The 71,907-nt window shown below is 32.8% G+C and overlaps 7 protein-coding genes, 1 non-coding gene and 1 pseudogene across 9 annotated transcripts in view; 3 read left to right on the forward strand and 6 right to left on the reverse strand.

Annotated features, from left to right (window-relative positions):
• Positions 1-6,099: 6,099 nt before the first annotated feature.
• Positions 6,100-7,221, reverse strand: LOC124823241 (large ribosomal subunit protein eL22z-like). 2 transcript variants are annotated; one of them, XM_047295418.2, is made up of 3 exons: positions 7,064-7,221; positions 6,662-6,916; positions 6,100-6,454 (listed from the first exon to the last, which is right to left on the reverse strand). In XM_047295418.2, exons 2-3 carry the CDS (start codon positions 6,889-6,891, stop codon positions 6,310-6,312), a joined length of 375 nt encoding a protein of 124 aa, XP_047151374.1. In that variant the 5' UTR covers positions 6,892-6,916; positions 7,064-7,221; the 3' UTR covers positions 6,100-6,309. The 2 variants fall into 2 exon arrangements, with proteins under 2 accessions (XP_047151374.1, XP_087951888.1); XM_088095762.1 differs by having other exon boundaries at positions 6,662-6,980; positions 7,064-7,184.
• An 8,559-nt stretch (positions 7,222-15,780) lies between these two features.
• Positions 15,781-18,683, reverse strand: LOC124823235 (Hypoxia-responsive family protein). Its single transcript, XM_047295411.2, has 3 exons — positions 18,272-18,683; positions 18,028-18,118; positions 15,781-16,225 (listed from the first exon to the last, which is right to left on the reverse strand). The coding sequence occupies exons 1-3, from the start codon at positions 18,339-18,341 to the stop codon at positions 16,135-16,137; spliced, it is 252 nt and encodes an 83-aa protein (XP_047151367.1). The 5' UTR covers positions 18,342-18,683; the 3' UTR covers positions 15,781-16,134.
• A 2,998-nt stretch (positions 18,684-21,681) lies between these two features.
• LOC148194507 (uncharacterized) lies at positions 21,682-23,180 on the forward strand (annotated as a pseudogene).
• Positions 23,181-28,581: 5,401 nt separating this feature from the next.
• LOC124823230 (E3 ubiquitin-protein ligase RFI2-like) lies at positions 28,582-39,745 on the reverse strand. Its single transcript, XM_088096707.1, has 6 exons — positions 39,384-39,745; positions 32,546-32,715; positions 31,883-31,941; positions 30,254-30,279; positions 29,774-30,158; positions 28,582-29,470 (listed from the first exon to the last, which is right to left on the reverse strand). Exons 1-6 carry the CDS (start codon positions 39,571-39,573, stop codon positions 28,999-29,001), a joined length of 1,302 nt encoding a protein of 433 aa, XP_087952833.1. The 5' UTR covers positions 39,574-39,745; the 3' UTR covers positions 28,582-28,998.
• A 2,829-nt stretch (positions 39,746-42,574) lies between these two features.
• Positions 42,575-44,374, forward strand: LOC124823236 (Methionine sulfoxide reductase (MSS4-like) family protein). Its single transcript, XM_047295412.2, has 5 exons — positions 42,575-42,755; positions 43,318-43,391; positions 43,633-43,761; positions 43,855-44,012; positions 44,104-44,374. The coding sequence occupies exons 1-5, from the start codon at positions 42,728-42,730 to the stop codon at positions 44,219-44,221; spliced, it is 507 nt and encodes a 168-aa protein (XP_047151368.1). The 5' UTR covers positions 42,575-42,727; the 3' UTR covers positions 44,222-44,374.
• A 2,135-nt stretch (positions 44,375-46,509) lies between these two features.
• Positions 46,510-49,862, reverse strand: LOC124823229 (26S proteasome regulatory subunit 6A homolog). The gene is made up of 10 exons (XM_088096986.1): positions 49,627-49,862; positions 49,368-49,484; positions 49,111-49,218; positions 48,727-48,918; positions 48,436-48,627; positions 47,918-48,036; positions 47,698-47,785; positions 47,321-47,440; positions 47,100-47,240; positions 46,510-46,766 (listed from the first exon to the last, which is right to left on the reverse strand). Exons 1-10 carry the CDS (start codon positions 49,741-49,743, stop codon positions 46,689-46,691), a joined length of 1,272 nt encoding a protein of 423 aa, XP_087953112.1. The 5' UTR covers positions 49,744-49,862; the 3' UTR covers positions 46,510-46,688.
• An 8,644-nt stretch (positions 49,863-58,506) lies between these two features.
• TRNAE-UUC (transfer RNA glutamic acid (anticodon UUC)) lies at positions 58,507-58,578 on the forward strand. The gene has a single exon. It is a non-coding gene; the product is annotated as a tRNA-Glu (tRNA).
• A 2,438-nt stretch (positions 58,579-61,016) lies between these two features.
• LOC148194509 (rapid alkalinization factor-like) lies at positions 61,017-61,648 on the reverse strand. The gene has a single exon (XM_088095856.1). It carries the CDS (start codon positions 61,514-61,516, stop codon positions 61,166-61,168), a length of 351 nt encoding a protein of 116 aa, XP_087951982.1. The 5' UTR covers positions 61,517-61,648; the 3' UTR covers positions 61,017-61,165.
• Positions 61,649-71,159: 9,511 nt separating this feature from the next.
• LOC124831524 (heavy metal-associated isoprenylated plant protein 35-like) overlaps positions 71,160-71,907 on the reverse strand; it is a 1,719-nt gene continuing 971 nt past the window's right edge. The window contains exon 3 of the mRNA XM_047305538.2: positions 71,160-71,907. This exon is cut by the window's right edge and continues 490 nt beyond it. Within this exon, the coding sequence (XP_047161494.1) occupies positions 71,358-71,907 (550 nt within the window). The 3' untranslated portion in view covers positions 71,160-71,357.

Consider the following 71,907-nt stretch of genomic DNA (forward strand, 5'->3'; position numbering starts at 1 on the left):
ATTTTATTAAATATAAATAAATAATTTTGTATCCACTAAAAAAAATTAACCCAATTATGTCTTTTATGATAGTATAGATATTATTGCTGTTAAACATCCTCTGTCTGTAGTGTGACCAATAAGAGTGTTGATGGATTAAAATGAACTTTGTATGAAATTAAGAGACTACAATATACATATTTTTTAATTTATAGAACGAAAATAAAAAGTAACCTAATTTTAAAAAAAAAGTAAAAATAAATTCAAGTCTAATTTTATTATATAAAATATTCTTCTTGGATATATTGGTAAGATGCGAGTATTTGAAAAATGAATAATATATAATTACAGTTATCAAAATATTATTTTATTTTCAAATAATAGAAAGTGCATCTATAAAGTAAGCTATATTAATAATCTCCAACCACCGTGTTCAGATTGCACTTTACAAACAGTCTATCCTTTTGCTATAGATATATTTCTCTTTCTCAAGTCATTTAATTTCATTTCTCCTTTCATTTCTCAAAATTAAATAGGTGTGTTGTTTCATTTGATAAAAATGACATAAAGTGTGGAACTTAATTATGAGAAGCCATAGTCATCTGAAAGTAACTTCTTACAGTTTAAGAAATGGATAGGTTGATTATGAACTGTGATGGTGAGATTGAAGTTTTTAGACTATTTTTATTGATTTTTATCTAAGTTATCTCTGTTGTTAAGTGTCAATCAACGTCAATCTGAGTAGAAAAAGAGAAGTTGAGGCGAGTAAATGTAATTATTATGGGTGAAAAAATTTGCTTCCACCATGCGCACAAGGTATGTCTGCAGGTGGGGGCCTAATTCTCTGTTTTGGCGGCACAAACTGTCAACATAACTGACTTACAAATGTGTAATTTATATGAGCATAGTTATTGAATCACAGGGTTTGATGAACCCAGAAAGAAAAGAATAAGATTTACTGAGGCATGCATGATGCATGTCAAATTCAGGGTCAAATCCAAAATAGGATTACACATATTTTCCACAGATAACAGATCCTGCACCACACTCTCCAAAAACAGCTTATTTATGATATTGGCCTAAGTGTATATCAGGAACTTAGAAATCTTGGTACAAGAGTCCAAAATCTCAGACTCTGAATCGGGTTTGGAAATGAGGGGTTGATTACTTGTGTAGGTCATCATAGATATCATGTCACATACTCTACTATTAAAGAATGTCCACTTGAAGACTCAATGTCTTAAACTCACACAGCAACTCTCTGTTTGTCTCTCTCTTTACAACCAGTATATAAATGCACTCCTCCACCTTCTTCACCACTCTCAACTCACTCCTACTGTCATCATGCTTCGCTGTATTCTCCATTGGTGGCTAGGTCCTGTTGGAGAAGCAGGGCACGTGCAACTCACTTTCAGTAGTTCATTTGATTTTGCACGTGCTCCCCTTCTCCAACACGATTTTCCTACCTCCTTCTGCTCCGTCTTTGTGTTTTCTTACTAGGTTCTTGTTCAACCGAGGTTGTCTTCCTGAGTATAGTTGCATGCATGAGATTTTCATCTTATAAGTTGAATATGCTTCACTTTTTTTTCTTTTCTTTTTGTTGCACATGTTTTAGAAACAGCATGATTATCCAGAAACAGAGTTCTGCATGTGATTTTGTGTTCTGCAGGTTGAGATGGAATGTACTTACCAACTGCACATAGAAGAAGAAGAATGAAAAGGAATTGTAATTCATACAAACTTCTCAAGTTAACTGCAGCCAAGGATGACATGTGCTGCTCTGCACTGACCAGCACATACTACACTTCCATTTCTTGGATTCTACTCACAGATCTGCTTCATGGTTATAGCTAGGATAGATTCAGTTTTGGCTATGTAATTTCTTTGTCCTAGTTCAGTAATATGTTATCCCTGGTCAAATTTCAACTGACTGTTGTCTTCTGGTGCTCACTGATCAATGTAATTACCTCTTGGAACTTAACAAAGCTTTATTTATTTTTTTCTTTTCATTGTTCATTGTGCAGAATTCTTAACAAACTCAACACTGTCATGCTTTTCTTAAATATATATATATATATATATATATATATATATATATATATGTAAGCAAAATTCAAAACAAATCTCTTACCCCATCAGCAAATGTTTTCTTGCAAACCGATGTTAAATGGTTGTCTATCACTACTGTACCATTTTTGTGTTTCAAACTATTTGAGATGAATTTTTCCAAAACTTCCCTTCTGTTATCAGTATCACAGTACTAAACAAAAAAACATAATGAACATTTGATGAATTTTCATTTGTTGGAAATGGATGTGAATCGTGTGTCCTATAATGACATTAATATTATTATTAATATATGCTAAACTTATTGTTAAGAGAAATAATGTCAATAATGTTAGACTAACTTCACATTTTTTAATATCTGAACAGTATTATTATTATTATTATTATTATTATTATTATTATTATTATTATTATTATTATTGTTACAGGGTAGAGAATTTTAACATGGTTGACCAAGAAAGAATGTGATGTAGAATATGATGTAATGAAGTGATAGTGGTTATGTTATGTTAATGGTTAGAGATAGTCCAAAAGGAAAGACTGAAGCTGAAACTTCAGCTTAAGAGGTGGGGGACTTTACTCATCTTGGTTGGTTCTGCATGCAAGTGAAACAGAGTTCATTACTTAATTCATTTATGTAAGGTTAAAAATGTGGAAAAAAACAAGAAGCAGAAGAACCTTAAAACGCAAGCAATTGGGATAATGAATATAGGACCATTTCAACACGCAATGCACAAATATCAGAGTCATCGGAACTAACTATGTTCTATGATTATGTCACATGGCTTGAGAACTAATGGCATCACACAAGCCAAAATTTCCAGGGAAATTACGTAACTTACACAGAAATCAACACTGAATTATTTATCTGGAGAAACAAAGATTAAAACTCAAAAAATGACTTTCACTGTTTTAAACAAAGATTTCTAGGTTGGTTTTTTTTCTTAAGCCAATTTTATATTTCAACTTTATAAATCTATGTTTTAAAAAACTTTATTTTTGTAAATTAAATTTACTAAAAGTATGTTTTTCCTCATTACTTTCATTTTAAATTTAATTATTGTAAAAAATAAACAAGGTGAACACTCTGTTTCTCTTTGTAAGAAATAAATTTTACTTCTACCTTTTAGTATTAGTTATGTAAACACATAAGCTTTGTAGCTGAAAATAATAGTAAAAAGTAAAATTATATTTACGATAATTTATTTTATGTGCCGAATCAGGAGAGAGGAGAGCATAATTATGCACAGTTTTCTTAGATAGATTGAAGATGGGAATGAGAGTTTCATTGATATAATAAATTTTAAAAAATGATAAAACAATATATTTTTAAAATGAATAATTTAATTTAATTAAAAGTTTACTGTTGTTATTACTATTGTTTATTATTTATGTTATTTTTGTGTTTATAACAATTTTATTATTATTATTTTATAATTTTTTATTTTATTAATAACTTATTATTATTTTATAATTTTATTATTATTAATATAATTATTATTAGCTTTGTTATATTATAAAATTTATTATATTTATTCTAATGATTTATTCTATTATAATGAAAATATAAACATTAATAATTTTCTAACCATATTTAATGTTAATATATTATACAATAATTTTTTTATAGTAAAAATTAATTATACAAAAGTATAATATATAAATTAATATGTTAACGTGACTATTAATCGTAAATATTTTAAATATATAAATGACTATGAGTTTGGTTTTTGATTACAAGAATTAAGCTAATCATAAAAAAATTAGTTCAACTTTTCTTTTATTCTTCAATAATGTGTTGTATCTGTCCTTGAAAACAAGAAAAAATAAAAATGAAATGTAATAAAATTTGTACATTGTTATTGAAGTCATGCTACTATTTATTGCATATAAAGGACAAGAGGTTGAAAATTAATTTGTATAAATATTTTTAGACTTCAAGTGGTGCAAATGGCTGATTGTACGAATTTCTTTCCCTTTAGTAGGTGGTGGCTGGTTTAGAATTATACCTCATTGTGGACAGTATGAGGTTTGTTAGGCTGGAATATGTGGAATTCGTCTGACAATATTAAATTTACAATCTTACTTGCAATCATGAAATTTGAAACCAAAAAACCATTTTACTATTAATTTGAGAAAGCATTTAATGTACAATAATACAACCATCTCCATGTACCCTACATAATAAAGTTATAACATAATTAGTTTATTATTTACTACCAAGAAATGAGCTAGAGAGGTTAAGATAGAATCAGAAATTAATGTAAACTGATGTATGCCACAATCTTATTTTGTGAATTATTTAAGAAAAATGATAACTGTTCTATTTATTTTTTTTTAATTTTAATCCTTAGATAATTGTTCATATATATCCCACACAAAAACATAACTAGTTGCATTCTTCTTCATCAATTTGTCTATGCTGACTTTTATGTAGTTGTGCATATATCCAATGTCCTTCCTCCAAGATACATTTCATCTTCTGTGATTATATACGTCCATCAATTCAACCACCTCAAAATCAACATCTACATTAATCTTAGTATGTTTCACCAAAGTCCGTTCACGGGTTATTTAAACCATAAAATCATGTAAAACAATCAAGATGAGAAAGGTATCCCTTCCCTACTCACTTTAAAAGCAAATCATTACTTATAATTTAATTAGTTGTATATATCTCTACTTCATTTTTCTTTTATTCCTTTCAATCAAACTACTCCTACAGCTCTCATCTCATCAAGTCATCTAAAAAAGGTCATATAAATAACGAATTTAACAAATTATCATAAGGTTTAGTCTAATCCTTATCTTTCAAGAAGGAATTTAGTAATTTATTTTATGCAAAATTTTATTTCCTTCTTACATTTCTGTTTTCCAATTATTAAAAATTTCAATTCCATCTCGCTTTATTTTTAAATAGTAAAAATTTTCTGGAACAATTCCACCACTTCAGCATCCTCTTCAGCACACTTCAATTAAATTCATTAACCTCAAACTCCTGAGAGCATGAGAAGATGGAGATAATAAAGAAAATAGAAGCAGTAAATTAAGATGAAACACTGTATAAAAAAGATTGGGAGGTTTAATCTTTTAAGGTGTTTGACTATGGTGATTAGAACTGATTGTTCTATTTATGGTTTCAGCATATTCATATTTATCATGTTTGGGGTGCCTTAAAATCATGTTGAATACCTTAGAGTCAATGTATTAATTGTAACTTTTTTACCACACAAGTTTTCTTCAAATATCAAATAACCATCATCAACACAATATTACATTATTCTGTTAACAATTAAACGACAGAGTATGGAACAGATATAAGTAATTAAATGACGAGCATAGAAGAAATCTTCAACCCTGGCAATTCACATATATGAGAACACAAAAGCATGATAAAAAATGGAATTTTAGATATAGAACCCAAGTTTCGGCAGTGCAAAGATTAAACAAAATTAATTGTAAAAAAAAAAATACAAAACATAGCAATGCTTGGTGACCATTATGAATTATATCTCATAATATGCTAACAACCTAGTAATTCGCTATCAACCTATAATAAACTTCAATTAGATACAACTTAAGCTCAATATTATTACTTCTTGGTATGGTTTTAAATTATCCATTCAAGCATCAGTATATTCTTTATGCAAATGCACTCCGGGCTATGAAATTTGTGATATCCTGTTCGAAGGAATGAATTTTCCTTTCTCCACATCAGAAGAATTGTAATGTAAAAAAATATTCAGATTGGTATGATTGACTTTCACAGTTGAAGACTTGTTTATCAAGAAATAATTATACCTAGACCCCATATATGAGAAGATTTATTTCAATTGGTTGAAAACATCTGATATAGGAGTGTGACTCCTTTGAAGAAAAAGGAATTTTTCATCCCCTTCCCCTCTCTATTTCTAGTCCTAACAAGTACAATGCCAAATTTAAGTCAATAAGCAAACCAAATTCTATATTGCTTATCCAGAAGCAAGTAACCGATGCTCTGATAAAACATTTTTCAATTGGAAGACATAAGAACAAATAATAAGGGACTGGGTATGGGCTTTAGGATGATCTGAATATTAGTTTAGTAACACATAGCAACTGTATCAAAGGAAAAAAATATAATGTGAACTCTATTCCGAATCACAACTCTCAAATAAACAAAACTGTTAAATTGCAACTGATGTAAACAGAGCTCAAGCCAAACGATAATCTACCATTCAGAAAAAGGGTAAACAAAGTTCTCAAATGAATAATCCGACATGACTAATCTTCTTCCTCTCCTTCATTCTCAGCAATGTTGAAGTACCTCAGTTCATAAACGCTTCTATCTTTGTTAGAAGCAATCACTCGGAGCCAGTCACGAACGTTGTGCTTCTTCAAATACTTCTTAGTTAAGTACTTGAGGTAACTGGAATCAGTTGAAATGTTAAAAACACACCATTTTAAAAAATATACATGTTAAAAAATATCCTCTCCAAAACACTGAGTCCTGAAGTGGACAATAGATAAGCGCAAACTCACATGTGATGTATGTGGTGAACAATATTACAAATGAGTCCAAACCCTAATTCGAGAAAATATAAGAGAGTAAAAAGAAAAAACAAAAGAAAGTTACCGTTTAGAGAAGTTGCTGTCAGAAGTAACAATGATTTTGGTCTTCTCGCGTGCAACGGCGACGGTGTCACCGAGAGCACCGGCCTTGCCAGAAACCTTAATCCTCTCTTGAAGGAACTTCTCGAGAGAAGCAATATCCATGATCTTGTCCTCCACTGGCTTCGCACAGTCAATGGTGAATGTCACCCCCTTCTTCTTGCCCTTCGAAGCAGTTACACCTCCCCGACTCATTCTTTTCACTTTCTACTGCGAAACTCTGAATTCAAAAACCCAAAAACACAAAGAAGAATCGCTTATTAGCTTCGGTGGTTCCTACAAAACTAACAGCTCAAACGAAATTAATTCTTTCTCGTAAGAAATTGCAGATATCGGAGAACAGAGAGAGAGAAAGGGAGAGAATTACCTTAAGCTACACCGAAATAGCCCAACAGTGCGAAGAAGTGACGGCGTTGAAGTGAGATCGATAATTAGGGTTTGGATTTGGCTCTTGTTTTATATACTGGACTAGATGAAATGCACGTTTGATGAAATGCACGTTTATTGGGTAACGAGTGTTTCATCTTACACCTTCTCCAAATTCAAAAATTCCATTTTTAACCTTTTAATATATACCTCCAACCTTTTTAAAAGTTTTATTTTTAATTTTAATAAATATATTTTTATTTTCATCTCTTTTCTATTAGAGATATTTTAATAAATATCATTTTATTTTATTCTCTTTCTTACTAAAGACATTCTACACCACCTTAATAATAATATAATTTAATTTAAAATTTAAATATTATTTAATATAATTTTATATTTTAATAATTATTAAAATATGATTTATATTATAATAATAGTAATATTAAAAATATAAAAATAAAAATAGTATAAAATTTGATTTAATATTATAAGGGCCTGAAAAATATATGGCTTTTGAGCCTTATGTTGGGGTAAACAGACCCATAAAACTAAGAACACCATGACCTTAGAAGGGGTTTTTCCCAATCTGAGTTCATTAGCCAACTTCTCCTTCTCTCTCTAAACTCTGTCTTCTTCTTCTTGCTCTGCCTTCTCTCTATCCATTCATAAATTTCAACAGTTGCATTGTCAAATAGGTGGTATCCTTTCGTTCACGGAGTTGAGAGCTTTCCATCCATCCGATTAGTTTTCGTTCTGGATGGGTAAGTCAGTTTCTCCATCTCTCTCCTAGGGCATGCAACTTTACTGGTTGCATGCAGCTGGTAGTCTTCCTCTTTTAATTCTCTGCCTACTATAGCTCTAAGAGTTGTTTCTGTCTCCATTGTTAGTGGATTGTAGGGTGTTATTGTGTGCTGGCTGTGTAAGGCACTGTTGGGGTTTTGCTACTATTCTGAGTAGTACTGTGCTTGTAACCACCAAGGTAAAGGGAGCTAGTTGTTTGTTTTAAATCTGTTTTATAAAGGTGTATGCATGTTGAATGTTGAACTGGTATGCTGTTTAGAGTGGTATGTTTCGTTTTTGAGTATGTTGCATTATATGTGTTGATATATGAAAACTATGAACTGTGCTGTGATGTTATGAATTGAGTGGATGAGTTTAATTTACTGTGATTGATCAGGTTGGGAGTGATTCGGGGTGTGAAGTCTGTTACAACATTGTTTAGAAAGAAAGCATAGTGAATTGGTAGTGGTTTAAGTTATTTTGGAGGAAGTGGGATAGGGAATTTAAGGGTTATGGGTCTAGGGTTCTTGTAGTCTGTTGGGACAATATAGGGAGGTTAATTGTGACTTGTTAGGGTCATCAAACTGGTCAAAACAGGTGAAAAGGGGTTGAATTGAAATTGGGTCCTTAAATTGTAGGAATTGATGTTTTAAAATATACAACTTGATCTTAATCACTTTAGATTAGTAATGGGAAGGGTTAAGATCATCTAGGCAGGTGTAATTGAGCTTAATACACAAATTGGAGGTCTTAGAAGTTGGCCAAGAGGCCTATAAATGGTAAGGGCTGGTGTGAGTGTGTGATTCTGCAGAATTTGTGTTTAATTTGAAAGGCGAGTGGGGCGCATGGCGAGAGTTTTAGGGGGTTGGTTTATGTTTGGGTTCTCGCATAGCGACCTGGGTGCGTTATGCGAGGGACCCAAAGTCTGACACTTATTCAGACTTAATTCGCAAGGCGAGCTGGGTAGGTGCGCTACGCGAATAGCGCCAGTTTCGCCTCGCGAGGGTGGTGTGCTATGCGAAACGTTCAGGGTTTTACTCTCTACTTTCCCTTTTATATTGTTTCACTTAGATTTGAATGTTGTATGGTGTGTGAAGTATGTGTTGGAGCAAATTATATTGTATGATGGGATTCAAACATGTTGTATATTGTTAAAGTGGAAATGTGTGTGATTCAATGGTATGATTGGTGATTCAAAGTATGTGGTTTTAAAAGTATGGTTGATGGACGTAATTCCATGATCTTCAAGGAGAAGATCCATGGTGGTGCCCTTAGTTGTTTAGAATGAAAGTAGGAGCTCAGTCTTGGGGGTCATCCTGAAACTCCAATGGTCTTTCTTCTCACGTAGAGAGGATTGAACCATGTGGTGAGGAGTAGCAGGAGGTCTTAGTCTTGGGGCCTTCCAGTATGCCTCAAGGCCCGGAACAGGCTAACCTCGTGAGTGTGGTAGGGTGGGGGAACCACTAGTAAAAAATGACGTTTTTAACTCGTACAATATGACTCGGTTTTTACTGAACAGAAGCATATCAAAACGCGGTGGCAGTCTCGTAATTTTAAAAACATTATATGCCTCGGTTGTTAAGCAACCGGTGTCTAAAAATAATACTGGTTCGGTTATCAGAGTGAACCGAGGCATAACCCTCACGTAGCAAAGGTACGGCCTCGGTTGGCATGGACCCGAGGCATATTGGGCTTTAAATCGGCCTCGGTTGGCATGGACCCGAGGCATATTGAGCTTTAAATCGAGAAAAGCCTGATCATTTCCCCAAAGCACCTCTCCTCTTCTCTGCCTCTTCTCCGCCTCGCGATATTCTCCTCCTGCGATGTGCGATGTGCGACGACGGTGGACGCGACGACAACAAGGACGTAACAGCGAGGACGCAGCGGCGGCAAGGACGCAGCGGCGGCAAGGACGCAGCGGCAACGAGGACGCGACGACGAGAACGCAATGGCGACGAGGACGCAGCGGTGACGGAGGGCAGATCTGGGCGGATGGAAGGGCGGAGGGCAGATCTGGGCACATGGAGGGGCAGAGAGCAGATCTGCGCGCATGAAGGGGCGGAGGGCAGATCTGTGACGAGCGGAGAACCACCCGAGGATGGAGGATTCGTGGAAGGAAGGGGAGCAGAGGAAGTCAGTGACGGTGGCGAGGAGGGTGGGGATGGCGAAGGATATGCTGGCAAGCTTCGTGGGGACGACAGAGGAGGAGCAGAGGAAGTCAGTGACGGTGGCGAGGAGGGTGGGGACGACGGAGGGGGAGCAGAGGAAGTCAATGATGGTGGATGCTGCAACCTTCGTGGGGGAGATGGTGGTGGTCGGAGATGCTTCTGTTGGGGGAAGAACAAAGAAACCCATGTGCGAAGAGGAAGAAATTTGATCTAAAACGCTTCAGCTTAAGTCCATCTTCATCTCTGCTTCTGAGTTTCTGCATCTGAGTTTCTTCTCATTAGTTGTTGTAATTTGTGGGTTGTAATTTGGACATTGGTTGTTTATATGTATGAGTTCATGATGTTTGCTGCTTCTGTAGACAGATTTTTTACATTGATTGTTGTAATACTGTGTCTTGTTTGATTCCTGTTATGGTTTTCTTGGTTGTGTTAGATTCTTGAGCTGAAATTGGGAAATTTTGAGTTTGTTTGGCATGAATGAATCGAGTAAAGTCTGAAAAAAAAAAAAACACACACACACACATGCTATTGCCTCGGTTATCTAAGAACCGAGGCATATTTCTGTTTCGTTTTATCTCGATCTATAATCGAGGCATAAAGCTTAACCTTTTTACCTCGCCCACGTATGCCTCGGTTGTAGAACCGAGGCCTATAAACATATACAACTGGTGTCTTTACTCTTTATTGTACTAGTGAACCCAAGTTTCATAAGCCACCACGAGTGCAAGACCCGCCATAGCTCGACTATCATTCTAAAGTTCGGACGAGTCAAGTCTAGTATTCAACATGTTAGGATGCGTGTTTACCTTGCTTGATTGAAGTTAACTCTTGCATGCATATTGTCATATTGTATGCTTTTTATATAATTAGCTCACCCTTGCTTGTTTGTGTTGTTTGTGTATGATTTCTCTTGTGACGATCATCCACTTGGATAAGAGCAGATGGTAAGGATGTTTCTTTGGAGACAACTTTGGAAGAAGACGACAGTGCTGCAGTTTAGGCTTCCTAGGGGTTTCTTAGTCATTTGATGTTATTTTGAAATACTTTCCTCTATAAGTTTACAATTTAGACCTCTTTTGTTAAAGTTTAAATTCTAAAGCTATTTTAAGGATGACTGTAATCCTAATACTCGACTATATGTTTCCAACTACTTTCTATTATTATAATATGGTGACGTCTTTATAATATACACGTCGTATATTTTGGGATGTCACAAATATATTAAATTATATTAAAATAAATTAAATAATTATTAAATTTTAAATAAATAAAAATTTAAAAATTTGTTTATCAATATCAAAATCAGTTTTACTTTTATTTAAAATTTAATCAATATTTAATTTAATTGAAAATTATAATATTATTTTCTAAATTTAAATTTTAATAATTATTTAATATAATTTAATATTTTAATATAATTTAATATATTTAAATATATTAAATATGATTTTTAATATTATTTTTATTTTTATTAGTTTTACTCTTATTTTAGTTATTATTATTTTTATTTTTTAATAAAACTATTATAAAAATATAAATCATATTTTAATAATTATTAAAATATAAAAATATAATAAATAATGCTATAATTTTTAATTAAATTAAATATTGATTAAATTTTAAATAAAAAACAAAACTAATTTTTCATAAACAAGTCTTTTAAAATTTTTTTTTATTTAAAATTTAATAATCGTTCAATTTATTTTAATATAATTTAATATATTTGAATATATTAAGTCAAATTTTATATTATTATTATTATTATATTTTTTATTTTTATTTTAATTATTTTAATTTTATTTTTTAATATAGCTATTATTATAATATAAATCATATTTTAATAATTATTAAAATATAAAATTATATTAAATAATATTTAAATTTTAAATTAAATTAGAAATATTATTAAGGTGATGTAGAGTGTCTTTAATAAGAAAAAAAATAAAAATATATTTATTAAAATATCTTTAATAAGAAAGAGAAGAAAGTTAAAAATGAAATTTTAAAAAATGTTGGAAGTGCATATATTAGAAGGGTAAAAGTAGAATTTTTGGAAGTACAAGATGAGATGTCGGAGGTGTACGATGAAAGACTCTTGGGTAATAAGTTATAGGCCATGCCATGGTATTTTTTTTTTTTTTGTAATGTTAGATATTTTGTTTACATAATTAAAATTTATAAATCTACTACGTCTATTACAATACTAAGATATGAAAATTCCAAAATTATCCTTATTTTCGAGACAATTGTCCAATTTTTGAGTTTTTTATTTTATTTTTTTATTTATAAAACTGAAAAACAAATATTTTTAAGATGACAAAAATATTTATTTTTGCAAATATTTGAGCTTTGTGATAAATAATTAGTATTTGCGAACATTTATTTGCGAACATTTTTAAATTGTTTAATAAATAATTCATCTTATAAGTTTTAAGGGGTTATTTCACGTACCAATGACTTTTTAAATTTTATTTAAATTTTTTAAATTTTAAAAAATTGTATAATCAGATTCTCGGTTCATATATTTAATTCTTTAATTTAATTTAGTTTCAATTATTTTAAAAGAATAATTTCATCTCTTTTTAATTTTAGATTAAATTTAATTTTTATATAAATATTAGAAATATATTTTTATTAAAATTAATATTTTATTAAATATTTTTAATAAGATTAATTTATTTAAATTTATCTTTTATATTAAATTTTATTCAAATTTTATTTTAAATTATTATAAAATTATTCTGAAATTTTAAATTTGAATTTATAAAGGTTTTATTTAAAATTTTAAAACAAAATTAAAATAAAGTTGAATATAAATATAAATTTAAATAAACTTAATATGGTTAAAAATATTTGATAAAATTATTAATTTTAATAAAAATATTTTGATATAAAAGTTAAATTTAATCTCAATTTAAAAGAGATAAAATTATTTAATTTAAAAAATAAAAATGGATCGAATTAAAATAATAAATATAAAAATTAAATAAATATTCTAATCATAACTACTTGAAATGTGACACAGATAAAATGTGACAATTCTTCTGTAAAAAATAAAAAAATAATAAAAAATCAAACGTGACACATATTTAATACTAATGATGTAATTATTATATATTTTCAAAAATAAAAATTCAAATAAAACTAATTAAAATATAGAGATCTAGATGAGAATTTAAAAAAAAACAAAACAGAATAGATTAACCTAAAATTCTTACGTTTAATTGCTTATTCATGTCAACTTTATATTCTCTTCATGCATCTTAACATATTACAAAAGAATGTTAAAAATATTATTAATGAGTAAATAATCAAATGAGACCGTTTTGTATGTTATATAGAATATATATATATATATATATATATATATATATATATATATATATATATATATATATATATATATATAAAACTCATCAACAGTATCTTCAAAAAAAAGTTATTTTTTATGGTTTAATTTCAAATTTCCTTTTAAATGATCTAATTCATAATATATTTATATATTGTACAACTCAAATTACAAAATTCACATGGTATAATAAAAGTAAAATATAATGTCAAAATAAATGTAAAAGTTTGGGTTAAATATATTTTTAGTCCTTGAACTATCACGTAATTTTGGTTTTCGTCCCTCTTCAAAATGTTTGTTCATTTTAGTGCTCTTAGTTTTGAAACTCTTATGTTTATAGTCCTTAAGGTGTTAAGTTTTTTTTTTTTATGTGACAAATGACGAGTTAACGTGTGATGCCACTTCCATCATTACTTTCTCCCACGTGCTTTTCTTTTTAAAAATTAGATTAAGTGATTGTCACCTTTTGGTTTCTGAAATCAGATTAGGGTTCTTAACTTTTTTTTTGTAGTTTTACTAGAAGCAAAGTAGTTTTACTCGAAGCAAAGTAAGGTGATAGTTGCGGTGGTCATTGCGGCGGTGGTTGTGAACACGAACAGCGGTTACCCCAATCTCAATAAAAAAAATTCTCAATTTCACAAAAACAAGAACTTTGAGAATCAAACAACAAAACTTTATTCAAACCCCAAACTCAACCACATAAATCCAAGATCTGCAAGAAAACCAAAATTCCCAGTTTGCGACTCTCCTCTACTTCACGCCGCAAGACCACCACGCTACGAACCAGAACGGGGAAAAGGAAGGAAAGAAAATCTCTCCATAGCACTGTGAGCACGTTCCATGGCAGAAGAGGAAGAAAAACTCTCCCAGAGTTGTGCGATGAAGAACCCTACCCAGATCACGCCTCAACCTCGTCGTTGCAATCGGAGAAGCCGAAGTCCCTCGTAGAGGCGCCGACGCTACAGAACGTCCTTGCCGCACCTCGCTACGCCTCGTCGCCAACGAAGGCGAGATCATGCCTGAGCCGCGCCTCCCAAAGAAAACCGATGTTCAATTTTAAGGACTAAACATAAGAATTTCAAAACTAAGAGGACTAAAATGAACAAACTTTTCGAAGAGGGATGAAAACCAAAATCGCGTGATAGTTTAATAACTAAAATCATATTTAATCCTAAAAGTTAAGTTTGTCAAAAAGTAACTTTTTCATTCACATCAATGACTAATATTATTGAAAAATGTTTTTAAATTATATGATTTTCAATTTTTTTAACTTTTAACTTTTAAATTGTTTAATTTAGAAGGTTTTTCTCAACAACACCATATGAACATATGAAGGTGAATAGAAAAATCATGTCATATTATCTAAAATTAAGTTGAAACAGCTGTTAACTTATTTAAAAAATATGTAAGTATTTGTTGCTTCAAGAAGTAATTTCAAATCAATCATAGTTTTTTTCGTTGTATAAAAAAAAATAAAATATTAGCCTGTAATAAAAGATACAAACATAATAGCATCACACTTTAGAGTTTTATGTCTTTTCTCTAAAATTTTACATCTTAATTGTACAATTGTACATGACCCTTATATATATATATATATATATAAAGATTTGACTTTTTTTTTTTATATTAAACGAGTGATGTTTCTGTTATGTGAATATTATTAGAAATTGGATGTTACAACAAGAAAGTAAAAATTCAATTAAAATAATTATATTTATAAAAAATGTAAATCTTGATTAAATTATAAAAATATAAATATTTATGCATAAATAATTCCGTGGTCAAACATTAATTTGAGAGGAAAGATAGGAGGAGACAAAATATAAGTATATATACACTTAAATATAAAGTATTCATTAAAGAGAGATGATAGAAGAGAAACACTTTCAACATTGTCTAGTAATATATACTTTAATTGTATCCATCATAATATTAATTGTATTTTCTTATGAAAAATAGTGATCATATTAAATAAAATAATATTAAAAATTTAATGTCAAAATAACATATTTTCTTATTTTAATATTAAATGATTGATTAAAAAATTGATAGTTGCATGATTAAAGAATAATATAATGTTAAATAATAATAACATAATTGTCAAATGATTATTTTTTAAAAGTAAACAATTAAAATAAATGTGTGTGTCTTTTATATATATATATATATATATATATATATATATAAAATCATTTTGTCCCCAACTTTAAAACTTAAATATTGGATATTCTTATATCCATTTATATTCATATTCATTTCTAATCCATTTAGATATTCCTCATTAACACATGGACAAATTCAAACAATACGGCCAAGTTTTTCCCACCTCTCTATTTAATCTTGAATAAGTAGTTGAACTAGTGCCAATAAAGTAATAATGACAAAATAAAATAAAAAAATAATATCAAGACTTAATAATGATAACACTGAAAATAATATTGCCGAATCTGAAGTTTACAATCTTAAGATGCTGTTCCATCTTTCTTTATGCAGCCAAGTGCTCTTATCCTATAAGTAAGAGCAAATGTGTGAACTGACAAAATTTGCTAGCAAATGTGTGAAGCAACTAGCACTATAAGCAATCCATTCTACAATGAAAAAATACATTCACTCCGCCGCAAGCATGTTTAACATTTTAAAGTAGTATTTTATTTTGAGAAAGAATGTGTATAAGTCCAATTGCAAATTTTGCAATAATGATTAAAATGAGTAGTACTAGTACTAGGAGTCTCAGGTTAATCTGGTTGCGTTAATATTTCCCCAAGTTCTTTATAAAGTCTTTGTTTCTTTCTTATGATCATAATATTCTACCAGTGCAGCTCCGGCTAATGCTCCCAGTGTAAGTGCTTGGGCGTGCAACCTGAGATTAGACAGCTCAGAAACATTAGAAAGAAGCATAAGCTTGAAATTATGCAAGATATCGCAAAGCAGGTTCAAACTTAAAAAAAAGAAAAAAAGTTAAACCGACTCAAATTGTACAGTAAATTTTGCAATGGGGAGCAGTAAGAACTAAACCCAATACATCACATAGTTATTCAGATTCAAGACGCCAGTTCATTTTTTCAGGTCTCAAGTCCCTCAAATTGAACGATGACAAGTCAAACAATAACAAGCGATAATCATATGACCATGTAAAATGAGTTAAATGGATTGCACAGTGCCACTGGATTTAAATAAAACTAAATTGTCGGGGATATTATTCCCCATCTTCCTCTTAACAATTTCATGTAATATACTTCTCATCTCAGTCTCCCTTTGCCCTTTTCACAGGAATAAAAACCTTCACAAAATGGATATTGACAAGTTTTTTTAAAAAGGAGGGACCTTAAAAAAAATTGAAGAGAGTAAGACAAGATTGAAACCAAGCCAATGGAACCAAATTAAACAAATTAAAGACTCAAAACAGAAACCTGGTGTTAAGATATCCTTGTAGGAAAATACTTATCAAAGAGTTCTCACACCATTCTCACAAAGACATTTCTTGATATTTAAAAATGTTGTTGACATTTTCATCAACTCCAGTAAAAGATGAATAGCTTTTGTTGTAGACTTTCCTAATATAAATCCCAATCAATTCTCTGCAATCGTGGTTTCTTCTCTTAATAAGAGCTATCACTTTTCCAATAATTTCATAGTGCAGCTCATATCCGTTATATTCATCTATAATTTACCCAAATCTAAAAGAAATACCATCTCGACCACATATTCTATAATACATCATTCTCTTAACGGTCTGAGACCCTCGAACTCAAATTTTGCAATTGTAATTCTTACTCTTAGTTGAAGGCTTTTATGCTGAACTGTGTGCCATCACTTAATTGATGAGACAACGAACAAGGGAGAAGAAGATGAAAACAAACTTGATTTCATCTCAGAGACAGTAGAGTAATTGCAAATGGAAAAGCATATGTTTATACCACACGTACTACGAGAAAAAGATGCAAATCCATTGGGAAAAGTAATCAATAAACACTACATATTGCACAAGACAATCAAGACTCCAATGTACCGTTGTTACAACACCAAGTAAAATAATAGTTAATGCTTCGTATAGTTATCCTAAAGACTGAAATAAAATGCTCTGTATTTCGATCTTCCAGCTGATTGACATTATTAACTTCTTGGAGAAATGAAATTGACATCATATCAAAATGGAAAAAAGAAAAATGGCAGCGATATGAAAAAAATAATAAACGCAAACTGCAAGCATACATTTTCAGTAAAAACAGTGTTACATAAATACTAGTTTTGAAGCTAAATTTAATCACAAATGATAAAGGAGTTCAATTTGACTCAATCCCCAGGCTATATTAGGATAGATGAGAAGGAATAGAATGACACCACCGTCCGTTGTAAAAAATATATTCAATCCCATTCTGTTACACAGATAAGGCCCCAATTTACACACTGGTTGAAAATGGTGGAAACAGAATACAATAGGCCTCGATGAAACAAACGATACTAGCTAAATATCAAAGCAACCGTAGCATTCAGGTGACACCAGACCAACTAATGGCTTACACTATAAACACAGAACCACATCAAAATGTCAAAAAACTTTGCCTCGGCATCAAACGGATTGCACAAATTCCTTTGCATGACGCATCCAGTGAATTATATACAATCAACAGTGTATAAAAAACGAACAGAATTGTAACTAACCTTGCGTGAATGATCTTCACACTGGGTTTCATATTGGGTCGAGACCAATTGTACGCAATAGACCCCGTGATACCGCTGAGCCACAGACACCCTGATCCAAATACCATCCGCAAAACCACAAAGATCGAAATCATTAAAACAAAACATCCATCGATGTCATAATAAACAGAAAAAAAAAATGGCATAGCGATGAACAATAAAAGAATCTAACGGAACGAACAAACAGGGGAACTGAGAAATTTACCAACAGCTCGAAGCTTGTGCTCGACGACCCATTTCCTCAAGGATTCAATTTGACTCTTAGCTTCCGCCATTGTCGCGTGAGAGAGAGAGAAAGAAAGAAAGAGAAAGAGGGGTTAAGGTCAGGGGAATGAAATTTCAGAACGTAACGAAAAGAATGAAAGGGTATACCCAAAGGTTTTGCCTTATATAGGATATTCAAAATTTATTGAGAGAAAAGAAAATTAGAAAATTAAAAAATTAAAAAATTAAAAAGAAAATAAGAAGAAGCGAATATAAACTAAAACTCGTAATTTTCAAACGTGAGACTGCGAATTCGAAAGGCCAGAAAAGCGCGTTGAAAGTAGTTTCTGATGCACACGTGTGTGTGGTGCAAGGTGGTATTGTTTCGGCCCACTGTATTTGCGATACCAACCTTTCTGGTTCAAACTTGGAAGAACCAAACCACAAAACTAATGTATTGTCTGCTACATCACGAAAACTCGTTTCTTTAAATTAAACTTTTATAAGCTCAAGTATAATGATAATGACATCATCCAGTCAAACATCAACAAAATTGTTAATTCAGTGTTATTAACATCATAAAACAGTGATGACATTCTCCAGGATTAAAATATAAAAATAATAATTAATATATAAGGATTAAAATAAAGTTTACTTTATTTTTTAAAAGTAAAATAAAAACATGACACATTTTCAGAACTGAAGTTTAAAACAATATTTACACGGAATAGAATAACAAATAACACTTGTTTCGAAAACTAAGAAGTAAAAAATAATGTATTATTGAGATATTTACAAAATACATATAATTATCATATTAAAATTGATTGATTTTGTTGAGATATTTTAACATATAGATTACAATTCAATGATCTTTTCAAAATGTTTAAATTGGTTATGTTTTTATAAGTTAATCATGTTTTTGTTTTTAAATTATAATATGATATAAATTTGATTTTCGTTTTTATCTTAAACTTTCATATCATCGTAGTTAAGAAATGTATTGATATAATTTTTTTATGAATTACACTAACTTTTTACGATTTTGGCAGGAGGGAAAGTTGCATCAAACATAATTTATCATTTGTCACAACAAAAAATAATTAATACATTTGGATGAAATAATTGTATCTATGCATTTCTTTTATTTAAGTGCAGGGAACAGAACCAAAATTTGTGATAAAGACAAAAACTAAAACAACTTTATAATTTAGAGACAAAAAATACAATGGTGATTTCAAGAAGATGTCTCTTTTATATTGTCACAATGGTGATTTCAAGAAGATGTTAAGAGAGAAAAAAAATGAGTTTACTCTATTTTTATGAGTAAAATGTGGTTTAAGAGTAAGGTACGTGTATAAGAGGAAGACTATATTACCCAAGGATAAATATTAATAAAGGAAGGTAAAGTTATCAAAGTGGTGGTGTTTAAGGGTGACCAGGTGTGTTAACAGTTGGTAATAGATTAGAAGTTGTGAGCGGTCAAGTCTTTTGTATTATGTTTCAAAGAGAAAGCAAGAGACAGTGAAATGATATCAGTTAGGTGTTGATCTAAAGTCAAGGCTAGCTAAGTTTTAAAAGGAGTTTACAAGAGATAATGGAAGACAAATAAGGTTGAGTTTAGTTTTGCAGATACAGATTGGTTGGTTAGGCGAAAGAAGAATCTATATAAAGTTGGGGGTTTGGAGGTTTAGAAATTGTTTTAAGAGTAGTGGTTAGACCAATCTACAATATTGAACACTAGAGTCTTTTAGCACAGAGGCAAGATTTTCATGTTAGTTGGGGGAGTACTATCTGGGTCAAGTTAGGTGGTTGTGAAAGTGAAGAGAGCAAGCTTTTCTTTCTAATTAATAAGGAAATTTTCGAGGATAAAAAATTTTCTTGAACAATTTTTTTTGCTGGGGAGAATGTAAAGACCTAGAAAATGATGTTTTAGAAATGATAGTGGTTTAAAAATTGCGAGACTCGATTATTTTAATCTTAAATGATTTTATTATAAATAGTTTCGTTATAGACGAGTTTCATTATTTTAAAACACACCACCTCTCTAAAGACCACTTTTCTAGAGTTATCTGAATTCTCTTTAAGAGTACTTCTCCTGTGTTCATCTGTTTGAAGATCAGAGTCTGTTTGAATGATCCCAGCGGCGAGATCTTCAAGTCTAACCAATCAGTTTCTTAAATAAAGTAAGTTGGTATTCTGCTCCTTTTTTTGGGTCTATTTTGTTTTCGTTGCATGCTAGCCCTTTTTGTGTTGCATGTGAAGTTTGAGTCTTCTATAAGACTCCCTTTGAGCAAATAGGACTTCCTATGAGTTTGGGGTTCTTTAGGGTCATTTGGTTTTTTAATAGGTAAGGAAAACTAATATTTACTTTAATTTTTGTATGAGAAGCATGAATTTTTGTTTGATAGGTAGTGTAATTTATGCTAGGTTGAATATGATATTATTTGAAATGTTTTTTGTATGGTATTGTATATTGACTAGTGCATTATTGCATATTTACGAATATTTCAATGTATGATTGTGATTTGATGATGGCCGAGAGCTTTGACGCTTAACGACACCAGGGTGGTGTTCAGACACCAGTTGTGCGCAAGGGATGATGCTCAGCAACAAGGATGTGTCACTCAGCGCCAGGGTCTTTTCCAGTTTAACCTTGTTGTGTAAATCTTTTGTTGCTTTTATGGGTTCTTTTAAGAATTGTTGGCAACTTGATCTTATGACAAATGATCTTGTTATATTTTAGATATGTAAAGTTTGTACTTTGATGTTTGATTGGTATTATCTATTGAATTGTATGATGTATGATGTGAATGAGTTTGTATTGATCATGTGCATAGTAGATGGACATAATTACATGACTCTCGTGTAGGGATTCCATGGTGGTGCTCTGTAGTGTAGGGGTGTTGATGTGTGAAGCTCAGTCTTGGGGGTTATCTTGACGCTCCAATATTCTTTCTCAGGTAGAGAAGGAGATTATGTGGTGAGGAGTGTTAGAATATATGATAATATAATATCTGTCAAGTATATATTTTAGTTCCTTATTTATAGCTAATTAGTTCCCTAATTCTAGCCTAATTATACTCTGTATAATTTGTATATAAACTGATGATTCCAATGAAATAAGGCAGGGGATTATTCTCTTTTATGGTATCAGAGTCATGGTTAGAGTCTATCCTAGCGAGTTATAAGTGGGTATTTCTGTTTCCACCCGTTGTCGGGCCGCTATCGGACCACCCATTAATTTCTACTATCACGCACGAGATGTCTATACCTCGACATGAAGGGATTATTCTCTTTTATGGTATCAGATTTCCTAGGATTCGATCCTTCCACTTTTCTCTTCCGCTCACAGCCCTAGCGTCGTTCTGCCCTTGCTTCCTTGTCTTCTTCATCTTTGTCTCCATCTCCATGTCTAACTCAAAGTCTTTTTTCACCCTGCTCTTGTTGTTTCCAACATCCGGAACCACATTCCCATCATTCTTGAGATGGAAAATGTCCAATACACGACTTTGGCGGAACTCTTCAAAATTCATGCACGTTCCCATAGAGTAATTGATCATATTATACCTCCAGCGATAGGTAAGGAGAAAATGCCTCAGATAGAGGAGGCGCAAGAACTATGGTCAACTCTTGACGCTACTATTCTTCAGTGGATTTACGTTACTATTTCTCATGATCTTCATACCATTCTTGAAACTGACACCACAGTCATGGAGGCTTGGAATAGATTGCGTGACACATTCCAGGATAACAAATACTCTCGTGTCGTCACCCTTGAGCATGACTTCACTCACACAGACATGGCAAATTTCCCAAATGTCTTTGCCTATTGTCAACATCTCAAATCTTTGTCAAATCAACTCAAGAATGTCGGTTCTCCCGTTGACAACAATCGACTAGTTCTTCAAATGGTCTCTGGTCTCACTGAACCCTACAACGGTGCGACCACCCTTATTCGCCAAAGTGATCCCTTGCCCCACTTTTATCAAGCTCGTTCGATGCTCACTCTTGAAGAGGTCGGCCTTGCCAAAAAAGCGGCATAGTCCTCATCATTCGCCATGCTTGCTCATGACTCGGTTGCCCCTCATGATGTTTTTGATTATTCCCCTTTGAACCACAATAATGGTGGAAAGAGGAGTCACTTTCGCAACAATACCGACGGTCAATATCGCAGCAACAATACTGGCGGTCAATATCGCAGCAACAATGGTGGTCGTAGTGGTGGAAAGGGTCGCACCAGCGGTGCGGGTAATACAGGCGACCGCAATAGCCGCAGTGGTGGACAACAACATTCCAGTCCGCAAGCTTCGACCAATGTCCCATGGTTTGGCGGACAGTCGTACCCTTGCCAATGGATGGCTTCGTGGGCTATACCTCCTTATCCGTACCTTTCTAATTCATGGGTCATGCCTAACTTGGGACAACAGCAGCTTCAACAGCCTCGTCAGCAGCCTGGTGTACTTGGGCCCATACCGTCGCAAGCCTACACCGTAGCACCACCTCCAATGCATACTCTCAGCATCCATCCTCCAGATGCAAATTGGTACATGGACACTGGTGCCACTTCTCACATGACATCCGCACAAGGTAACCTCTCGTCTTATTTTAATATGAGCAACACACATGGTATAATTGTTGGTAATGGTCACACCAAGTTATCTTCCCCGTATCCTCCCTTATCCTTAAACAATGTCCTTCATGCTCCTCAACTTGTTAAAAACTTGGTGTCAATTAGAAAGTTTACCACTGATAACTCTATTTCTGTTGAATTTGATCCCTTTGGATTTTTTGTGAAGGATTTTCTGACGGGGAGGCCGATAATGAGGTGTGAAAGTCGGGGCGAGCTTTATCCCATCACCAACCCTACACTTCCATCTACATTTACTGATGTAGCACCATCTCTTTAGCATGATCGTTTGGGTCACCTGGGAACACCTGTTTTGAACTCTCTTAGGAAGAGTAAATTGATTGATTGTACTTCCATTAAGGATTTTCGTATTTGCCATTCATGTCCTCTTGGAAAGCATGTTAAGTTGCCATTTTATGCTTCAAATTCTTGTACTGTTATGCCCTTTGATATTATCCATAGTAATCTTTGGACGTCACATGTTTTGAGTTCCTCGGGTCATCGATATTATGTCTTGTTTGTGGATGATTATTCTAAATTTTCGTGGGCATTTCCTTTATCCAAAAAATCACAAACTTATTCCACGTTTTTTAATTTCCAGTCCTTCATTCGAACTCAATTTGAACGAAACATAAAGAATATATAATGTGATAATGGGCACAAAATTTAATAATGGGCCTTTTTGGGAATTTTGTAAACTTAATGGTCTTTCTTTTTGTTTTTCTTGTCCTCATACATCCCCTCAAAATGGGAAAGCTGAAAGACAAATTCGTACGCTCAATAACATTATCCGTACCTTAATGGCCCATGCTTCTCTTCCTCATTCTTTTTGGCATCACGCTTTGCAAATGACAAGTTATTAAACTTTCAATCTCCTCTCCAAATCCTTTATCAAAAGGCTCCATCTTATTCTCATCTTCAGGTGTTTGGGTGTTTATGTTATCCTCTCTTTCCTTCTACAGCCATCAACAAACTTCAATCTAGGTCTACTTCTTGTGTTTTTTTGGGGTATCCTCTGAATCATCGTGGGTATAAATGCTTTGATTTATCATATAGAAAAATCATCTTTAGTTGTCACGTAATTTTTGATGAGACGTAATTCCCTTTTGCAAAGTTACATACTCCTCAACTTCACACTTATCAATTTTTAGACAATGGGCGATCTCCCTACATGGTCTATCATTACTCTACTCTCCCAATCCCACCAGCTACTTCTTTACCCGCCTCGCCACAAACCCCAAGCCCACCAGCTGCTCCCTTACCCACCTCGCTACAACCCATTTTGTCGAGTCCAACAAATAGTTTGCCTAGCCAGCAACAAAGCCTTCCCCAGCCTAGTGAGCCTAGCCCTTCCACCCCCACCTCCTCTACTACCCCTCTCTCTTCCTTGCCCAACTCCACCCTCCCATCCTAGCCCACCAAAAAGGCTTGTTACCAGAAGCCAGCATGGGATTTTTAAGCCTAAGAAGTCCTTCAATCTTCTAACATTTGTGTCTAAGTCCCCAATGCCTCGTAACCCCGTGTCTGCTCTTTGTGACCCGAATTGGAAGAAGGCTATGACTGATGAATATGATGCTCTTATTAAGGTTTAATAGGTTCGGAAGTCCCTATATTTGCGAGTTAGTTTCAATTGGGTCCTTCAATTTTGAAAGTGATCAATTGAGTCCCTGTTTTTGTAAAATTGAATCAATAATGTCCTTGCCGTTAATCTTAGTAAACGGTGTTAAATTTCTAGCGAGGTGGCATGCTGAGGTGGCTTTTAATTAGCACGTGGCATGTTGTGTGGAAACCTTCTCCCCTTCCTCTTCCCCTTTCCCGAAACCTTCTCCCCTTCCCCTTCCCCTTCCCGAAACCTTCTCCCCTTCCCCTTCCCGAAACCTTCTCCCCTTCCCCTTCCCCTCCAACTTCACCTTCTCCCATCTTTGGGAAACTTTCTTCTCGCCCTCCCACACCCACGCCATCTCCCTGTCGCCGCCGCGCCCCTCCTCCGCCACCTCTACCTTGGCGACAACTTTTTCTCTGGCCAGATTCCTCCTGAATATGGCACTTGGCAGCACCTCCATATTATTTTTATTTTTCTCAAATCACTGTCATACATTACAACAAATAACACCAACATTGCATATATGCGATTCCAACATAAAAAGAAATTGAAAAAAGAAAGGAGTTGCTGCAAATGTTTGGACTGGTCAGGAATATTGCTGCAAATGTCTGTCACGAACCTGAACCGTAGACATTGGTGCGCCACCGCAACTCCGAAACAACGGCGGAGGGCGAAGTAAAGGTTGAGGGGGTTGTGGAGGAGTGCGGCAGTAATGAGACGGCGAGCGACGATGAGAGATGTGGAGGCAAGGGAGGTGCGCTTGACGGTTGGATTGAGGGATGGGTGTGAATGTAGATGTTGAAGAGGTGGGTGTGGGAGGGCGAGAAGAAAGTTTCCCAAAGATGGGAGAAGGTGAGGTTGGAGTTGGAGAGGAAGGGGAAGGGGAAGGGGAGAAGGTTTCGGGAAAGGGGAAGGGGAAGGGGAGAAGGTTTCGAGAAGGGGAAGGGGAAGGGGAGAAGGTTTCGGGAAGGGGAAGGGGAGAAGGTTTCGGGAAAGGGGAAGGGGAGAAGGTTTCGGGAAAGGGGAAGGGGAAGGGGAGAAGGTTTCCACACAACGTGCCACGTGCTAATTAAAAGCCACCTCAGCATGCCACATCGCTAGAAAGTTAACACCGTTTACTAAGATTAACGGCAAGGACATTATTGATTCAATTTTACCAAAACAGGGACTCAATTGATCACTTCCAAAATTGGAGGACCCAATTGAAACTAACCCGCAAATATAGGGACTTCTGAACCTATTAAACCTCTTATTAATAATAAGACGTGGCAATTGGTGCCCTGTCCACCTAATGTTAATGTAATTCAGTCTATGTGGATTTTTTCTCCTAAAGAAAACTCTGATGGTTCTTTTGAGAGGCATAAAGCCCGTCTTGTAGGTGGTGGTAACACGCAACAAGTTGGCGTGGATTGTGGTGACACATTTAGTCCGGTGGTCAAGCCAGCAACTATTCGCACAGTTCTCAGTTTGGCTCTTTCTAAAGCTTGGTCTATTAATCAACTTGACGTAAAAAAAATGCTTTTTTACATGAAAAACTCAAGGAAACTGTTTACATGCATCAAACTTTGGGGTTTCGGGAATCTGTTCATCCTAATCATGTGTGTTTGTTGAAGAAATTTCTTTATGGACTTAAACAGGCCCCACGGGCTTAGTATACAAGATTTGGTACCTATGTCCGTACTATTGGGTTTTATCACAGTACTTCGGATCATTCTTTGTTCATTTATCGTCGTGGTACTTCTATGGCTTATTTATTGTTATATGTGGATGATATCATTTTGACTGCTTCTTTTGATAAGCTTTGTAAGTCTATTATAACTCTTCTTAGCTCAAATTTTGCTATGAAGGACTTGGGACATTTGAGCTATTTTCTGGGTATTGTTGTGGCTCATCATGCAGGTGGTTTATTTTTATCTCAAAAAAAATATGCTGCAGAGATCCTTGACCAAGCTGGCATGTCATCTTGTAGGCCATCTCCTACTCCTGTTGATACCAAACCAAAGATGAGTGTTGCTACAAGCCCACCTTTTGAGGATCCATCTTTTTATCGAAGTCTTGCAGGGGCTCTTCAGTACCTTACGTTCACCAGACCCAACATTACTTATGTCGTGCAACAAGTATGCTTATTCATGCATGACCCAAAGGAGGCGCACATTCATGCTCTAAAACGCATTTTGCGTTACATTCAGGGTACTATCAATCTTGGTCTTCATCTATATCCATCTTCTACATCCACCCTTATTTCTTATACTGATGCTGATTGGGGCGGGTGCCCAGGTACACGACATTCTACATCTGGTTATTTTGTTTTTTTGGGAGATAACTTAATCTCTTGGTCCGCCAAACGACAGGCTACCTTATCACGATCTAGTGCAGAGGCGGAATACCGAGGGGTTGCCAATGTGGTTTTTGAGTCATGTTGGTTGTAAAACTTGCTTTTGGAGCTTTTGTGTCCTATTCAAAAGGCTACATTGGTTTATTGTGATAATGTCAGTGCCATATACCTTGCTGGAAATCCTGTTCAGCATCAACGCACTAAGCATATTGAAATGGATATACATTTTGTTTGCGAAAATGTCCCTCGTGGCCAGGTTCGAGTGTTACATTTTCCATCGCGTTATCAGATTGCTGATATTTTCACCAAGGGTCTTTCGTTGGTGCTATTTGAAGATTTTCGGGATAGTCTTAGCGTCCGCCGATCTCCCACTTCGACTGTAGGGGTGTGTTAGAATATATGATAATATAATATCTGTCAAGTATATATTTTAGTTCCTTATTTATAGCTAATTAGTTCCCTAATTCTAGCCTAATTATACTATGTATAATTTGTATATAAACTGATGATTCCAATGAAATAAGACAGGGGATTATTTTCTTTTAAGGAGTAGCAAGATGTCTTAGTCTAGGTGTTCCATCCTGACCTAAAATGCGTAACAGACTAACCTTGTGTGTTTGGTAGGATAAAACTCATTAACAATGGCTCTACAGAGTAGTAGAGGCCACCACAAGTGCATGACCCGCCATAGCTCGACATCAATACTTGTATGCAGATTTGTCAAGTCTAGTATATGTACATATGCTTATGTTCTTGTTTGATTTTAAAGTGAAATGTATTGTATGCTGAATTATAATTTGCTTGATTTGATTCTTTTACAATATAAGTTTACTCTTGCTATTTTTGTCTATTTTATGTGTTTGTTTTTTCTTTTGTAATTATTACTTTAATGGTATAAACTTAAGCAAAATGTTAAGAGTGAACAAATACTAAGAAACGATAAAGCTAAAACATATAATAGGAAGTTTGGTGTCAGTTTTCTCTAGTTTATGTAAAGATTTTTTATTAAGTGTAAATTTTTTTGAGATGTTACATAATGCATAGTTTCTATGTAAAATTTTATGTATATATAAGGCGACATTTTTCTTATTTCCGTTCTCTTTTCGTCACACACGAACTAGTCAAAGTACTACTATTATCTCCATTTTTTTTTCTTTTTAAGTGTACTCTCGTGGAACCAAAAGAAACTTAAATAACTTCATGAACTATATGCAACTCATACCAAAACTTAACACCATGATAAAATCCAAGTGTATGTGAAGATCAATGGATTAAACTGTATTTCTCAACATCAGTATATACTCTGTTATGATAATATATATATATATATATATAATTTCTGGCTCTTGGTAAAATAATAGTACTTGAAATAAAACGTTTAGCTGGTTATAATTGGACACGATGAAAACATAATATAATTGGACAAATATGTATACTTCGCTTACAATTTATCTTCATATCAGCAAAACGTGCACAGTAAAGACAACTGATTTTTTTTTTTTTTAAAGAAAAATCTTTCGAAGGCAATTGGAAAATTTTGGGATTGAAAGGAGTTATAAAAAATGTTGCAGAAGCTAAATAATCTTTTATTATAGACGCCATCTCACGTTGGTTGTGAGATACTGTAATGTTTTACTGTTGTTTAAAACCAGCCTTCGAATTTCCATTATTCCTAGGTATGGGAGTTTTCATGAGTTTCATACCTTTTGGCTCAATTTTCGCACAACAGTTTACAAATCACTCTTGCCAATGGGTAGAAGTAAAATTACTTGTATTCTCAATACACAGCATTTGCATGAGCATCGTTCTGAAACATAAATAGTTGACTCACTACAAATCCAACCACAGCTGCCTTCATCCACTTGTTTCATCACCTGAAATAACAACGCCCCGGTTTTTCTTCCAAATCCTGATTCCCCCAACTAGATATAACGTTTATTGTATGCCCACGGAGGCAAATAAACTAAGAGGAAGCAAATGTCCATCACACCGGTGGCTGTTGGAAAAATCAATTCCAAGGCCAGCCAGAGTATATAGTCTGTCATGACAGGACAGACCCAAAGGCTGAAGTGCCAAAGCAATATATAACATTTCTCAAAGCATACATAATTTTCCATAATAATTGGTAGTTTGCTGCACAGTGAGCAGGATACAAGGGTATTACCGATTTTGTGAAGGCATTCTATCTGATCCGTGCCTTAAACGGAAGCTACTGGACCTGGCACCGGGGTCTGACCTGCTGCTGGACTGGTGGTATGCTCTCCAACCTGCATCTCTATCAACATGGCTCAATGACAATGAAGGCAAGTGGTCTCTTTCCCAAGCGTGGAAGTGATTTGGTAGATGGTTTTCTTCTTGAAAATTGCGCCCTGATGAACTTGATGGGATAAGAAAAAAGCCACCACTTTGGTCTGGCGATGTGGCTATTGGTGCTAATTGAGCTGATCCACTGTGACTGCTGGATCGTCGGGAGCCAGTAGTGATAGGTGTCCGCATTGTGGTTGAGTTAGGAGGTTGCTGTGGTTGGTAGTATGCCTGAAGAGCCTGAACTCTATCCCGAGCCCGGGCATTGCTACCAGGATAAGGAGGGATCATTGAGGAAGAAACTGAGCTCCCCGCTCTGGCAGCAGAACTGCAGAAATTAATGTGCATTGAATGTTATACAACTGCGGAAATTAATGCGTTGGAAGTTCTAACCCGAAAGTGATGGAAAATCAAACTTATGACCTGTGCAAATTTTCACTAGCCAGTGACGATTCTGATATCCATAATTTTTTATCTTCTATAACCAAAAACAATTTGTTTATTTAATGTTATAAGGGGAGAATATATATTATGGTTTAGCTCACAAATCAAATTAAATTTGAACAAATATTACATTCATGCAAATAAATGTAATTTACTATTGGGAGGCAACTCTAAAGTGTAGTGGCACCTGTGACCGACAAGGAAGGGATGCATGAAAGATCCTGATCTTGGTACATCCGAACCACCCCTGACTGGCCTTTGACTACCAGGGGATCCTGATGGCTGATCAGCGGCAACTAGACGAGTACTTGCTGTGGAAAAAGGAGGGGAGTGGTGTTCCCAGCTGTGATAGTGAAGATCCACGGCAGGAAATGAGTATGAAGTTGGTATGTCACTGGGCACAGATGAACCATTCCAATGGTTGAAGTTTGAAGCCTCTGATACAGTTCCACCTGAGTTGGAGGAGGATGGATGTATTGGTCCAAAGTAAGCAATATACGGGCAAGGATGACTGGCAGATGACACAGCTGTATGTTCAGCAAATATAGCATGTTGTCCAATTACATCATGATCTGCATCTCATAATTCCAGTAAATTAAGAATTCAGTGTCATGCAGACATCATTTTAAAAAATGGAGACGGTGATGAGCTACAAAAGGGATCTTACATGCAGATGATGAAAACTCCCCTTCCCTGGAAAAATAAGGAATATAAATATTAGTCCGATAAGCATGCTACTATTTTCCATTTGAGTGTGGGGGAATAGTCTCTTAAAAAATGTCCAAAAATTTGTCATTGAAAGATAAAACAATTATTCATCAACAAAGAAAAAAATGTTTTTTAAAATGCACAGTTAACTCATCGCCATCCCCAACCCGCATGTCAATCAGACAATACTCAACTTGTGTTGCATTCAATATTGTACAGAACATATAGCACTATTCTATTCTCCCTTTAACATGGCAAGGAAAGTAAACCTCACGGGTGAATCCATTTAATGATCTAATTAAAGCACACTCATTAAGGTAGGAACACTATTTCAAGATTCAACAAGTTAGAAGTGTATGATGAAACAACAACCTAGACACAAAGATTAAATGCATTAACAAGTATGCAACAGGCCTTCATTTTGGCTGCAACTCCAATCTCAAGAAACATACTGAAATATTGCCAGATATAAGCCCAACATAAAAAAAACAACTGAGTCTTCTGTTGGGAATTCAAAAGAGTACTCAAACACACTTGATTAGCCAATGACATTACTAAAGAAGAATAAAGGATGAAAGGAAGGGGGTTGCTTCAAAGTTCCTCGTTCCCAAATATTATTAGGGTGGAAGCAAGGCTGCCAAGGCATGGAACAAGCTGAAAGAACTGGACTACAAAGTGAGGTATACGTTAAACTATAACTTTTATTGGGTCTTCATCCATTATCCACATTTCATGCCAAATTCCCAAAAAACTCAAACAAGTATTTGTCGCTTCAATTTAACTCCCAATGCACAAACAAACACATTAAGTAACAATCTTTAAATTTTTACTGACACCATCACCTTCAAAATTGTGATGCTAACCAAGTTTTGCCCCAGTCTTTGCAACATTTCTTTTATTTTTTGCCAAAATAGTGGTTAAATATAACAAGGACTTCAGGGTTCAGATTTATAAATAAAATCAGTAGCTTTAACCACATTCGACTTCAATGAACCTAATTACGTTCCATATTAAAATAAAAGCATTTTACTTCAGTGTATTGCTTCCCATTGCAGCAAACCTTTATAATAATTGTTAAGATGATATATGTGAAACCACCAATATAATAAATAAAAGTCAGATATGGTTGTTGCACACTGTAACAACGCAAAAGAGTGTTTTGAAACCAGTCTTTACAAGAATCCCATACATGTTTCTTTTAAATGCACAAAACACAACACAGTTTATGTATACCATTATATAAAGGGGATACACCTTTCTGTAACTACTTTTGGTGTCACAATTTTATCCTTTAACAACTAAAAAAAATTCTTACTTAATATGTAACTGCACAACCTCACAATCTCTCTATTCAAATGTAAATACATAAGTTCTCCACTTAAAAATAACAACCACATACGTTTTTTCTAAACCATTCTTACAATATATTCTTAAAATTGTATTATTTTAATGTGATTAAAATGTGGATACAAAGGAGTGATAGTGCATGGTTTCTGGTAGAACAATATAAAGAATAAAATAATACAGAAAATGTCTAGTCCAAGCCCATGAAACAAATTAGATATTAGCTTCTATGCATTAGGCTTACTCGAAAGATGATGGAAGTCGTGCCAGGTTGCCAAAAGGGCACCAATGAACTCCAAAAGACTGCAAACACCATACAGTTAAAAAGGCAGTCAAAATGATGAGCAAGATGTTATCCACCCACATAAAAAATACAACTACATTAAAAAAGATTTAATCCCAGCCACTAAAAGTCAAAGTCCAACTACTCACTAATACATTGGAAAATGAATTTCATCTAGAATTATTAACTCATACATGGCCAATGGAGGGAAGCAATAACAGCATATGTTTGCAGTCCATTAAGAGTTGCAGATCGAAAGAAAGTAGAGGAGTAGTAAAGGCATTAGGCAGAGGAAGCTCACATTCATATAAGGTCAAAGGAGATAGTGAAATAATATTAACTAGCTTCCCTTTTTACTTAAATGCAGACAGCTACGCTTTTGCTTTTGGTCTATAATTTCATACAATTTGATATAGCATATAGTTAAACGCCCTCCAAATCCCAATAAGACATTCAGAGAATAACTTCTTGATAAAACCAAGTAAAGGACAATTTTTAAATTTCTGTCTCTTGCGCGCGCACACACACATAAAAGCCTAATCAATAGAGGAGTATTTATGCAAGCCTATACTCAGGTGCAAGCATAAAATATAAACACAAACAAAAAGTTAACAGCACTCTTACCATCTCAGAGTAACTAAGATCATAAAGGTCCTCGTCATGCGTCCACTCATCCATACTAAACTCTGGATATGACCGGCTACCATTAGCATAAAGCCATTGACCTTTCTCAATCTTCCGACAATTAGGGCACTGCATTGCTCCTTTTACGTTGAATGCCGAACCAATGCAATCTGAATAATTTAAATCAATAATAAGCATAAGAATATTACTATAGCATTTATTTTTGTCAATAAGAAATCAGTGAATGCAGAATTCATGTCATCTACTTGAGCAGGGACCAGATAAGAAAGACCAAAAGTACAATGTGTGGGAAAATGAGGATTCCACAATCTTGCAAAGAACCAGTGGAAGGAGACCATTGACAATTTGCAGTTTACTTATTGCAAAAGATCAACGCACTAAAAAAAAGAATGTTGGAAACTGCATGGAAAAAGCATCGATAGGGGGGAATAGTGATGACTGCACAGAGGTCAATTGATTTTATCTTCTCAAGAAAAAACTAATGTGATTACTTTTATACCCCTTTTTCATTCAATGATTAAAAAAAATTAAGGATTACAAGAACAAGGCTCAGATCAGACAATGGAATGAATTGTTATTTCAATCAACTGTCTCCTTAATCATAAGGAAATATCCACGATTCTTCATGCATAACCACAAGCAAAATGGGAAGGCCAAGAGGAAAATGAGCAATTTCTCAGCCAAAAACTGAGCCTTCTCCGTCAAAGAAAGGATTCTAATCCCGTTAGGAACAGTCTATTTTCACAGTTTCATACATGATAAATAAACCTCTCCAATAAGTCACATAGAGTTCTTAAACAACTTTAATACTTCAAAACCGTAAATAGTTATTCCTACAGTATTTTGGGTCTACAACCTTTGCTCATATTCACAGCCAATAGAGGCAAACTTGATCCTCAGGCTATCATGTGTGTTTTTCCTTAGTTAATTTTTCACTCAAAAAGGTTACATGGTCTAAGACCCCTAATCCAAAAAAATAGTACATATTTGCTGATATGCCCTTTAAATGAAAATAAGTTTTTCTCTCCAACATTTCTTTTCAAAAGAAGATTCCAATGATAGATGATGAATAATGTGAGCTTCCTGAACAACCAAAAGGGTCAGCAAATACTGCCGAGCTGCAAGGTCCCCCAGCTTCAATAAACTCTGCTCCTACTTCAGATCTTGAGCCCAAAATAAAGTGTCCTAAATCAGCCAGTCAAAAAGAAGATTCCAATGACAGATGATGAACATGAGCTTCTTGAAAGGGTCAGCAAGTACTGCAAGCCATAAGGTCCCCCAGCTTCAGTAAACTTTGCTTCTAATTCAGAGATTGAACCCAACATAAAGTCTCCTAAATCAGCCTGTGAGCCACAAAATGAGTTACTCAACTCTGCCATTGTATATGAATGTCAAAGTAACTCACAATTTCTCAAGATTCTCTGAAGTGACTGAAAAGAAGAGTCAACCTAAAATAACACATGTTCAAGAATCCAACCAAGTCTTGAAATCGAGATAGTTGAAGGAACTGTACAAATAAATGAAGTCCCACAGATGACCTAGATCTTCTCATTGGTTTATAAAAGGTCCTTGAAACTGAACCCCATTACCCTCTATCTAACTGTGCTATAAAAAAGGATGAGAATTGGAAAAGACTGATACAGGATATTGTTGACAAACCAAAATGGAAGAATATTGTTGACTGCAAAAGGATTTTCACATTAAAGTACAAGGCAGATGGATCTCTGCAAACATACAAAGGTTGGACATCAAAGGTTACTCAGAAACTTATGGGACTATACGAACTATATTACCCTTGTCACACATTTTAGTTGGTAAATTCAGTACAGTGTCAAGAACGTATTTCTGTATGAGGACCTAATAAAGAAATCTGAATAATCCACCAAGATATGAAAAAAGAACAGAAATAACACGGTGCACAACCTGCAGCATGCCCTTTACAAATTACAGATCCTACACATTGGTTAGAAAGGTTAGCAAAGTTCATGAAAGGAGTTTGGTACAAATAAAGCCTAGGAGATCACATCCCTTTATCAAAGAATCAATGAGAAAGGGGGCCAAACATCCTTATAATGATGACATCACAGCAGCTGGGAATGATGAAAAGAAAAAAAGATTTGATGCAGAGACTGATCCAGGATTTCTAGATGAAAGAACTGAGAAATTTGAAGTGGCACGCTCCAGCAAAGAGATCTTCGTATTTTTACAAAATGAAACGGATTTATAGATGGAAACAAGATAAATTGGATGCAAGCAAGCCCCTACTCCATTGATCTCAAGCATAAGCTATGGGAAGCTAAAGTAAAACCTGCAGTTGACAAAAGAATGAACCAAAGATGGCTGGAAGACTGATCTTGTTTAAACATGGCCCAGACATATAGCATATTCAGTTAGTCTCATTAGTCAATTCATGCTCAATGCAAGAGAACCTCACCTTCAATCTGCAGCATACAGAGTTTTACGCACTTCACGAGGGAACCCCAAAAATAGTCTTATTCAAGAATAGTGAAAAAGTGATGTTAGGATCCAATTGCAAAGTAAGGGAGTTCCGTGAAGTAAGGATTCTAGTATGGACTGTCGGATTCATTGGCTCTTCAACTACAATAGCTAGATTTTGTGGTATGATTCACCAAAGGTTCTTATCAATTAGTACAAGAGCTTCGAACATGTTTTTCAACATCAAACAAGCTGAATAGGTATTGCACAACTCACCAAAGTAGTCAAAGGGAAAGTGCATAACAAACCAACATGATCATAATGGAGTGTGATGGGATGTTAGAACCCAGTTGGTATAGGACTTGAGTCCCACAATTGATTAATAGGATTTTAATGTAGGTTAGCTAGACCTTGTTGAGCTTTCCAACTACAACTAACTTTTTATGGTGTGGTCTCCCAAGGTTATTATCACACCAATGCAGACTATACAGGTTCACTAGTGGATAGAAGATTGATGTTCACATATTGTACTTTCCTACAAGGAAATTTAGTTAAATGAAATGGTAAGAACACAACACAGTAGCTAGATCATCTACAGAATAAAAATTCAAATATATTATTCAAGGAGTTTTTTTCTCTGGATAAGAGTTATCCTAGATGACTTGGAACTTGGAAGCCAAGTATCTCTCATTAAGCTCCATTATAACCAGAAGTTAGCGATTAATAAAACTCAGTCCTACAAGCATGATAGGAGTATAGGACAAAGCATGATGAAATAGATCATCATTTTACACGTCATCATGGAAAAGCTATAAAAAAACCTAGTTTGTTCCATCTAGAGAGCAAATAGCTCATGTCCAGCACAGGGGCTAAAAGGCTCCAGTTGCTCCAGTTTCAATGATCCAATTACCAAGCTAAGAATGGAAGACTTTTATTAATAAAACTGGGGGAGAGGGGGAGAAGCTGAAAATATGGATATTGTAAATTAGATGTAAATCATTTCAGTGTATCAGGTTTGAAATCCCTTGAATCAAAGGAATCTGTAAAGGAGTCTGTCCAGGAAGCTAGACCTGATTATTAGGATATAATTTCTGATTATTGGGGTGATTTATTTCCTTACATATAGCCTTGCACTATGCTAGAAATACCTGTGATATTATTATGACATATCAATGACATCATTCTATTCTCTTTTCAAATTGCAATTTTCCAGTTATTGAAAGTCAATACTAACATTATACACAGAGCAACAAAAGCTCTTAGAACTACAGTAAACAATGAATAATGCAATATACTATTTTCAAGATGACACAATTCATAAAAACAATGTGTGAATAGAACCCCAAATTGTATGCAGGAAACTAAGCTCATAATGAAAATATTAGTACAAACTTAATCAGCCCCATAATTATCCAAAGTTAAAGTATGACCGACAACATTAAACACTTTAACCATGAGCTAGTGTTGAATTTTTTTTCACACAACTCATTCTTTTATAGAAGTATTCAATGCAGGACACTCATAAAAGAAGCATTTCGAGATAGGGAGTGGACATCAGCACAAGGTTAAGTAATCAGCTAGTGCTTTCTCCACCCTTCAAAACCAAAAAGCTTTCTTCTTAGGGTTGATGAAGATAAAACATATTCATGGACCTAACATGTGATGCTTTATAATTAAAACCAAATGGCCACACTTTAACTTGCTTACATTATCAAATAAATCAATATGGAAGCGTCAATAATAAAGATGAAAAATATTAAAAGCTAGTAAAAAATAACAAAATAAATAAAACTAGTAATAACATTCTCAGGGGATTTTCACAGTAACCTCGTCTGAGGTTAGCATTCATTTAAACCAGCCTTGATTTCAAAATTACACCTAATTCCTCTGCACCACACTTACTTCTAATTTTCAAGGTAAAATCCGCATGGTCCAAAACATTAAAAAAAAAAATCTCAGGAGTATGTAATTTTCTAAGAAGCAGAAGGTGTCAATATGCAAAGGGATACGAGTGTAATTTATCAATCAAGAAGCATGTAAGTGTAATTAGCGCTAAACTCAGGGATTCCATGTACATATCTGTTTTATTTAAAATGACACGTGAAATTACTTTCAAAGTGTACATGTCAGGATTGAATTTGTTTGATCATAGAATCGTGAGTCCTTCACTTGTTTTGTGACAATGAGAACAAATTTGACAGTGCCAAGTTGTGAATTCTAATTTTAACGTCTAAGAAATACTTAAACAGAAAGCACCTCAGATATCCACCGACAATGACAATAAAAGTGATTTTATTTCTAATATTTTTTTATAAAGCCTTTAACAAAATCCATTGCTGAACTGACCTTGTTGTATTAAACTCAGAGAAAGCTGCCAACAGAGGAAACAGTGTACATTGAAATGACCACTGCTAAATCATTCCAGACCATAACAATCTCCTAAATAAGCATCCATTCAAGGACCAATTGAAAATATTTCCTCTAGCGAAGAGGATTGTAGTTGTATGTTTAACAAGCGTACTTAATTAATATTGTTCACAAAACTGTTGGGGTGCTATATCCAATACGATTTGGACATTATCATAAAATGATTTGATGATTCATATACACATGTGGAGCCTATTCCCCTAAGATCCCCTCTATTAAATTTCAACAAAATGGGATGTCTAGTATAATTGTCAAACTTCTTTTTGACATAGCACCTGAACAATAAAACAAGGGTTATCCATAATCTCTATTTTTTTAATTTTATATTTGCATAAGAGAATCTTTATTCTTAGTTTCAGAGAGGGAAGGTTTAAATCGTGTAGAACATTATTTCGGATGTTCAAGAAAAATGTTAATATACCTTTTGGAAATATAGCCTTACTGGGCGCCACAGAAAACTAAAGAAACCACACACTCTGAAGTTCCTCACTATTGTGAAGACCGACTAACAGCAATCAATACATACTGCTAAACATGAAAGACTGCCTATATTATGCAGAAATTCCACCAAATTTATGGAAAGTTGGTCAATATGACACACTTTCTTTGTTAACCAATTCGGCCAGACAATAACAAAGAAATCACACGCTCCTGATCTCCTCAGTGTTGATGAGACCTATTAAAAGCATACGTGGTGACTCCTAAACCAGAGTAACCAGGCATATTGTGCAGAAATTCCACCAAATTTATGGACGAAGTTAGTAAAAACACCACATTTTTTGTCGCTGACCAACTCAACAAGGCCAAGACAATGAAATCACACACTATAGAGATTTTCACAGTTTCACTGTTTACAAGGCCTATTAAAGGCAGTAAATTTGCACACCTAATCATGAGCAACTACATGTATTGCACCGCAATTCCACCAAAATTTATGGAAAGTTAGTCAAAATGTTACAATTTTTGTCGTTAAGCAATTAAACAAACCACACTCTGGACTTCCTCATTGTTTAAAAGCAATCAATACATACTGATAAACATGAGCAACTACACATATTATGCAAAAAAAATCCACCAAATTTAAGCAGTGTTAGCCAAAATATATCTGAAATTGTTGTTAAGCAACTCAATAAGACCAAGACAATGAAATCACACACTCCCGATCTTCTTACTGTTGACAAGAGTTATTTAAAGAATTGTTAAGCATGAGCAGTTACATGTATTATGCAGAAATTTCACCAAATTTATATAAAGTTAGACAAGAATGTTAATTTCTTTTTTTCTGGTTAAGCAATTCATCAAGACCAAGACAATGTCCAACTTCTCCATACATAATCATGATTTCCTACCAGCTATAAATATTGAAACTGAACTAAATTTTTAAAATATCATCATAAAATCTAACTTGCTACAGCAGTTAGCCCAATCAGCACCATCATTAAATAACAAATGTAATGAATAAAAATTGAAAAATCTGTTTGAATCTAGGAGTTTCCAAAAAAAAAAAAACATCAGTATATCCACCATAACTTCCACCAGTGGCTGGAACACATTCCATAAATGCACTTCAATTGTCCATTCAAATTAAACTATCAATCAAAACTGAATTCATAAATCACAAAGTTCCTTGTTTTTAGGACCTCAACACCAATGAATATGAAAGTTCCCATAGTTGTATATTATTATTATTATTATTATTATTATTATTATTATTATTATTATTATCATTATTATTATCATTATTATTATTATTATTATTATTATTATTATTATAGTATATTTATATATTCATTGACAAACTGTAAACACAAGGAAAACCAAATTTCCAAATTCTAGATCTAAATTGTTGCAATTAACATCGATTGAGACCTAATATATGAATGCAGTGTATAATTCAAGGAATATGTAAGTAATCTCATTTACAAGCATGGTGAGGAAGAGAAATTGGAGTTACCGAGATGAAATTGATGACCACATTGAAGCTTAGCCCAGGATCTATCCCCATTATCGGCAACAGGCTCCAGACAAATGGAACAATAAACTGAGGCGAAAGACTTCCCACATCCATCATCTCTTTCATCATGGACCTTGTTACTATTGGTATTATTATTATTATCTTCCTCTTCGTCGTTACCAAGACCCATTACAAAAACCCTAAAATCAGAACAGGGAGAAGAAAAGAACGGCAGCGTTTGATTGAATTTTTGTTGTCCGCGTTAGGACAGGATGAGAAAAGTAAGGAAGAGGTGTAATCTGAGATCTGAAGTCTTTGGTTTGGTCTGCGACTTGGGATAGAAGAAGATTGAATGAATTTCTTTCCGACTTTTTACTTCCATTAAATCCATTGGGGATCGTTGGATTGTTCTTCTCACTCTGATCACTCTTGTCCAATCAACTTCATCGACGGTTACCATTCATTCACTATGTCTTCATCCTCCTTTGACTTCAAATATTTTTTTAAACATTTTTTTATTTTATTAGCTCTAAATACTTTCTTAATTCCTGTCTTGCTGTATCTACTGTCCTTTCTCGTCCCATTATGATTAAAAATATATGCATTTCATATTTTTTTTATGTCAAGGTATGATTATCATCTGACAATGTACAGAAAATAAAACATTTTTATTTTTAAAACTTATCACTATAACCAATCAGGTTTCCTCGTATATACACATACAATAAAAAAAATTGATTAGACTTATTGTTAACATGTGATATTTTATCATTTTTAGTTTTCTTATAATAAGAAGTATAGATCTAGTGATCAAAACATGATATGTAAAGGTATAAAATATATATAATAAAGTAAAAATAAAATAATAAACTTTAATATTATAAAATATTTATTTGGCATACATAATATTTCTTTGTGTTATTCGAAATAGAGAGGAGTGATGAAAACATAATATTATTGTTTAAAGTCAAAATAACTATTTAGAATTTAGAATGTGGCTGTGGATTGTTATGAAAAAAATAAATTTTGTATGTGGCGAAGAGGAATAAAAAAGTGGAAAAAGTTTATACATTGTAATATTTATGTACATATTTGTATATAGCTCACTCGTGGAAGAATAATATATTCATCTAAGTATATAGATTAACTGATAATTTTATTTATTAAGGTTTTAGACTTTGGTGATAAATTAATTTGTAAGATATGTAGAGTAGAAGGTCAAATGTCTAATTCTAAATAAACTTAAAAGACATAAAAATACATTCCTTCATTATTTATATTTCTCTCATTTGTTTAAGGTAGGGTATCATATATATATTTATATATATATATATATATATATATATATATATATATATATATATATATATATATATATATATATATATACACACACTATTTTTCTCTTTGATGATAAAAGCAATGAAACAAATCTGCAGGAGAAGTTGATGGTTGGATAGTAAATTACTCCATATTAGTTTGCAAAAAAAAAATCATTAAAAATATATTGTTATTGTATATTATTATTAAGCATGCATTGGTTTTGAGATAGAGTGTATAAATGTTTACCTATAGTTGTAGTTACTCCTTGATAATTAGATGTTTATATTTATTTTTAAAAAATTTAAATAGACTGTAGATACATATTATATATATATATATATATATATATATATATATATATATATCATATATTTATTATTAATCATGTAATTATATAATTAGTAATATTTTATCTGTTTCTAATCATACATCCTTAATTTTATTTCTCTCATTTTACTGTTATTTATAAAAAAAATAGCTATTGGTAGTGGTCAACATTTTGGTCTGACCTTTACTCTTTATTCCAACCCCACTTCCCCTTCGTTGCAAATTAGAAGAGAATATATCTTTTGGATATTCCCTCTCACAAACATTATAAAATAGTTATTTATCAAGTAATAATAATTTATTGGTCTAAGATATATGTCACACAACACATATACATAAAACTATATTCATGTATCTCTTATTATATATATTCATTATTACATATTCATTAATTTAATATAAATATACATATAATCAATTTGACATAAAATTTTGATTATGAATTACTTTAACTGTTAGTGTGAAATTTCATAAAATCTGAACTGGCAGACAAAATTTAATCAAATCAATCATATATTTTTATACTTTAAAAACATGCACTTAAATAATTCAGTTAATACGATTTTTTAGATATAATTTATGTGAATATATATATTTCAACGATAAGTTTTGAAAATATATTTTTCATCTAAATATAATAACCAACAATATGAAAAATTGAATTAAAATGAAAGCTAAATACCAATTATCTGTTTCAATATATATATCAAAATATGATCAATAGAGTCAAAAGCTAAAAGTATGAAAATATTAACTAAACTGATTAAAAGATTAAAAACAAGTAAGAGACAAAAGATAACTTATTCTAAAATGTTCATAGAAATTTTCCATGAATTAAAAGATAAAATGGTCAAATTAGTTTAAATAGAGAGATTAAATATATTAAATAATAGAGATAAGGAAGGAAGCATGGAAACAATGAAAAACAATTTTTGACAAGGAGAGAGTTAAAAGATTATATTAGTTAATAATTAATAAAAAGCAAAAAGCACAAACAATTTATTTTTAAAATGTGAGTTTTTTTTATATAAAAATAGGAATTAAAAGAAATCACACATTCAGGCAACAGAAAAATAAAAATAAAATTATAAAAGTTTCCATGCATATTATATTTATTTCAAAACTCAAATATCTAAATGCTTGTTTCTTCTTACAATCTTGTTATCTAAATTTCATTACAATCTTTCTCACTATATACTCAAGTGGTTAAAAACATCAAATATAGTTTCTTAATTTACATGCGGAACTTCAACTAAACATTGATTATCACATGAAAAAGATATTCATTAGATTAAAATAAAATATATTTATTATATTAAAATAAGGATTGGTATTATGTACTAAAAACCAAAAGATAAGAAATAATCTTACCTTCAATTTTTAATTCCCTGGTTTTATGAAGATTTCCAAAAATATTGTAGCAGTATTCACCTTGTATTGTTTAGATTTTGTTAACAAAAATAAGAAGTAAGAAAAAAAAAATCAGTAGTATAATGGGATCATAATATAAGGATTTGTCCGTGAGAAAAATCAGGAACTATTTTCTGTAATCTAAAAGAAATATCAGCACCTTCTCACCAATTATTCTATAAAAGCTCGTCGCCTCTGCTTCTTTTCCGGGACCTTCAATTTTTTTTCTGCTCTGCTTCCTGTATTTTCAGAATCAGAGACAAACAACAACAACAACTATAACCATGCTTGTCTACCAGGATCTTCTTACAGGTATAATTGTTTTTTCCCTCAATTTCAGAACTTGTTGTTTCTTTCTCTTTGTTACCTTATTGGGTTTCTTTTTCTGTGCACTTTTGTGATATTGTAGGATTTTTTTTTAGATTATTCGTGTGACCCACTTTGATTGTAATTCCTTTTCTTCTTTAGACTAATCATTTTTTGAAGGAAGGTATGCCAGTTGTGGAAGGAAGATTTTTTTCTTTTTTGAAATTTATATCTTGTTTCTGCTACAATAGTGGTTTGAATAATTGAGTTTTTGTGGTGCAGGTTTGGACCCTTTTAAAATACTTTCCATAACCTTAGTTTTGAATTTTTTGTTGTTCTAAATGACAATTGTTGTATTTGTGATACAAGTGTAAGTTATGTTAGTTGAATTGAATCCATCCCTAGACCCTAAGGATTACGGGCTGTTGGCCTAAAGATGGTTTTGATTTTAAATGTGTTTGCGAATTAGGGATTAAGATTTTTGGTTTCTTTTATTCAGGATTTATTGATTTGATCATAATTTTCAATGGGTTTAACTTGGAAACTTGGTTTGTTGATGAATTTTCAGGTGACGAGCTTCTTTCTGACTCATTCCCGTACAAGGAAATTGAGAATGGAATGCTGTGGGAAGTTGAAGGAAAGGTTTGTTGGGAATGATCTGTATAATTCGGAATCTCTGTTTCTTTGCATGGCAGATTGCTAGGAACACTCTCTAATTCACTTTTTCTTATTGTTTAAAATTTGTTGAAAGTTATAAAATCAGAGAAGAGTCTTCAAATGAGTTACAGAACTCACCGAATTGTATAATTTTCAAAAACATTCAACCGAGTGAATGCATCTAAAAGTGTGTGTTCTTATGTGAATAATGTGTGCTTTTCTGCAGTGGGTTGTTCAAGGAGCAGTGGATGTAGATATTGGTGCTAACCCTTCTGCAGAAGGGGGAGGGGAGGATGAGGGTGTTGATGATCAAGCTGTCAAAGTGGTTGATATTGTTGACACTTTCAGGCTTCAGGTAAAAGGATGATTCCTTCTTTTATGGTAGTAACCGTGTGTTGATTTCTTCTGCAGAAGAAATAGTTAATTTGTTTTTGTTTTTGTTTTTCAGGAGCAACCAGCTTTTGACAAAAAGCAATTCGTGACTTACATGAAGAGATACATAAAGTTGCTGACACCGAAATTAGAGACAGAGAAGCAAGAGTTGTTTAAGAAACACATTGAGGGAGCAACTAAGTTCCTTCTCTCAAAGCTGAAAGACCTCCAATTGTATGTGCTTCTTCTTCTTTGGTTTTATACCTTATTACATGGTCCTTTTTCTTTATGCATAACTGGTTTCTTACTATGATCAATGTGGCAGTTTTGTGGGTGAGAGTATGCACGATGATGGAAGCCTTGTCTTTGCTTACTACAAAGACGGAGCCACTGATCCAACCTTTGTCTACTTTGCCTACGGTTTGAAGGAAATCAAGTGCTGAATACATGCAATACAGTTTACAGTATATCAGCTTAATACAAGAAATACTGTCTTTAATCTAGTTTTGTGTTTTCTGGTTTTGGTTATGTTAAAGAGTTTGATCTGTATCCGTTTTTACTTTGGTTGTTTATGAGAGGAACATGTGTTTTGGTTATGACTCATTGTTCTATTTGTCCAATTAATTGTGCTCTTAATAGGTTTTATTTTCTAGACTTAATTTAAAATGGTTTGATACTGGTGCAGAGAAACTGGTAAAACGTATGAATCTGTGTTATGTATTATTCTGTGATGTCAAATTATACATTTTAGAAAGTCACGTTGATCAAAAAGAAAATTGGTCTTAATCATGTCACGTGTTATGAAAATCACTGCACCCTTATATATATATATATATATTCAGTGCATATTATCTGTTCCATGAGTCAAAGAATCGTCTAAAGAACCATCAAATTTGCAGAAAGTCAGACAACATTAATAAAATTAGGGTCATAAGAGAATCAATAAAAATAATAAATACAATAGCACTTTGATTTACAAAATAAACAAAATATTAAATTAAAGTATATGTCATTTGCTGTTCTAGATTTAAACTTATTATTGTTAATTTATATTATTATTATTTTGTGAATTTTAATGAACTAATGAAGATGTTTTATTGGTATATAATTTTTTATTTTTAAAGTGAGTTGTATATTATTTAAGTTTTAAATATGTTTTACTTTTGCAATACCATTCAATTTATATATTTTAATAAAAAAAAGTTAGAAGTTTTACATGTTAACTTATCATGAGCTTCTTTCTAGTTGTCCTAGATTTCGTTAATTAATAATCTATGTAAGGTAAACTTGTCGTGGCGTTATTCTTAGTTAAAGATCATTTATTGATTACTATTTTCCATCAACAAAATTCAAACTTAAGATCTTACTTAAAAAGATAGAATCTAATACCAATTCAACAAACTATAGTTGATACCTTTTTAACTTGTTTATGACCATTCCTAATTTTGAATTAAAATAATAAACAGTAACGGATATTTCATAAATAAAAATGTAGTTAAATATAAAGTTATTTCGGAACTCTCGTCAAAATTTAAAGTTCATACTCACCTAATTGAAAGAATCTAAACCCAATATAAAACATATTCGTTAATTAAGGTGAACACACAAATTTAATCAAGTAATTAAGGTGAGTTACATAAAACCTTAATTAAGTATTTAAAGCATTATTAAGTATTTGTAGGAATGGAAAATAATAATTATTTTTAATAAAAATCAGTTTTATGTCAAATATATTTTCAATAATAAATAAGAAAGAATTATTCGCAATAGTCAATAATAATATTAAATATAATAACTAAACATTTTAAAGTTAAAGTATAAATAATCAAATTCAAAGGTTAAGAATTAATTAGAACAAAATTAAAGCTTAAAATATCTATTTGTAAAAGGAAAATAATTAAGTGCTCCTTTTTTTTTTCTAAGCAGTTAACATTATCCAACTTTACATGTTAAAGAGATTATTTTTGAAATGCAACTATTAAAAGAAAAATTAAAAGGATTTATACTACAAATTGTTTGCATTTTATTTGTATTTACAAATGTTCGAGCCATATGATATTTTGATTGATTATGAAAGATTCTATTTTTCTTTTAATTTGAAAATTTTATATTTGGCTTTTTAAAAATAATAATCGTAATATAATTTCTTTTATGATTATAACTAATCTTATTATTATTATTATTAAACTCAAGTTGCCAGAAAAAAAATGCTTATAAAAAAAGCTTTAAAAAATATATTCTAATGAAAGTTTTAAGTGTACATTTTAAAAACTTAAAGTTTAATAATCAATTAAAGTTTTTAAGTGCATAGACAGGATAAAATTCAAAGACCAATTAAGACAAAATTAAATGCTCTTTCCCAAAATTTTAAAATGCCATTATATAAAAACAAAATAGATTAAAATCTTCTAGCCCTTGGTGCTCATTCCCTTGCTTTTGTACTCGCATGACTGGTTTTATATAAAAGTTGAAGTGTATTTTCAAAATAATTTTTGAAAATACACTGCCTCTTGTAAGAGAGAAATCCAATTGCTCGACCGCTTGAAAACAACTTGAATCGGTTGATGCATAAAAAGTGAAGTCCACAGGTTGAAATACATTTTTTGATTATATTCAGTTTCACAAGTCTTGTTTGTTTACCATGTCGAATATCATATTAGCCTGATGAACAAGATTTTAGACATTGCAAACCGATTAAATTTCTATTACTAACAACAAATTGACGATCAGGTTGTATTTTTAAAAGATACGATGATTATAGCATGCTATAGGTTTATATCATACGGCTACAAATTGACAAAAGAATAAGAGAAAGATAATAAATGCCAAACATCCACATAGGTTTTCCATTGGCTCGAGATATCTCAATAGATCGCTGTAAACTGAAAAATAGCTTGTTCCACATCCCGCCTATGCATAATAATTCAGGCTTGCTTTCTTCTTTGCTTGGACTTGAATAATACCTTCATTAAAGTCCTCATGGTTCACCTGCGTTTGAAACAAACAAATTTCAAGAACATTTCAACACCAGGTAAAATATACAAAAACAAACTATAATATGGTCAAAAGCTTTGGCACTAAATTGAACCAGAAAGGCAAAAAACATAAAGAGATTGACAATAGTTATGGCAAGGGATATCTGAATCGATCCAACAAGAAGCTATGCTTAGGGTTCATTGGATTATGTTGGTGTTTATAAGAAAGGATCATTAACAACAATGCCAACCATTACTATCGCCCAGACAAATAACGGTGCTAATTTTCTTTCAAACATTGATGTTTATGTTAATTTAAGTTTAGCCTATCTGGAAGAAGATAAACCTCAGTTGCGTCACGGCGTAGAGCCAACATGCCAGCCTCAACACAGACAGCCTTCAGTTGTGCTCCATTGAAATCATCCGTGGACCGTGCGAGTTCTTCAAAGTTCACATCTGGATGAACATTCATCTTCCTTGAATGGATCTAAAATATCAAAGTAAGAGCAGTCAGTAAATGTTTTGTTCGAAATACATGTCAGCAGATAAAGTCTGAAGACATCAAACCTGGAGAATACGGGCTCTTGCTTCTTCACTTGGGTGTGGAAACTCAATTTTACGATCCAATCGACCAGAACGCATAAGGGCGGGGTCAAGAATATCTGCACGATTTGTTGCTGCTATCACCTGCAATTTAAATCAATATAAGAAAATGGAACTTCAACTTATTGCCTAACATAACAAAAAATCCAGAAAATTAGATGCCAACTACTGAATATTTTCACGGTTTAAATTGGTATAAATGGAAGTTATAGAATTAAGAAACCAGCCCCAAAACATTGGATTTAAAAAATTACATGCACTTTTACTCTTTGCCGGAAGACAACAAGCATAGTTGGATGACATCAACAGAAAATAAAAAATAACAAGAATTAAAGGTAAACCTTAATCCTGTCATCACTGCTAAAACCATCAAGCTGATTAAGTAATTCTAACATTGTCCGTTGTACCTCCCTGTCTCCACTTACTTCACTGCAATCAGCCACAAGATAAATATAAAGGTTGCTGAGCCACTACACTTTAACTAGAGTAACACACTCTCAAGACAGAGAGGGAGTAGTCAGTCAATTGAAAATGTAGATCTAAATTATTGCAGGTTAATACCTATCAAAACGCTTTGTACCAATTGCATCAATTTCATCTATAAATATAATGCATGGTGACTTCTCCTTTGCTAGTTGAAAGGCATCACGAACAAGTTTTGCTCCATCTCCTATGAACATCTGCATAAAACTCCTTGTTATCATTCTAACAGAAAACTCATCAATACGCACTAATACAAACAACAAAGGTATCAGTGTTCAAGTGAAATAGAGGAAAAGAATCTTGTCTACTCAGAAGTGTCGGATTAAACAGGTGCTATTTAATGCGGTTAAGGTAGTACTCCAAATATTAAAACATAAGAAGAAATCCAGACATACATAATAGGAAGAATTTTTCCAAAAGAAACTGAACAATAATGATCAATGGGAAAATGTACTGATTATTCACTTATATTAGAAAAGGAACAGAAGTTACAGACACGTAAAAATGGAACATTCAGTTGGTATAAACAGAATTGTTCATGCTTAGAGTTATATAATGGGGAAGAATGAAAAATAAATAGAAATAGATTGTCATACCTGGACCAGTTGAGGACCTGCCAATTTCAGAAAAGTGGCATTTGTCTGTGCTGCACAGGCACGGGCCATCAATGTTTTCCCAGTCCCTGGAGGTCCATATAACAGCACTCCCTTGGGAGGACGAACTCCTAACTTTTGAAACCGCTCCTTGTGGGTCATGGGCAAAACAATGGCTTCGACTAATTCTTGAATCTGTGGAGAAAGACCAATTTATTGAATAATTCAGAGATTGCATTACCTAACACCAAAAAAACTAGAATTCCATAAATTAAGGCAATAATCAATGCTCACCTGCTTTTCTAATCCACCAATGTCATTGTAATCTTCTGTGGGCTTTTCATCGACTTCCATTGCCTTAACTCTAGAATCATACTCAGAAGGCAGGGTATCCAAGATTAAGTAACTATCCTTGTTAACACCAACAAGATCACCGGGTTTTAATTTGTCAGGGTCAACAAGCCCAACAACAGGAAGAAAGATTGTCTGCCATCAAAAGAAAGCATTATTAAGCTCGACATTACAGAAAGTATACCAATAGCTATTCTCACAAAAAGCACGAGATAAAAATAGCCATAACAAAACCAACCGTCTAAAACTTTGAAATAGTAACAGACTTGAAATTTGAATAAGAATAATGTCCTTTGCCAACAATATTACAATAATCAACCATTTCACCTGTCGAGTAGAAGTCTTCAAGACAACACACTTCCCCTTCCTTTGCGAATCAAGATCAATATTTGCACCATCTTCTTCAGCTTCATCTTCGGGGTTCATTTCCAATATCTAAATGCAAAACAATTACAACATAATAACCCAATAAGAATGCGAACAAATGAACAACAACTTTTTCCATCATATTCCACAATATTCAGAATTCGAACTCCAGAAACCCTAAATACAACATCTAAACTAGATAAACGAATAACATATACCTCAACAATGTTACCAACGAGGTAGGGCAACTGCTTATTGAGCTTAATTTTTTCCTGATTCTCCTTGATCTTATCCTTGTAAGATTCCAATTCCAAATTGGTCCTCTGCAACTCTTCCTTCAGCCACGGGAAAATTTTCAATCAAAACCAGAAACCCTAACGCTAAGAAGATGAAATCGAACAGAGCAAACTAATAGGGTAATCGATAGGGTTAGGGTTACAGAAATAGAGAAAGCGAAACAGAAAGAAGAAGTTGTACCTTGAGAATGCGAATCTCGTTGTCGAGAAGACGTGAAGCTCTAACGACGTCGTCGGTGGTCATATTAGCCAACTGATCATCTTCGAAGGTCGCATCCTCTACCATCGCGCTCGCCATTTCAATTGCTTCTTTCAAGCGATTCAACACTAACACTCACAATTTGGGGAAAGATAAAAGAGAAAACCAAGGACAACTGCGATACTTAAAGTGTTTCCAACGAAGACGAAGGCGTGCTTTTGTTCCTCTGTAAAGGAATTTTTATAGGGTTATGAATAATTATGAATTAACATAAGTAAATTACAGAATTCAAACATATAAACTTAGATTTAAAGTATATTAAATTAATAAGGTATATTAATTATAAAATTGAAAAGTCTTATCATGAAAATTAGTGAAAATTCAGCTATACTATATTTTACATTTTTCGTACTAGGTAAAATAAAAAAAAACATTATTCATAAATAAGTTTGACAACATATATATATATATATATATATATATATATGTTGCATGCCAAGGCGGTTGGAATAGATTTTTTTTCTTGAATGAAAGGATGGTGAAAAGAAAATCAGGATTAAAATTATTAAAATTAATATTTACACTATAACATGACTACTTTAAAAAGTATTACCAGTGGCGGACTAAATAAAACTGTCACCATAAAATCCTCGCCTCAATTTTATTTTTCCAAATCAGTATATCAGTCTCTCTCTCTCTCTCTCTCTCTCTCTCTCTCTCTCTATATATATATATATATATATATATATATATATATATTACTTAAACAAAAAATAATCTTTCATAAAAGATTGTTTAGAAAAACACAGTAATGTTTTTATAATCGCCTTATTTAATTTATTTTCCAAATATGAATGAATTAATATTTAATTTAAGAAAATGAAAATATCGATGATACTAATACAATTTTCAAAAACTAAATTTGTGTATATTAAAAAATAATTTAGAAAATTAATATTATTTATATAAGTTATAAACACATTATTTCTTCTATTAATTTTTTATTGATAATAATTTAACTAACCTTTTAAAGTTATCAGTGCTCTTAGTGCGAAACGCTGAGATAAGGTTATTAGGACAGAATTGGAATCAATAAAAAAAATAATACTCGGACTTTAATAAATTTATCTAAAGGAGAAAAACTCATTGGTTCTAAGTGGATCTTTAAGAAAATATATCACTCTAATGGATCCATAGAAAAGTATAAGACACGATTAGTATAAAAAGGTTTTACTCAAAAACCCAACATAGATTACTTTGATACATTTGCCCTTGTGACTAGGATTTCCTCCATTCAAGTATTGTTAGCTCTAGCAGCTATCCATAAATTAGTAATACATCAAATGGATGTTAAAACAACATTTTTTAATGATTATTTAGAGAAGAAAATTTATATTACTCAACCTGAAGGATGCGTTGTACCTGGTTAAGAGTATAAAGTATGCAAACTTTTAAAATCTTTGTATGGGTTGAAACAAACACCAAAACAATGTCATGAAAAACTTGATAATGTATTGTTATGTGATGATTTTTCACCTAATGATGTTGAAAAATGTGTGTATTCTAAATCTGAAAATGGTAATCGTGTCCTTATATGTTTGTATGTAGATGACATGTTAATTTTTTGTACATGCAATTAGATTATCACTAGAACTAAATTGTTCCTAGGATCGAATTTTGAAATGAAAGACATGAGTGAAGCCAATGTGATTTTAGGTATTAGAATCACAAGGAAGAGAAATAGTACATTATTATTCCAAGAACAATACATTGAGAAACTTCTTAAGAAGTATGAGTTTTATGACTTTAAATCAGTGAATACACATTATGATGTTGATTCTAATTTAATGAAAAATAAAGGATAATTTATTTCTCAGCCTCAATATGCCTAAATTATTGGGAGCTTACTGCAATTGATGAGCTTTTCTAAACATGATATTGCATATGCAATAGGTAGATTGAGTGGATACATTCAATGTCCAAATCAGGAACATTGTGATGCACTTACAAAACTTGTGAGATACTTAAGAGGTTCAATGAATTATGCAATTGAATATAGTCGATTCCCTGTTGTACTAGAAAGGTATAGTTATGCTAACTAGATCTCTGATTCAAATGAGACAAAATTCACTAGTGGTTATGTATTCATACTTGGAGGTGGTGCGATTAGGTGAAGATCAATCATACAAACAATTATTGCAAGATCAACAATGGAATTTGAGTTTGTGGCTCTTGAGATGACTGGTAGTGAGACTGAGTGGTTGAAAAACTTTTTAGAAAACATTCTACTAATGAAACCAACCTCATCTATGTCAACACACTGTGATTGTCAATCGGCAATAAATATAGCTAAAAAATAATTACAATGGAAAGAACATACATATACAATTGAAACACAATTTGGTGAAGCAATTGCTAAAGAGTTGAACTATTTTCATTGATTATGTGAAGTCAGAACGGAATCTAGCGGATCCTCTGACAAAACCTCTGGGAAGACAAATGATATTAAAAACATCGAGGGGAATGAGACTTAACTCACTTGCAAACAAACAAGTGATGGTAACCCAACCTTTGTTATTGGAGATCCCATGAATAAGGTTCATATGGGTAAAAACAAGTCACTTGTTAGATCTAATAGCACTAAATTGATTTTAATCAATTATGTCCATTCATATGGTGTGCGTGAAAGTGTTAGAGACTACATTTTCAAAGGTTAAACTTTGTCATTAAAATTCTATGTGGTGAAAGAATTTTAGCTTAAACAAAGTTTTTAATGATTTTCATATCCCTTATGGGTGATGTATGATTTTCAACATACACTTGATGAAATTATCTATATGAGTGTTGAGTGGGGCTGTTTGCATGAGATGTTGCCATGATCTCTGAAGCACTAGTCACTAATAAAAAATTGATTTATTACCGTGCACATTATGCATCAGTTCACCAGAACCCGAAGCATAATATTGCGCAATGGCATTTTTGAAATTATATCGACAATATAGGCCTCGGTTGCAAGAGAACCGCGACAGTATATGCCTTTCGGCCTCGGTTCTGAGGGGAACCGTGGCCTATTGTCCATGCAAAATTATGAAATTCTCCCCAAGGCAGTCCTGAAATAAATTTGCAGGGGAATAGGCCTCAGTTCTGAGGGGAACCGTGGCCTATTGTCCCTGCAAAATTATGACATTCCCGTCAAGTCAGTCCTGAAATAAATTTGCAGGGGAATAGGCCTCGGTTCTGAGGTGAACCGCGACTATTCCCTGATTTGAAAAATTTTTAAATATTTAAAAGAATAGGTCTCGGTTAGGCGGGGAACCGCGGCATAAAGGTTGAAAACAATTTCAAAATTGTCATTTCAGATCAATTTTAAATTTTTTTTAGGAGAATAGGCCTCGGTTAAGTTGGGAACCAAGGCCGTATCCCCTCTATTACCTCGGTTTTCTAATGAACCGAAGTAATAACATTTGATTAGGTTAAAAAACTATTACAGAGAGTGAACAATTTCGTTTTCCTCGAACGCGAACAATTCTTCTTCTCCAGCGATTTCTCTCTGCAACTTCTTCTTCTTCTACGCCGCTGCGATCTTTCTCCCTTCTTCCCTACGCCACCGTTGCGCCGTCGTCGTCACTGTAGAAGGACTTCCTTCCTCATTTTTCATCACCAACGTTTGTATCCGATCAAATTTGGCTTTGGTCACCAGAGTTTTTTCGTTTTTTTTTAGTTTTTGGGTTGGTTTGATACGTTTTTTTATTGATTCGGATTATCAAACTTACGTTTTGTTGTATTTTTTTGTAGGTATTGTGTTTTTTCTTTTAAATTTGTTCTGTTTCAGACCGTGGGTTGTTCCATCTTCTCCATTATTGTGTGGTTTTTCACGCTTCTAGGTTCGTATTATTCTGTTTATTAATTTTTATTTTGTTAATTTTTTATTTTTTGTAGGTTGAATATGAATAATTATGTATGATTGAATGTTTGAATTGATAATTTGAATGCTTATTAATTGTTTGATTGTATGATTGTATTATTCTGTTTATTAATTTTCATTTTGTTAAATTTTAATTTTCTGTGTGTTGAATATGAATAATTATGTATGATTGAATGTTTGAATTGATAATTTGAATGTTTATTAATTGTTTGATTGAATTGATCGTATGTTGAATATATTGTATAATTGTATGATTGTAATTTTGTAGAATAATTGTATGATAGTAAAAAAAAACAGGGTTTTCGCCGCGGTTCAAGCAGGAACGACTGTCATATCCCAAGGTTATTACCTCGGTTGTGGTAAAATCGAGGCCAAAGGTTACACGAAAATTTAAAAAAAACAGGGTTTTGACCGCGGTTCAAGCAAGAACCGCTGTCATATCTTCAGGTTATTACCTCGGTTGGAACCGTGACCTAAAGTGTCAAACATTTTTACCTCGCCTGTATATGCCGCGGTTCTAAAACCGAAGCGTATATTAAAAAACAACCGTTGTCGTTTCCCTTCACTGCACTAGTGAGTGAATACCAACCACGTGCATGACCTAATAAGCGCAACACAACCATAAATAACAAGAAGTGTGGGGATGTATTGTGATTGATAAACCGTTAAGTGACTTTGGCTCATATAGTTTGCTATACGAACTACAATGTGTGTTAATTTTCTTGATTTAAGATTGATTCATATAGCTTGTTATACCAGCTCTGAGGCCTTGCATCTTTTGAGACCAAGGATAAAAAATTTCTTATCTTTCTTTTAATCTTTGTTTAATCTCCAAAACAAAGATTTGCACTATTGCTTTATATACAATCAATTTTCAAGTTTACAAGAAGAGGACATCTTTGGAAAAATGATTACCTACAAAATGAAAAATCACTTTTGAGACATAATTGTTTAGGTTAAAGACCTTTTTTCTACTTTCTTTTGCAATATGTGGGAGATTGTTGTAAGATATTATTATTTTATTGCAAAAGAACGTTGTGCAAGGTTCATCAATTGCAACATTGAGAACTTTGTTGGCAACAATTGTTTTACTTTGGCAACATCCACTAGTTCTATAATTATAGAACTTTCTTCTTGCCATAAAAACATAGAAGCATAAAGCTACTTTCCTTTTTCTAGTTCTGAAACATATTCCATATTTTCTTAATTTCTTGTTTTCTCTTTTTTTCTCATTTCTTTGGTGTATTCTGGGTATAAACTCGTTTTAGAGTTTCTTGCTAGTTCTGAGATCCTCAAATACTTTCAAGAAGTTTCAATTATATCCCGGGAGACTTGCGCAATACACCGCACGTAAGTTCTTAAGGAAAGTGAATCTACACGCCTTAGGAAATATTGTTCGTGATTTTGTCAACAACTTTTTTACTATAGAATATAGGTGCAGAAGAGTGAGGATGGAGAATAAAAGGAAGGAAAAAAAGAAAACAAAAAGTAAAAGAAAAAAAAATACACGTGTCAAAAAAGTATTATGACTTTTTAATCCAGTCAGTATGATAGTTAGACATGTTGGCGAAAAGTTAATGTATTTTTTATAATGGTAAATCTCACCATTATCAATGGTGCATTTTTTATACCAAATCAACTCTCTTTGAGCTTGAATCTTACTTAAATTCTCTCTTTATCTTAATTTTGGGAATAAGTCAGTTGAGGTTATACTTAATGATTTTCATCACTAATTCCCTCAATTTTGTAGGTTATTGGTATGTTTTAGAACAAGATCAAACTATCAAGGAGTTGGAACCCAGGAAGAACAACAAAAGCACCAAACTAGAAGGCTGAAGAAGGTGCAAGCACGCCTGGGAACCCTTTTCTGGGGCGCTGAGGGCCAAGGGCCACGCAACCACGCTTGGGTGCCCACTCAAGGGGCGTTGAGGGGCATTTGTCGCGCAAGGACGCTTGGGCGCCCACTCAACGGGCGCTGAGCGTCACTCACCATGCAGCTACGCCTGGGCGCCAACTCTAGGGGCGTTGAGCGCCATTCATTGCGCAGCCACACCTGGGAGCCCCAGCTAGGGCGTTGAGCGTCAGTCACTTTTGCTGAAGTCGTGTCTAGTGCCCTCCTGTATGGGCGCTGAGCGTGACACTTGCTAATGTGGCACTCTTGACCTATTTAAAGGCTTTTACGTGATGGAATGAATATCTTTGGATGGTTGAAGCACAAAAACCCTATTTTCAACCTCTTGGAGCAAGATTGGGCACGTGGGAGCTCTCCCTTTCTATTCCTTGGGTTTCCATCTCTTCCACATTCTTCCATTGAAAGCCAAGGTTCTCCATGACAATGGAGAGCTAAATTCATTTGTTGTTGGAGAAAGATGTAACCTCTGAACTTCATGTATTTGAATATGTTTTGAATATATTAAGCTTATTTCATTGAATGTTGGTGATTTTCTCCTATTCTTAATGTTTGTTATGTTTTTGGCCATTCATAACTCGATGTTTGGATTTATTGGTTATTGGAAAATAGCTTATGAACCGTGAATTTGAGTAATCTACCTAAAGAAAATATTATCTAGAAATAAAGATATGACCGTTAGTTGTCTTAAACTTCTTTTCTTACTACGAAATTTATTATTAGGGTTTTTCAAGAAATTATTGTCTAATAAGCAAATCTAGGCTTTCTACACCAAGGAATTGAGTTTTAAGTAATATAGTAAGTTGTCATTAGCATTTTAATGAAGAAGATGAGTTCTAATATGCATGAAAGTGAAGTAGGTGAAATCTAACCCCAACATCATCATCTCATATCGTATTAATTTCATTCATTCACTCTTGTTTTAGCTACAAAAGATCAATTTACATTTAAAGTATCATATTTAATTTCATTGCATTTAAATTTCATTTAATTGGATCATTCTTTAGTCTTAATTAGTTAAGTCATTATACAATTGTCTAGTGTCACACGAGTCTCTTGGATACAATATTTGGTCTTACTGGTTTATTACTTGATACGATTTGATACACTTGCCAATGTCTCAACAATTTTACTTGTTTATAAAATATAGGAATGTCTTTTATGTGAAATTTGAAAGAGAGACAATACTAATTCCGTGTATAAGTTCAAGGATTAAAAGCATAATTAATTGACCCTAATTTGATAGATCAAGTTACATAAAGAATCAACATTTTCTAAATAGACATAAGACTCGAGTAGTCACATGATAGTTAATTGTCTCAACCAATGGGGTGAATTAGTTATCCCTTTAAAAAAATTGCTCTTTCAAAAGCTTTTCAAAATATTTGAGATTTTCTTGAAATCAATATGACAAGTATGTGAATAATAATAAAAGAGAAGGAATAGAAAGATTAACACAAATTTATATGGGTTCGGCCAAGCCTACATCTAATCTTCCTTCAACAACCTTAGTTGAAGGGAACCACTATATTGAAAGTTGCAATAAGATGAAAGTGTCAACACTTAAGGTTAGAGAATTGGAGTGAAAGTTTTAAAAGTTTAATTTTGATAGTTTTTATATCTTCATAATACATTAGTTGTAACATATTTGTTATAACTAATGAGTTTCTAGAAAAAAGTAAGAGTAAATAACTTTATAGATTTGAATTTGAAGAATGTTTTAGGCCTATCAGGTATTGATAAAACTAAAGAGTTCTATGTGGTAATGGATAATATCTTAAGATTTTGCAACATAATGTGTCACAAGATGATGATTTAAAGCATATGGTGTTATCTGAAGGACATAAAAGCAAGTTTACTTTACCACTAGTATGATCAAGATGTATCAAGATCTTAATGAGCCTTGTTGGTAGCATGATATGATGAATGATATAGCTATTTGTTAAACTTGTTAAAATCAAAGTTTAAACATCAACATTGGAGATTTGTTAGCACAATTAGACATCCAGTGTGAAAGTAGAATTATTTTTTCTAGATTTTGTCACTCACTTGTCATGTACAATGCGGTAATAATGGATAGATTAATGAAGATTGTACGCTTTCTACCCATATGTTAGATAATTCTTAATTAGTCTAAATTTACATAGACAATATAGTAAGATTTCATAGTATACCATTTAACATAGTACGTGACAATGATTTTTCTTTCACTTTTAATTTTGTCACGTGTTTAAAAAGACATTGTAAACCAAATTTTGACTCAATTTAATATATTTATTCATATTAATCTATAACAACAAACAAAAAAAATATGAATATGAATCCTTAAAAAATATTATATGAAAAGAAATATTAAACAATTTTATGTTGGTTTTAGAATAATAAAAACATAATAGGAAAATCAAGATGATTCGTTAACAACGTTTCTAAATAGACAAAATTTTTATACAAATCAAATAACAAAGTTTTTATTTTTAGTATTGCATGCAACACTTACAAATATTTTTGTAATACACTAAAAAAAAGGGAAAAATATAATTATTAAATTAATATAATAAAAAATAGAAACGTTGATAAACAAATAATACTATTTGAAAATTTATACGGTTAAAGTATGCATAAATCTACTCTAAATTTTATAATATAGATTTCCATCAAATCATACTTATTTATACTTATTTACACTTCAATGCAAGTAATATTTTTATTTTTTATAAGGTAATTTTTTTAATCTATGTAACTAAAAGTTTTAAATTTAAAATCCTGCAACACCAACATATTCTAATAAAAGAAATCTAATAAACCTTTCTTAATCATGATATTTGTATTGAAATGTCCTACAATAATTATTTACAAACAAATATATTATTTAATTTTAACGTGAGTTTCACGAGTCACTTAAAATTATAGAGTTGAGCAATTTTGTTAATTTCACACCACTTAGGTATAAAATCTGAATAAAAAGGTAGTGGTCAAAATATATTTAGGTCAGGGTTAAAATAGTAATGGCATTAATTTATAACAAAAATCCATTGTCGTCCAGCGGTTAGGATATCTGGCTTTCACCCAGGAGACCCGAGTTCGATTCCCGGCAATGGAATTTTGTTTTATCATATTTTAAAATTTATATATAGGTTTTTGTGGATGCTCATTTTAATTCCTTCAATGCATAAATGTTGGATAAAATTGTAATATAAATGTAACACATGAAAATTAAATTTAAATGATTTGTAGATTATGGATTTTTGTTTCAAATTTCCAAAAGTTTTGAACTATAAAATTTTGCTTTAAGTTTCTGAAAAATATTTTAACTCCTCCGATTATGAAATCTTTTTAGTTTTCTTTTTACATCACATCAACCTGTTTGTTTTATGATGATATATCCGTCACTGTAAATAATACATACAAGAGACGTAGTGCATATAGTTTATCATCGTTTGAAACGATTTGACATATATTTTAACTTAAGAAACTTATACGAAGTAAAATTAAAATTGACGCATGTAATAGACTCCGTCAATGAAGAGCAAACTTATATTATTTGAATTCAAACTCCATAACTTCTTATAAGAATTTACATAAATGAATAAAAAAAAGGTTTCAAAACAATGACATGATAATAGTTTCTAAGAGGAAAAAGATGAATTGATGATAGTAATGACACAATACAAATAAACAAAAGAGGAACTAAAAGCCACTCACTACATTAATATCAGCTCATTGTTCCATTCTTTTAGGTATCAACATTATTGGTCTATTCCCATCTCTTGGTCAAGCCAAAGAATTTAGGAACAGTATTCCAACAATGGTTTTTTCAGAGCTACACATGTTTGAGAACATTGATAGAAAAAGACAAGTTACTTACTTTGTCATTCACCTCAAACATTTTAGTCCTTGTTTATGCACCAACTTTCTGTACATTTGAAAACCAAAAGTATGTTACAACTTATAACAGTGGAAGAAACATGTCTCTGCTGTTTGAAATGTACAAAATTGTTTTTACTCTTACCATATCTAAATTATACAAATTCAATGTTAAAACATAAAGTATATGAAAAACTGATAATATTCGAATAAGGTATGTTTGAGATTCTGTTGTTCTCAAATACGTTGTCAAAGGTTTGTTATATAGAAACCACTACTTTTAGAAGATGATACTGAAGATATCAAAGTAGAAAATATTACCTTACTTAATGAATTTGTTTTCAAAATTATTGATAATAAAACTTTCTGTCTTAAATCAATTAGAAGAACAATTGAAAACGTTCACAAACAAATGTCATCGTATCATTATCGTTGGATATACTAACAAAAAGAAAAAAGCTATTTCAAAATCCGAGAATTGATAATCTATTTTTAAGAGTATTTTTATCATTAAAAAAATTAACATTTGTATTTATATATAAAAAAAGATATTAAAAGGTAAAATAGTAAATATAAAGTATGTAAAAAATTATTAAGTATGAAAATAAAAATTCATACAACTAAGCATCTACCTAACATATCAAACATGCGAATCGCAGAAAGCGAGTTACAGAGCTAATTCCAAAATGTGTGAATATTTTATTAAAAGCTGATGACCCAACGCCAATGATTTGGTAAGTGAAGTAATAAAAATTATGAATGATTACGCTGGCTCATTAACAATTTCAGTGCTTTAGTCTGGTCCCCCATTTCCATGGCCGATAGAATCTCAGCTCTTAGATCATTTTTCCAAAAGCAACAAAACAGAAAGCCAATAGAAGCCTTACAACCTGATTCCCATTTTTTAAAGAGATACCCTAATAATTTGTGGGGGCCTTAATGCCCTTATAAACCTGTTCATCTGAGGTTAGTTAACTGATAATTTACAATTAATCATTGTTATTATATCAGACTTATGCGTGTCTGGTTTTCCCTTACTAGAATTTATCAGACTTATGGGTGTAACTACATTTTCCATTGCCGTTCTCTTCTTGTGATATGTGTTTGATGAGTTTTTTTTTTATCTATTTATTGAATAACCAAACATACCCACATACCCATTTTCTGTCTCATATTTGGCGTGTCGGTTCGTTTACCCACTTCAGCGTTTCACTGCTCCCTTCAATTTTCAAACAGTAACACTTTCAACTATTTCACGTATCCTCGTAATATTCAAAGTTCAGCAGACCCATTGGGTTTGTTTTAGAATGCAAAAGTAAAGCATTAACAAAAAGCAACGAGGAAACGAATTTAATCTTTTCCAATTCCGATTTCAGACTTGGTTTGAACGGAGAAAAAGTGGAAAACCCAAAGTTGGTTAATCAATAAAGCTACCTACAAAAAAATATTGAGAATTTATGCTCGCAACGTAAGAGGGACTGTGATTTGAAAAATGGAAAACGAGAACATTTATGAATTGCTGATACAATCACCAATACATGGACACGGCCTCTGTCTTTTTCCCACCCACTCAGATTCAGACCGAGTAGCAGAGTGGGCAGAACCAAAGTAAAAAGGTTAGCTGAGAAAAAAAACAGTGACATTTTTTCTGTTCTTTTTACACAAACGTTCAAATCCAAATAATAACAATAATACTGGTATTAAGATTTAAGAGGAGGCAGAGTATTCTGACAATAGCATACGAAAATGGATGAACACAAACGAATAACAAATAAATTTATATAACAACAAGAAAACACATTAGACAAAAAGAAAAAGAAAATTCAGCTTCTGCACCTCGTAATGGCGCTGCAACCGCGGCTGTAAGGGTTCGCCTGAGCCCCTGGTTGGCAATTGTAGTAGGAGGCGCCGCGGCGAGAGCAGGGAACAGTGTTCCTCTGCAGCGCACCGTAGCTTATGTACTTGTTGGTGGCTAAGATGCGCCGGCTGATCTCTGAGTCCAACTCATACTCCTCCCCTCCCAGGCACTCCCCGATGGACCCCCTGCACGTGGAAGCCCATCCCAATCCCAGGTGGTGGTCCCCGCCTCCCTCGGCTGTCGGCCACCGACTCATAGCCACCAGTATTGCGGCGGCGCAGATCACCGCCATAGCTAAGGAACTGGACTTCGCCATTGATCAGAGGCTTCTCTTTTCCCTTTCCTTGCTCGATTCGGGAATGCTGCGTTTTTCTTTTCCTTTTGATTTCCAAACGAAACGAATTCAACCCACGCGATGAAATGCACACAGCGAGTTGCAAGTTTCAAACTTTAAACCCTCTCTCCGATCTTTGAAAAAAGACAATCTACTCTCTTTATTTACGCTTTTGCCATTTCCGACAACGACAACCACCTTCTTAACGCTTTTCTTTTACCCCCTACGTCAAAATCCCTCCTTTTATAATTTTTAATTCAATTAAAAATTCAATTTTTTTTTTCACATTTTAGCCATCACTCGATAGAAAGAAAGTATTTATTGTGTAACCAAAAAAAAGAAAAGAAAATACTTAAGTAATAAGCAATCCCGGTTAACAAGTTTCTTTTTTTATTAAATAAATAAATTTAAATTGCCGAATTTGACAAGTTCATCTTTAATGGAAGGGTTCTATAAAATATGGTGGACCAAGGAGAAAATACAGAAGGGACCGAGATGGAGAGCAAGACGAGACGTGTGGAGCATGAAGAAGAGTGTATTATTTGCATTTTTCTTAGGTATGTTTATTGAGTAAATGTTTATAATTATTTATATGCATATTTGTTTTGTTGTTTTTTATAAAGTTGAGAAAGGTTATTATTATATTGAGGTAAGTTGACTATTTGTGTGGTTGTGCGGTGCTAGTTTCCACCCTACAACTTAGAAGAGTAGTTATGAGAAGGAAGAGACTAAAATGGGTAGCTGCTACTATATTACTCTCCAAATTTGCATTCACCTACTCTGCTGAATACAAATTTGTAAGTGTGAGAAAATTGTATGCGAGAGTTCCCAACACGTCTAAGAAGTACTTTAATTGGTGTGATTGAGAAGGAAGCGTGAGAAAGAACTATGATAAGGGCTTTAAATAAACGAAAAGGAAAATTGGGAAAGAGATTAACTACCGGTATACTTGATGGATTGTACGAGGCTCGGTTTGAAAGGTGGATATGGTAGAACAGAAAGTCAAGTCTCAGAAAATCAATTCCACTTAGATTAGGTGTTCAACATCTATACTTCTATTTTCCTTTACCCAAACCTATCACTTTCAATTCAAGTTATGTTTTTATTGGTTTAATCCTTTTGCACATTTCTGTTTGTGTAGATTTATCTCAAATAGTTCATCGTATTTTAAATAGTTTCAATTAGGTCTCTTATTGTGTAAAATTGAATCAATTTGGGTCTCTTCGTTAATTATGTTGGACGACGTTAAAAATTGTGGTTGATAGCTTGGTGATTGAGCAAATTTTATTAACGTGACAGCATTTCAACGCCTAAGCTAGATTTTATTTATTTACAGTTTTAAAAAACTTTATTTTAATCAAAACACAACATTTAGTTAAGAAAAACTGATTAAAAGTTAGGATTAGTGGTTTGATTGTTGAGTGCGTGCCGGATTGAGGAAATTTGGGAAACCATAACAACCAAGCCTAGAAAAAACCACAACACCGTCATCCTCCGTCGCTGCCACTGCCTCGCACCACCACCACGCACACGCCGTCGCAAGGCCGCCACCACCGTTGTCTTGCTGCAAAGCCCTTTTCAGGCTACTGCCATCGTAAGAATTGTGCAACTCAATGCGAGAACCTAACACCACTGCACCGGAAACCTGTTCGAAACCCAAATGAAGCAATTGCGTCTCCACCATTCTCTAATCAACTTTACCCGCCACCTATATCACCACCATGAATCTTCATCTTCTCCAACAGAACCACCATGATTCCACCCTTGAAACTCACAGAAAAATCCCAAACTGAAATAACCCTAAAAACCTAAATCACCACCATTACAACCTCTACATTATCGCTCATCGCCGCCACCAGCACTAACGTGAACCTAGCCAACCATTCGAACCTTCATCTTGCCACCAAAGAGCATCAACAGAGCCGCGGAGGAGAAGAGGCGAAACCCTATCGCGAAGAGAGGCAAGGGTGTGAACCCTAGCACGACCTTCCTTGCCGCCGTCGCGCAACCTGCCTCCATCAACCTTCGTCTCCGTGCTTCTCAACCATCAACAACCCGAACCTGCAAGAAGAAACCCCCAATTTCCAACCACAACAACCAAGCCAAAAAAAACCCTATTTTTTTCGAATTTTCCTAATCTATGTACTCAACAATCAAACTACTAATCCTTAACTTTTAATCAGTTTTCCCTAAGTAAAATGTTTTGTTTTTATTAAAATAAATTTTTTTAAAATTATAAATAAATAAAATCCAGGTGTCCAAATGATGCCACGTGAATAAAATTTGTTGAGTCACCAAGCCACCATCCATAATTTTTAACGTCGTCCAACGTAATTAACGGCGAGACCCAAATTGATTCAATTTTACACAGTAAGGGACCTAATTGAGACCATTTAGAATACATGGATCTATTTGAAACAAAGCTACACAAATAGAGATGTCAGAAATGATTAAACCTTTTTTATTACTATGAAATATGCATAATATGATCGCTTACTTTAATAAAAATTAATATTAAGAATGATTCGATGATAATTTGAAATTTATTTCAAAATTCATAAATACAAGTTTAAAATATGATAATAGGTTGATTACATTTATTACATTACACATTTATTGTTAACATTATCGAATTTTTACTGACTTAGACATAAGAGTATCTATCGAAGATAATTTTCTAATTTAACAAAATGATAGCTAAATGAAAGAAAAATTTTAACCAATACGGGAGAGTTTGAAAACCATATTAAGAAAAAGTGTTCACCTCAATCTTATAAATTGAAAGAGAACAATTTCACATTAAAATTATCAAAACTAACAAGTATTACGGTTGTATTAAAAGAAAATTATACATATATATATAATGAGAAAAAAATAATGTGTAACTTTGATTTTCTTTTTTTATAAATTTGGACTAAAATCGCTGATACAATTTTAATTCAATTAAAGTCGTGTGAAGTAATACGATTTCAATAATATGATTTAAGAAAAAAAGTTAAAACTTTTAAATACGAATGTTATGCATAAACATAGTCGTATCAAGTAACAAGTACGACGTGTTTATGCCTATAAAACTTTTAAAATTTCTCATAATTTGCATGTGAAATTATATATTATGGTAAAAAATTTAAAGTTGTGCAATTACATCCAGGTAAATGTAACCATTAAAAAAGAGTTGAAGATTGTTATATATATATATATATATATATATATATATATATATATGGGTTTGCTTCCTTGCGTATTCTCTTTGTTAATACATTTTAGTAATGTGTACCAGATTTTAGTAGATAAAAATATTCTCCTATATTATGAATTCTAAGTTTTAAGGTCAAAAGTATTTAAATAATTTTCATTCTCAAAACTAAAAAAAAGAAACCCTCAATACCTTATTCACCTCCCTCAATCCTCTTGACTCTTTCTCTTTCATCTCTCTCACTCCAATATTTTCTTTGTCATTCCTACGGTAGCCCCAACTAAAAAAATAAAAAACACTCGCCTAACCTTAATCCACCTTCTTCACTTATCCAATTTGTTTCTCTCTTATCTCCATACTCGCTCTCACCCATACAATTCCAATTGAAGTGAAACCTTTTAGGTAAATCAATGCAATTAGGAGGGTTGAATGAAAGGACATCAATTCAAATCCTAGATTTTTGAATTGAGAGAAATCAAGAATTCTCGCTATTTCTTATATTCATGGATAGGTTGGGGCAACTTGAAAACTAAAATAATGGCAATTTGAAACGAAATATAGTTCCAAATCCATGTATTCTTTTTGTACTATCTTTTTTGTACTAGATTCAATTAAATTGGAACGAAATCTTTCATCATTTTTCAAATTCTTCTTTTTTATCTTAGTTGTTTTCATCTTTTTCTTAGATTTGAATCTGAAAAGAGTTATAAGTAAAGCAACTCATTGTTGCTCTTGCTCCGTTCGTTCATTTATTTTCCATTTTAAAAACAAAATTATTTTGTTAGTAAAGTCGAAAACAAATGAACGAACAAAGCAAGAGCAATAAATTGCGTTGTCGCGGGTTGCTGTGTGTGGGTGAGAGAGAGAGAGTACAAAGATGAGAGAAAAACAAATTGGATAAGTGAGGAACGTGGATTAGGATTAAGCAAGTGTTTCTGATTTTGTTCAGTTAGGTTACAATAGGGATGACAGAGAAAATGTTGGAGTGAGAGAGATGAAAGAGATGAGAGAAATGAGGAAGGTGAGTAAGAGTTTGGGGTTTCTTGTTTTATACACACTTGACCTTAAAACTTAGAGTCCATAATATATAAGGCTATTTTTGTCTACTAAAATCCAGTACACATTACTAAAATGTATCAACTAAAACAAAAGTGTATGCAAGTTAACAAATATATATATACACACACATATATCACTGCAATGAGCTATTATTTTTTATAGAATTACTCGAAAAAACTTGCTTGAGCAGCATGTGTAAAAGTAACTCTGTAAGCTATTAATGTTTTAATGGAAGACATGTACTTAAAATTTGTCGGTATATCAATTATGTGTACGCTATCAACTCCAAACATGAGTTATAAATTAGGGGTATTTATAGATACTACCAAGTAAAATTCATTTAATTTAACCTAATATATTTGGAGTACTTATGTGACATCGAAGTCAATCTAATCAAATTTATTATTTATTAGATGGGATACTAGGATTCTATTAAACTCGGTCCCACTCAATTATTATGTATATTATGCTTTAATTTTAATTTGTTAAGTATAAGTATTTTATAAAAATAAAGATGGGAAAAAAATTATATATTTGAATTTTTATTTTATTTTATGCTATTTTGTCCAAACATTCCTTGGAACATATTTAATAGAGACATTTTTCACAAGTTCTTAAACTAATTTGTTACATGTTACACATTTAATGTTGTATTTAAGATACACTTTTTACTCCGATGATAAAATCGCCGTATAGTTCCTTTCATTTTAGTTTTCTTAAAACAAATATATATTTTTTATTTGCATAAATTATAGTTTTTATAGATGAACAAGATTTTACAATAATGTGAACCTTATAAATAAAGAAAACAACTTCCTAGAGCTGTAAAATTGTGTTAATTTGAATCAGTCCATAGACTTAACCTTAATATACGTGGATTGATATAAAAAAAAAAACCCCAAAAAAAAACTCTTATTAAAAAGTTTCACAACATTAAAAAAACACACGAAAGTTTAATGTACCATGAGTTTTTTTCTTAAACAACAAAAATATATTATCATTTTTAAACTTTATGTGTAGGTCAATTTTTTTCCACTCTCAACCTAATCTATCAAGATTGATTTTCAGCTTGAACAAGATGATATTGACCTTCAACCTAAGTCAATACATCTTTAGCTTTAATCAAATTTAGTTTAGTAATTCAATTAAATTTTAGAAAGGTCAACTTTGTTGAAATTTGGTTAAGGTCAACTTGATCAATTTGGCCAAATTTTAGATAAGTCAGACTCAGCCAAATTTCGAACTCAATCGAAACTTGGTCGTGCTGACCTTGATCGAAATTTGATTAATAATTGGCCTTGGTCGACATTCGATTGAGTAAATTTTGGTTGAAATTATGTTGAATTTGATTGAGTAGGCCCCGACCAATCTTAACCTCCACCTCGGATCAAGCTGTTTTGAAATTTGACTCGAATTGGTCCATTTTGTTGTTCGGTCCTGGATGACCCATCTCAACCTTCAGCATAGGTCGACCAGTTTTGACCTTCTATTGAAATTGATCCACTTTGACGTTTAGTTTGGGCTGGCTTGTCTCAACCTTTGAGTCGGGTCAATCCTTCTCGACAATCAGTATGGGTTGACCTATCTCGGTGTTCAGCCTGAATCAACTATCACAACCTTTGGTTTTCGCCTGTCCATTTCATTGTTTAATCTCAACAATTGGTCCAAACCAATCCGTCTTGACCTTTAGCCCAACCTGGCCTGTCTCGACAATCATTTTGGGCAAACCAGCTTGGAAGTTCGGTCTGAGCCTACCCATCATGACCTTCGCCCCAAGCTGACTTGTCTCGACCTTTGACTCAGACCAGTCTATTTTAGCTTTGGCTCGGGCCACCCTATACTGGCCTTCGGCTTGAGCTAGTCCATCTCTACCTTTGACTTGGGTTGGTCTGTCTCAATTTTTGCCCCAAGCTAACCAGTATAAACCTTGGGCCCGGGCCGACAATCTTGGCTTTCGGCTATGCCGACTCGTCTTGGCCTTGACCCATTTCAACCTTCAGCTTATGCTAGCCAGTCTCGGTCTTTGGCTCGATCCAGCCTGACATGTGCTTTTGCCTGGACTAGTCTATCTCGACCTTGGGGCTAGTCCGTCTTAACCTTCAGTCTTGGTCGACCTGTTTCGATCTTTGTCACGGGCGAGTTCGTTTCGGCCTTCGGCCTAGACCGACTCATCTTATCATTTGGTCTAAGGTGACCCATCTCGACCTCCAATCTGAACTAGCCCTTCTCAATATTTGAACCTAACAGGACTATCTTGGCCTTTGGCCTTGGCCGACCTACCTCGACCTTCAACTTTGATCAAACTAATTATTTTAAAAGTTAATTAAAGTCTTTGAGAGAGGTTTGAGGGCCAAAGCATTTTTTGGACCTATAAAGTATGTTTTGAATGTTTTATAAAGATATTACAATAAAAAAATTTCAGATAAATAAATAAAAAAAATCACAATTTTTTTGAAATATTTTGAAAATTTGACAAACATTTAAGTTTCAGTTATTTGGTAACCGAGGCAAAAAGGTATATATGGCTTCAATTTTTGGGAAACCAAGACTTATATATTCGCAAATTTTACAAAAATGTCATCTCATCGTTTTACGTTACAGTTTCTTCAATACCGAAGTCTATTAGGTGCATTAGAAGACTTATTGTGTACTAATGACCCAACAAGATAATTGACCAAAATTATGAATTAGTTTAGCCTATACTTAATTATGTATATGTATAATTTAAAGTAAATTAAATCATCCCTCAACTAGATGACTCTTAACAAACGAACGTCAAATTTCTTCATTAATTGTTGTGTATTTGATATAGGAATTTTCATCTGTTTTTACCAAACACGATTTTGACTAAAACTGACGATATTTGAGAATGAACGAATAACAACATTTACGTCTTCACATGGGTACACTGGGAATATCTAAAGTCATACTGGAATTACTTGAATTAGTAGTGGTTGTATAATTGGATGCACCTTATGCAATAACTGTGCAACAAAATTTTTAAATCATTGAAATGAAATATTCATGTACCACAATAGTCATTCTAACTTATAAGTAGTATAGTAAAAAAAGTTAGTAACAATAAAAAGTAGAGTTAAAAAAGATAGAATGTCGTAAAGAGGGAAAGACTCGAGAGTGACTTGACGAATTTGGAGGAGATGAAGTATGCTGACAATAGAAAAAGGAAGAGTGCGACTAGCGACAATGACGAAGGAGTGGAAAAAATGAGAACGAAGGTGTTTGTGGAAATGGAAAACTAGTGTGCTTACAAAGAGGAAAAAGTGATGTTTTAATTACTTTCATGTGTTGATTGTTCAATAAAAGATCTGTAAAATATTACTTTCAATGTCAATTTAAGAAAACAAATTACTTAGAAATTATCTTTACTAAACCATTATAACATATGAAACTTGTAAATAATGGCTAGTTTATCATTGTTTTATTTTACATCGGTTACCCAATAACTATCTTAGAAGGCCAATGTAGTTTTTTTTAATAATATTATTAAGATATACTTAGTTATGAAAATAATTAATTTTGATTCATTAAATATTAATAAAACGATCTATTAAACTTTAAAAAATATTAGATAAGTTGCCAATCATCCATAAAATAAATAAAAAAATTTGGTATTATTTATTTTTAGTATTTAAGTAATAAAGAAATTAAAATAAATTTACATATATATCAACTATACATATACTCTTAGTAATAAACCTATAAAAAAATAATGTTAACATTATCAACGTTCTCTAGCAATAAAGATTGAGAATCTTCACAAAATAAAAATTATAAAGAAAATGAAAAAGTTTCAATTGAAGAAGTAGAGAAATAGTGTCCCTAATTTACCACAAAAGTTTCAAGTGTTGTGTATGCTTCCTTCTAACCCTCTCCAATAATAAAAAAATTAAAATATCAATATCAATGTATTTTGAAAGCATAATAGAAGATAATACAAATTTTTTTTATAGAATATATGAATTTATTAAAGTCTAATTTAATATTTAAGTTCTACATTCAAAACATAAGACATAATACCTTAACATTAGAAGATATATGGACGATGTCATATTAAAATATCATATAAAAATAAAATAGATTTTTAATATATAAATAAGTGCAAAATATAAATGGTGCAAACATCATCTTATAAATTAATTTTGTAGAATTGAATTAATGTTAAAATTCAATTCTTAAAATATAAAAAAATGGAAAAGAAAAAACTTTCATGTTAAAAAGATGTGTATGACATTTACAACTCTCCTTGAACATTATGTTGTGATAAGGTTGAAGGTGTGAATGAATAGCCTTGTGAGGCTTATGTACGAAGGTAGATTGAATCTTTAATAAAAGGAATCTGATTCCTCAAGGAAAAATGATAAGACAAGAAAGAATATACAATTTGGGCAGCATTATAATATTTGTTACTAAACTTCCTCATCACTATTATTCCATAAGCATTCCCTTCATAATCCTCTTAAAAGGACGTGATGTGACTGTCATTAACTTGTTTTTTACTGTAAATATTTACTAACTCAAATGCTGCAATGGTTTCAGCCAATTATTGCAGCATTGATTTTTGCAACAAAACAAGTTTGCCAAGTACTGATATGTGTCAATTGATTTCTGTAACACTTCATTTTATTGTAGCACAAAGTTGAAACTCAAAAAAGGTGTTCTTCCCATGCCATGCAGGGAATATGTTCCTCTATGAGGAAGGGTAGGTACAATATGGCCCATATCTGAAATTGAATTATAAACGTATAAACTGATTAATTCAATAATCATTATTCTTAAATTGCTTTTCGGTGTTCATCGATTCTCATCTTCGTCACAACCTTTTGATTTCACTTTCCTGGTCATACTTTGCCTAAACTAAGTGCAAAGTGCAAAGGAAAATAAGTTTTTTTTTTTCTCTTTAAAAACGCGGAAATATCAATTTTTTAACTCATTTTTTAAGGCGACATCAAAATCTATTTTAACATAATGTATAGAATCCATTATCACCATCAATATCAAACCATTAACAAATAATTAATCTCATAATCTCATGCTTAATGTAACCTGTCATAAAAAAAAATGTTTTAGAAATTTCACAAGTAATAAGGCCAATTTTAATAGAGTCTATTCTCATTTTGAACTTCTTTTTCAGAAGTTCTTCCATTTGGCCCACCCCACCTCATCACACCTATGAGTCTATAAGAAGCATATATCCCCCATTGTAAAGTGATGGATATGAGGTAGTGGAGCATGTGGGGTACCATAACAAGTCCAATAATTTTAATTTCCAATTTACTATACACATATGCATATACATATATATTATATTATTGTAGTCATGATATGGAAGTAAAAAGCAAGAACAGCCGCTGAACAAAAACCGAAGGCTCAGAGCCACATTGACCCATTATTGTACCTTACTTTTCATCCTTTCCATAAAAAAAGAAATAGTTTTTTTCACTAAAATATAGTAATTAGTAAAAAGGAGGCCAGTGATAATATTCTTGTATATCTTCAAGCATTACAAAATTACTTGAACGAAATGGTTACGTGCAATGCAACTCACATTCACATGAGTGAGCACGCATTAGGATTTTCATCGCTGAAGAGCTCGAAAGAATCCGACGGCTGCGATGGAGCATACGATGAAGCATACGATGGAGCATACGATGAAGTATACGATGGAGCATACGATTCCGTGTCGTACATGTAGGGTGGAGGCTCCACTTCGTACCCAGGGCGCACCACGTGGGCGTACGAAATCGGTCGCGTAGGGGCATAGTACGCAGCGCCGTAGCTGCTGCTAGGATGCGCCGTGTGGTAGTTCACACTATGAACAACTTGCGGAGGAGCAGGAGGAGGGGCATAGTAATGCGGTGGGTAATCACGGTAAAAGTGGTGATGACGTGTCGCATTATCATTGGTTGGGATCACAAAAGGAACTGAACTTGAAACTGGAACCGCTGGCTCATGAACATGACCTTGACCATTTGACTGGTTACTTGAACCTTCTTTAGCTTTGGCATCACTGGCAACGTCGTTCCCGTTGTTGTTATTACTCTCTTTCCCGGTAGCCGTCACCTTCTTTTTCTTCTTTTTCGCTCCACTGGCACCGGCT

Source organism: Vigna umbellata, chromosome 8 (assembly GCF_029865625.1).
Source record: "Vigna umbellata cultivar VRB3 chromosome 8, Vumbellata_1.0, whole genome shotgun sequence".
NCBI classification, from domain to species: domain Eukaryota; kingdom Viridiplantae; phylum Streptophyta; class Magnoliopsida; order Fabales; family Fabaceae; genus Vigna; species Vigna umbellata.

Bases quoted from the DNA above. Each gene is read 5' to 3' on its own strand.
- LOC124823235 (XM_047295411.2), bottom strand. From the start codon at position 18,341: ATGGCGGAAGCTAAGAGTCAAATTGAATCCTTGAGGAAATGGGTCGTC. The intron at 18,119-18,271 runs GTAAATTTCTCA...TATTTGGATCAG, and splicing joins GCACAAGCTTCGAGCTGTTG to GGTGTCTGTGGCTCAGCGGT. The intron at 16,226-18,027 runs GTTAGTTACAAT...GTCTAATCTCAG, and splicing joins GTGAAGATCATTCACGCAAG to GTTGCACGCCCAAGCACTTA.
- LOC124823236 (XM_047295412.2), top strand. From the start codon at position 42,728: ATGCTTGTCTACCAGGATCTTCTTACAG. The intron at 42,756-43,317 runs GTATAATTGTTT...ATGAATTTTCAG, and splicing joins CTACCAGGATCTTCTTACAG to GTGACGAGCTTCTTTCTGAC. The intron at 44,013-44,103 runs GTATGTGCTTCT...TCAATGTGGCAG, and splicing joins AAGCTGAAAGACCTCCAATT to TTTTGTGGGTGAGAGTATGC.
- LOC124823230 (XM_088096707.1), bottom strand. From the start codon at position 39,573: ATGGGTCTTGGTAACGACGAAGAGGAAGATAATAATAATAATACCAAT. The intron at 32,716-39,383 runs GTAACTCCAATT...TAAATTATTCAG, and splicing joins TGGTCATCAATTTCATCTCG to ATTGCATTGGTTCGGCATTC. The intron at 29,471-29,773 runs GTGCCACTACAC...TAATTTCTGCAG, and splicing joins CCCTTCCTTGTCGGTCACAG to TTCTGCTGCCAGAGCGGGGA.
- LOC124823229 (XM_088096986.1), bottom strand. From the start codon at position 49,743: ATGGCGAGCGCGATGGTAGAGGATGCGACCTTCGAAGATGATCAGTTG. The intron at 49,485-49,626 runs GTACAACTTCTT...CCGTGGCTGAAG, and splicing joins ACGAGATTCGCATTCTCAAG to GAAGAGTTGCAGAGGACCAA. The intron at 49,219-49,367 runs GTATATGTTATT...TTTTGCATTTAG, and splicing joins TCGTTGGTAACATTGTTGAG to ATATTGGAAATGAACCCCGA.
- LOC148194509 (XM_088095856.1), bottom strand. From the start codon at position 61,516: ATGGCGAAGTCCAGTTCCTTAGCTATGGCGGTGATCTGCGCCGCCGCA.
- LOC124823241 (XM_047295418.2), bottom strand. From the start codon at position 6,891: ATGAGTCGGGGAGGTGTAACTGCTTCGAAGGGCAAGAAGAAGGGGGTG. The intron at 6,455-6,661 runs GTAACTTTCTTT...AACTGATTCCAG, and splicing joins GACAGCAACTTCTCTAAACG to TTACCTCAAGTACTTAACTA.